This window comes from Castanea sativa, chromosome 3 (genome assembly GCF_040712315.1).
Source record: "Castanea sativa cultivar Marrone di Chiusa Pesio chromosome 3, ASM4071231v1".
Taxonomy (NCBI): domain Eukaryota; kingdom Viridiplantae; phylum Streptophyta; class Magnoliopsida; order Fagales; family Fagaceae; genus Castanea; species Castanea sativa.
This window is the reverse complement of record NC_134015.1, coordinates 47,413,263-47,474,210: the sequence shown is the minus strand read 5'-3', so window position 1 is coordinate 47,474,210 and position 60,948 is coordinate 47,413,263. Positions and strand designations below refer to the sequence as shown.

Below are 60,948 nucleotides of genomic sequence, written 5' to 3'. Positions count from 1 at the left end.
GAATCCCGAATGTAATTCTCCAACACGTGCGCGTATATTCTCCATATTTCCTCCTCAGAACGCGTCAAAACTATAGGAACAAAACAAAATGTTTCTCAAAAAAAAAAAAAAAATCCCTCATGTGACCACGTTACGTTATTAGGCATAAGCAAAGGCAGAGTCCGCTGAATGAATCATTCACAAATACGAATGGTTGTACTACTTTGTTGTTTGGTTTGGCCTCTCTCTCTCTCGTCGACCCAACCTATATTTATTTTTTACATTGTAGATTTAGCTACGACGGAGGTTAGGTACTAATCTTTTGATATCTATCTTTTTTTCATTAATTCTTGTCTCGTGCGCAGACTTTTGTAAAGCTAGCTCGGTATTCAAAGCGGTCCCTTTTGTGCGCAGACTTATGTTTCAACTATATTTTTTTATTTTAATGATTGAGAGTAAAAAAATAAGAGTAACATTCTCTTCCCAAAAAAAAATATATATAAAATGGGGTCTACCCATTATTCCTTCCCTCATGTGGGAGTTTTGTATACTAGGTAGAGTAACGTATACGCACCTGTTATCCTTTATTTTGGTTGTTGTTGTTGTTATTATTGTTATTGTCACTATCTGATAAATGTAATTGCTCTAATTTATTAGAGTTAGAGAATCTTTGAAATGGTGGTAGCATGCTATTTGGCTTATGTGATTTATGGTCTGTTTGGATTGAGGAAGAAGCAGAAGAGAGTAGAGTAGAGTAGAGTTAGCCAGAAATGAGCCTTATTAGTTTGAAGATTATAGTATTTTTATTTGTTATTTAGGTTGTTATGAAATTGGGAATTAGTCTCTCTCTCTCTCAAAAATTGGGAGTAAGACTGCATATGAACCTTGTCTCTTAGTCCTAAGAAGATAAATCGTTTGCATTTGCTACATTCTTATCACTGAGGTTGTTAGCAAACTGGTTGTTTCTTATAATGTGCTGTCACAATTATCTTTTTCTTTTTCTTCCATCAATCAAAACATTAATAGCTTGTACTTACATATAGTCTATGAGTATTCTGTGAGAGGGAGTATTGGTTTCCTTTGTACTTTGCTGTAACGTAATAAAGCTTGTGCGAGTTTTCTGTAATCTATGTATATGTAGTGCACTCTAGATTCACACGAATTGTTCAATGGTTCTTATGTGTTATGTGTTTCTTTGACAGTTTGAGAGCTGCTTGTTGAGCAAAGTTACTAGCTATTGAGAACATGGTATTTGTTCTTTCTGATGACTTTTTATTGGCAATGTTATTTAATGTAGTGACAATTTACATTATTACATATTCAGTAATAGATTTTGTATATGCGGGGGTTCTATAAAATTAAGCCCTGCTTAGGGAGTTCTTACCAATTCTAAGTAGGACCCTTTTCAATAATGTAATTGTTTTGAGCTGTAGTTTTTCTTTTTGTGTACAAGATGGAACATGGTACAATTTAAACTAACTCTGCTGGGATTTGTTAGGTCATGTGAGGGTTTTGTCATCAATAGGCCTGACAAATTCTTTCTAGGTTCTCTCTCTTTAAATAGATTTAGCTTTAAATTTTGAGTGATCTACTAAATTATTTTCTTTTTGATATATCAGATGTTTCATTTAGAACCAAAACAAGACAAAAGTCTATGTTAACAAAACAAAGCCAACAAAAGCAAGCACAGTAGCTATCACCTAACAAGCTAGTAGCACATTACATCCCAAATCAGAGCAGACTCAAAAAAAGCCTGTTAGTAAGAAGCCTGACCAACAGACCCTTCATACAAGCTCACATTTTTAACTCAAAACTAGACTAATTACAACCACTGCAATTAACCTCACCCAATATACAATGACACCGGCACACAACAGAGATGAGGCAATCAAGGGTCAAACTTTAAGAATCCTCAGTTGGTGCGTAAGACTTTGTGAAGGATTGTTGCTTGTGCAGCCAATGCACTATGCCCCGTTATTGCTTTAACATCCCAGCTAATTTTCTTTATAATCTGCTCTTCTGTCAAGAAATTTTCTCCATAACTCCCACTGTTCCTTGAATCCAAATATGATAAATTGAATCCCACCAAACCACTTTCCAAAGGATTGCTCTAAATCCCCTACCTTTTAGATTTGCAATACCCATTTAACTATTTCTTCCCAACTCACAGGAATATCAGCTACTAAACATAACCCTATCACATACCCCCAAATTATTTTGGTAATGGGACATTCAAAAAACAGATGTTCCCTACTTTATATACAGTTTCTGCAGAAAGAACATGCACAAATCCCAGTAAAACCCACTGCATTCGCCTCATTCTAGATGTCAATCTAGTTTACTTTTCTTCTCTGTTAACTTCTTGTTGGCTTGTTTGGACTACTTGTTAAATTACTTGCTATGTTTACGAAGATATCTACTGACTGTAGTAATTATTGATATTTCTATGGTGTCTGCTTTTATTATGTGTAGGATGCTAAAAGTGCTAGTAATGGGAATCACGACGCCGACTGGAACACTGATGATGAGCTTGAGGTCTGTAATGAATCCTTTTCTCATTGGGGTTCAACAAGTTCTGGTCAAGAAGCTAATGGGGGCTTTGGAGAGGTAAAATTGTACTCAATCTGCTGTAATATGTTAATTAGTAGCAACTGTAAACAACCTGATATATTGCTCAATGACAGGAGGTAATCATTTACTTGTCTTCAATATGTCTGGTTTAAGATATCTTGATAATTGTATACTTCATCATGAAGGCCTTTTTCTGAATTGATATGATTACTCTTTCTTTGTTCTAGAGAACAAAAATGCTCGATCCTTTTCAAATTGTTCAGTTATACTATTTTTTTATTTCTAGACACCAACATTTGTTGATCATGCAGTTTTCTTTTAAGCAATAAATACCCTACAAAGTATCTTTGATGCATGTATCCCCCTAAAGTTGACTATAGTATACGTTCTGTTTAGGCAAGTTCTCCAACTAATTCTACCAAGCTGATTCATGATTTTGTTGGAATGGGATTTTCTAAAACAATGGTGGTCAAAGCAATCGAGGAAAATGGTATGTCACACTTATTTCAAATCATGTTAAGATTTTACACTGTAAGCTGTGCTAAAAATTTTTGTTTGATATATGGTAGGAGAAGATGATTCAGAAGCGATATTAGAAACTCTTCTTACATACACTGTGAGTATTATGCCTCATTTATGTTATTGCATATTTATTTTTGTGTTGGTCCTTTTTTTTGAAGTCAGTTATGTGCCCCCTAGTTACAATATTTTAGAATATAAAATAGTTTTCTTTTGTTTTTACTACTTCATTTGATGTAGAAGTGGATGAAAATTTTACATATTCTTTTCAATAGTTGACCTTTTAAAGTTTCTTGAGATTGAGGAAGTCTCATCTGAGTTTCCTTCTTTACCTTCTCTCATCAATGGAGCTCAAATATCAGAAAAGGGAAAAGAAACTAAGGAAGAACTGGGATCAGATTTTCCTTGGAAAGGCATGACTTTATTACTTCGGAGCATTTGAAAATCATATGCTTTTCAGTAAAAAATATAAGTTATTTTTTTTCTTCGGTGCTTATGTAATGGCATTTTCACATTGTGAATTGCTTTGTTCCTTTTTTCCCATCTAATCGGCTATCAAGTTGTGTTCTCTTTCCATGATAAAGACCTAAGTATTCTTTTATAAAGGACTAATATCCAAAAGAGTTCATTCATCTTCATCTCACCAAAAATGAAATTTGAAGAGTTTCTAAGATTTTTTTATAATGACCATCATTTTCTTTTGGTTTTGAAGATATGTGCAAGTATCTGGCGATGATGTGCTGCCTTTTGATGAGGCTGTAACATGTTTCACTATCGCATTATGAATTCAGGTTCTGTTTTCAACAGTAATCTTGGTCAGCAAATTGCTTAGTTCTTGAACTTCAATAGTAATAAATAGGTTAACTGTTAACTTTTTAGTTGGATTATAACAACTGATTGTGTATAACTGCTATAGCCTATTTATCCAGAGTTACCTTGGTATGTGACTTGGGTCAGGCATCTAGTCTTACATTGGCTTCAAAGTTGCATTTAAAAGTTCTGGCATGTGATGGTGACTGAGTTAAGAATAAATTTGAAAAATATATAATTGAAGCATATAATGCAAACGCTAGTTAATTAATGTGACACCTCCATTCTTGTAGCCAATTAGCCAGGAATCAATGCTTTGTCAAGTTGAGTCAAACCTTTGCCCAAAGTTACATTTTTGGACATAATTATTCCATGTACAAAGAGTATTGATGATGTTGTTGTTGCTCAAATGAGGTGTATAAGAGGTCCAATATCAAGTAAAGTAAATTAGCATAATAGATTCCAATATCAAGGTAATTGTATAAGAGTTTGAGTATCAGTTGTAGCATTTTTACAAAAAGTTGAACGAATTGACACTATATAGCCATTATTGATATTGGATAAACCACAACATTTCAATAAGGTTTTATTTCTGTTGTGGAAAAAGATATGTTCCCATAATATCACAGATTCTTGAGCACTTAACTCACATATCTACCAAACTAGAAGCTTGCATTAGGTTGGTTTCTGATCAATCCTACATTTAATATAATTTATGCATTTATAAGCTCTAAGGACCATCAAACACCTTGTCATTGCTTTATTTGTTGGACTATACGAAAATGTATCTTTGTTGCTAATACCTTGAGTTTACAGGTTGTCGAGAATTTTCCTGAAGAAGAAGGCCTTTCTACTAAACCATGCACTTTCAAATCTCCAGATAACCTCTCTGAAATGGATAGTTGTCTTGGAATTGAGGCAATTTCTAATTTTTTTTCCTATTCCTATTTGTGTTTTTATTATTCTGTTGTTTGAGTTATGATCCCCTCATAATTTGGATTGTCTATTTTGCGTGCCTGTATTTTATTTTATTTTATAAGACTTGCATGTTTATGATTAATGCTATCTATTTGATTTTTTTTCTTCCAGGAAAACTCAAATCACATTTTAGAGAAGGATACAATGTTGTCGTCGCTAGTGGATATGGGTTATTTGGTTGAAGAGGCTTTGACAGCTATGAATAATTGTGGTATGTATGTAGTTCAACACCATTGTCATAATTGTTTGATACCAATACCTATTTTTGTTCCAATTTTTATCTTTTATTTTTTTGATTTTACAGAATAATATGGTGGTATGTGCATTAAGTGATTTAGGGTTTTGAAAGTAAATGCAGTGCTTATGTAGTAGTTTCTGATAAGTGACTAAATGATCCCAACTACGTGGTTTTCCCCCTTTTTTTAAGGGATCTAAATAGCAATATAAGATGATTTGAAGATGACATAGAATTACATATCAAATCTACTTTTAGCAAAAGAGTTATGTATCAGGTTTCTTGATCCGGAAGTACTATAGTTGCTTGGTCAATGTTGTAATAACATATGATACACAATTTTGTAAGTTAAATAATTCTATAATAACAGGGTGTGTTTATGTTTAAAAGGGGAAGAAGGGAGAATATAACTATTAGATAGGAAGTGTTTCATCATTAGATAGCTGTTTAGGGTAGTTGTTTTCCAGTACTTATCATCGATATTACTTGTCTTGGTACCTCTGTGCTTGGAATATATCTATAATTATAATACTTGTTTGCATGGTGGATTTGCTAGATTATCTATGAGACTTATCAGGAATGATATTTGCAACGTCAAATTGTTCTTGTCAAGAGTGTCAGCAGCGTTGATGAATTTTATAGTTTCACCTTGTTTCCCATTTAAAACAATTAATCATGGGGCTATCGTTCTTGCTAATGTACATTATATGGCTGTCCAATCCTTTTTCAACTCTAATGAAGCACTGATCTAATTTTCTTGTTGCTTTTTATTCTTATAGTATCTAATTTAAATATTGTAGGTTCAGAAGCACAACTGTCAGAGTTGACAGATTACATATGTGCTGCTCAAATGGTAAAGGATTTTGATGCCCAGCTTAGAGAATCACCTGATGAGGAAGATAGCACCTCGGTCATGACTTCTTATTCCTATACAATGGTGTGTTATTTAATCCTTTTAAATCAATTGTAGCAGCTATTGAAACCTTAGATTTTTTAGTTCCTGCCTAAGCTAATGAGTATGGAGTTTGTATCTGCTGATGCTGATTTATTTTGACAGCCTAGAAATGATTATCTAGCTAGAGAAAAGAAAAGGAAGCTTCACAAATTCCAACAATTTGGAAGAAAATGGCACAAGGGGAGTGAGAAGAAGCATTGGGATGAAGATGGAGACATTATGCATCTCCCTAATCCAATGATAGGATTTGGGATTCCTGATGATCCTTGGCCTATTGTTGAGAGAAAACTCCCAGAGGTAGCTATTGGTCCTCCTTATTTCTATTATGAAAACGTGGCTCTTACACCAAAGGGGGCGTGGAGTAAAATATCACGTTTCTTGTATGACATAGAGCCAGAATTTGTTGATTCTACACATTTCAGTGCTGCTGCAAGGAAAAGAGGTTATGTCCATAACCTTCCAATTCAGAACCGATTCCCTCTTTTGCCAATACCCCCACGAACCATACAAGAAGCCTTACCCTTAACCAGTAAGTGGTGGCCTTTATGGGACAAAAGAACAAAACTGAATTGCCTTCAAACTGTAATTGGGAGTGCTAAACTCACTGAGAGGATAAGGAATGCACTTGAGAACAATGAGAAGTATGGTGATGAACCTCCTCCACATGTGCAGAAGTTTGTATTTGAACAATGTAGAAAATGGAATTTAGTTTGGGTTGGAAAAAATAAAGTTGCACCTCTTGAACCAGATGAAATGGAGATGTTGCTTGGATTCCCAAGGGACCACACTAGGGGTGGTGGAATTAGTAGGACAGATAGATATAAAGCACTTGGAAACTCATTTCAGGTTGGTAATCTCTAAGATTTCATGTTTTTTGAGTACTATGGTTTCCTTATTAGTGCGCATAGAATGAACTAAATAAATAAATTGGTTTTAGGTTGACACAGTTGCCTACCACCTTTCTGTATTGAAGAACCAGTTTCCGAATGGAATTAACATCCTTTCACTTTTCTCTGGGATTGGTGGTGCTGAAGTTGCTTTGCATCGACTTGGGATTCCCCTGAAAAATGTGGTCTCTGTCGAGATTGCTGAAGTCAATAGAAATATTATTCGTAGTTGGTGGGAGCAAACCAACCAGCGTGGACAACTTATTGAGATTGCAGATGTACAACAAGTCAGCATTGAAAGGCTAGATCAGTGGATCAGTTCATTCGGTGGGTTTGATCTTGTCATTGGTGGAAGTCCTTGCAATAACCTTGCTGGCAGCAACCGAGTGAGTAGAAATGGACTGGATGGCAAGCAATCATCACTGTTTTATCATTACGTTCGAATTCTAGATCTTGTTAAGACAATGATGGGTAGGGACAGATGACATAATCTACAGCCTTTAATACTCATCAGTGCAATTTCATTAAGGTTATTTCTAGTATTTAGTAACAATTAACATTTGGAGTTACAATTAATTGATACATTTTGCTCTCTTTTGGGGATAACACCTTGTTTGCAAATCTACTTGAGAAGTTCTGTACAATCTTTCTGCCAAGTCTGAAGGTAATTTAATTGATGCTGCCATGATGCTTATAATGAAACTTGGTTCAAAATCTTTTATCTTTGATAAGAAGTTTTCTTGGAAACAATAGATCAAACTATTATGGAACCCGAATCCCAAGGTGGGTTGGGTTAACTTTAACCAGGAAAAGAGTGCACAGTGGACAAGGGCATAGCTCTTATACAGGTCCATGCAGGGGGAATGCTAGAAAGCCAATTTTGAGAGCAGATGAAAGAGATTTCTATTATCCAACATTCAGCCAGCTTATGCATCAGGATGTCCAGGCAACTTAATATATTGCTCATAGGAGAATACTACCTATAGGACCACGATATTGGAACACATCATTGAAACTTTGTTGCTGTGATTGTTACATACCAGTTAAACCAAGGATAGTGAATTCATGACTTAACGTAAATTCTGGCATTAATATAAAACTTCAACAAGACCCTGCATTATTATTAATATTATCTTTCTTTTTTTCTGTTTTCTTTTTGATATGGCATTTCAAGAGCAGAAAATAGTTCTTCTCTTCTTGTCAAGTCTTCAGATTCCAAACTTTGCATGTCATAAATGAATCACTTTAAGCGCTGATGAACTCTAGCTCAAACCACACTTCCTCTTTAAGGGTGAAATCCTGAGTTTAATTTGTGTATCTTACCATAACTATTGATGTGACAAGTTATGATTACAACTATATCAATTTTACATGAATTTATCACTAAACACTATTATTTAAAACCAATTACAATATAGCACATCAACTATTGTGAAAAGAATTTTGAGAGCTGACACACCATAGAGTAATTATTCACTACTCTAGAGTATAACAAGTATAATTTGAGCTTAAATTGCCATGGGCTTGGGATCCAGAGGCAGTTCATGAACTTTGCTGTTTAGCGAGGGAAGAAGGTCCCCAAGTTCTGTTTCTCATTGAAATTAAACTTGATACTGGTGGTTACCAGAGATTGAAGCGGTCTCTATTATGGAATAAAGGCATGGAGGTTCCAAGGATTGGATTAGGAGGGGGCTTAGCTCTTCTATGGCAAGACCACATTGATCTTATGGTCCTAATTCAGGACCCCTATCACATTGACGCCTTACTTTTTCAGGAAAGAATTTTATGGAGATTCACTGATTTCTATGGTCATCGAGAGACTTGAAGTTGCATGGATACTTGAAGTTGAAGAAGTAAATTTAATTTGTGAAAGCTTTCATTCTGTTTCTTTTGATAGTGTGCCATTAAAATGTAATAGAGTTGCTCTAGCTCTTGCTAGTGTTGCCAATGGGAAAGAGGAAGCATTTTCTTGGTTTGAATAATGCCCTTATTTTCTCTTTTCAATTGTATACCATGATATTTAATCCATAAAGTCTACAATCGATTCCCCTAAAAAAAAGTATAATGACTTTATAGTTAATACTTCTACTCACATACTAATAGTTGATCCTACTTATTAAATTAATGATAAGATCTACCATTCATATGAAAAGATGAAGCACTAACACTCTAAAGTTACTATTTTCCTAATCTATAACACCCCCTCTATTTAAAAGATTTGTCAATCCCCACACAACACCTCTCTTGCGGAAAGTTTAGCTCCAAATTGGTTTCTGTCATCTTCCTCCAATTTATCATATAGCAATTGAAGAGATTATCCATGTGTTGGTTTTAATATCATGACTTTTTAAATGAATAATATGGCTTGTTTATAATATATGAATAATCTTGTAAATTGCTATGTGGTAGGTTGGAGGAGACTTCTCCAAACTAATTTCGGGATCAACTTTGTCATCTCCAAAGAGAATGACAAAATTTGGGTCAACTTATTTGAAGCTATTTTTTAAATCCATTATATGGCAAATTATAAGACTATTCATGTGAATTATTTAAACAAGTCACGTGATTTGTTTAAAAAATCATGTGACTAAAATTACATATGAATGATATCTTCCATTGTTACTGTGGGGGGCAAAAAGATCCTGATGAGAATGTGGGCCTTTTGGGCCGTGTTAAGGAAGGCCGACCTGCTACTGGGTTTAGAATTTGTTGGTACTATGGGTCGGCCCATACGCCGAGGGTCCGAGGATCCAGCCGAGGGTGAACTTATCCTCGGACGGACACCGGAGAACTCGGGGTTTCGCAATAAAGATTAGGGGATGACACGGTTAAGACCAATGGTTGAAAGGGGTAAACCCTAGAATGCCCCAGAAGCACTGGTGTTGAAGAAATGTCAAAGATAAAGGCTGCTACCTCCACATTAAAGACCCTGCACCTACCACCCTGGCCGCATTGATGGGGAAGTGACACCTGAACAATGGAAGAGAAACTTCGGTTACTATTCAAAGGCACTGGAAAAGAAATATCTAGGTTAAAGGGGAGGTAAAGCAACACGTGTAAAAGGTATTCAAGAGAGTAGTATTTAAGGAAGAATCTAAGCAGAAAGGGGGATCTCCTCTTTGTAACCTAAAAGAAAGAGAAAAAGAAAGAGAGAGAAATTATATAAGAACAGCTTCGGCTTACGTCCGAGTAGATTGATTCATAGCATTCTTTGTTGTTTTTAAGTGTTTATAATCTTTAGCTTGCTATTTAATCCTCAAACACTTCTAACCTTGGGTTTCAAGCCCACACTCTACAAATTACATTGTTTAAGGCTCGTCTGGGCTTGAGCCCGTAATTGTTCTTGGGGCCGAGTGCAATTGTGCACTTACAATTGGCGCCGTACGTGGGAAATCTAGTCTAGAAGAGGTAGGGATATTATGGTAGGCTTAGGCTCTCACCATGCGAGAGTCACAAGGATCACAACCGGAAGATTATTTCCAACGTCTTGAACATCGTAGGGATCGTGAGGGGAGTGTCCATACGAGTATCCAAGTGCCGGCCATACTCATGGAGGGGGTAGCACTACCCATGACGAGGGTTCTAAATCCATGCAGAGGGAAATCGATCGTTTGAAGAGGAAGTTACGCCGCGCTAAACGTAAGGCTTCCCCGTCCTTGTCTAGTTCTTCCTCGAGAGGAGGATAGGGAGCGGCCACGGCTCAAGGTCGCGCACTCCCACCAGGAACATCCTCGACTGAGGAGGGCAGCCAACCAACTCGCAGACGTAAGAAGCCTCGTTCTAGGGGCTCGTGCAACGATACCATGAGTGTGGCGTTGCACCAACTCTCTAAATCTCCCGTTTTCCGCGGAGGATTGAGCAGGAGGCTCCCCAGGAGGTTCACCCAGCCCACCTTCACCATTTATAATGGCCGGACTGATCCGGTGAAGCACGTGAGTCACTTCAACCAGAGGATGGCGGTGCACTCTCACAATGAGACTCGATGTGTAAAGTTTTTCCCCTCCAGGCTTGGGACTCCGTGGCTATGAGATGGTTTAACGGTCTCAAATCTAGGTCCGTAGGCTCGTTTGGGAGCCGACTAGGGCATTTGCTTCGCGGTTCATTACGTGTAGCAAGTCCCTCGGCCATTGGATTCGCTGCTATCCATGGCCATGAAGGAAGGGGAGACACTTGAAAGCATACTCCGACCGATACTTGGGAGATGTTTAACGAGATAGATGGTGACTTTGACGAGGTGGCGCTTAATACCTTTAAAGTAGGTCTCCCTACCGACCACGACCTAAGAAAGTCTTTGACGAAAAAGCCCGTCCGCAGTGTACGCCGCCTTATGGATCGTATTGATGAGTACAAAGAGGGTAGAAGAAGACCGGCAGGACAAGGGAAGGGAAAGGAAAAGGTTATCCGTAGAGAGAAGGGATTTCATGCCGGATAGATACCACAACAACAAGCCGAGGAGGGATTACCGGGCAATCCGGCTCGGCGCACCTCGGGCCGTAAATACTTGTGTTCCAAGAGCTTCGGTGCATCGATTACTAGAGAAAGTTCGTAAAGAGCCTTTCTTCGGGTGGCCAGGCAAGATGGCGGGGGACCCCGCGAGAAGAAACCGAAATCTCTTTTGCCAGGACCATCAGGATGTAGGCCACACTACCGAGAACCGTCGGACATTGTGGAACCATCTAGAGCAGTCTCGCGGTGAGGGAAAGTTGAAGCGCACTTGTGTCGGCCACTTTGGGGTGGCCAGCTCAGTTGGTTCAAACAACCGCAGGAACAATATATCTCGGCCCGGCCTTGGGAACAATTAATGTTATCTTCGCCGCCCCACAGCAAGACCGGCTCAGGTCCCACTAGGGTGATGGCGGTTTCCCATCAAGAGACCGAGGACATGGGTCACGGCCGAAGAGGTTGAAGGGCACTTTGCCCGTCCTAGATTTCTCGGAGGAGGATAAGGTAGGGACCATCCAGCCCCCATGACGATGCTCTTGTGGTTACCCTCGGAATTGGGAACTATGATGTGAGGGTGATGATAGACGTGCAGCGGTGCGGATATCATGTACCCTGATCCGTTTAAGGGGTTAAGATTGAAGTTGGAAGACCTTACTCCTTATGACTCGCCACTTATAAGCTTCGAAGGAGAGCCGTTGTGCCGAAGGGACAGATCCGCTTGCCCGTTCGGTCCGGCTCGAAACGGTGGAGGTGGACTTCATCGTCGTTGATGCGTACTCTCCATACACGGCCATCCTTGCCAGGGCCTTGGTTGCATGCGCTTGGAGCCGTCTCCTCGACCTTACATGTTAAAGTTAAATTCCCTCGGGGAATGTGTTGAGAAATCCTCGGCGACCAATCGGAGCCGGGCGGTGCATATCGGCCGCGGTACCGCATCAGACGAAGCCGAGTCTTCGCTTTGATCAACAAGGGATTATAGCGGTTAACGGCTCGACTCATCCGGAGAGGTGACAGGAGATGAGACACGAGTGCGAGGGATTAGAGAAGTTTCCTGGGCCGATGACCCGGAGAGATTCTTCCAAGTCGGTGTACTTTTACCACACCAAGAGAAAATGGAGTTGTTAGAGTTCTTGAGGGATAATGTTGATGTTTTTGCGTGGGATCCTTATGAAGCTCCAGCCGGATCCGGGCTTCATTTGTCATCACCTAAATGTCAACCCGGCTATCATTCCGAGAAGGCGGCCCACCTCGGCGATCTTCCAGGGAACATTCCGAGGCCGTGAAGGAAGAGGTGCTCAAACTCAAAAGGGCTTGGGCTATCAAAGAAGTTTTCTACCACGAGTGGTTAGCCCATATAGTTGTCGTTAAAAAGAAAAATGGAACGTGGAGGGTATGTGTGGACTTTACCGATCTGAACAAGGCACATCCCAAAGATTCGTTCCCAATGCCACGCATTGATCAACCGCGTGGATGCCACTATCGGTCATCCTCGGATGAGTTTCTTAGACGCCTTCCAGGGTTATCACCAGATTCCCTTGGCACTGGAGGATCGGGGGAGAAGACCGCATTCATTACGCCGAACGGGGAATTACCATTATAAGGTCATGCCGTTCGGTCGAAGAATGTTGGGGCTACTTATCAAAGGATGATGACCGTAATGTTCGAACGGAGACGGGGAAAACCATTGAGGTATACGTTGACGATATGGTGGTGAAAAGCAAAACAATCCCCTCACATGTGAAAGATTTGGCCGACACTTTTCAGATACTGAGAAGGTACAAGTTGCGCCTCAACGCCTCAAAATGTTCTTTCGGCGTGGGTTCTGGGAAGTTCTTGGGATACATGATTACACATAGAGGCATAGAGGTAAACCCGGTGCAGGTTAAGGCTATTCAGGACTTGCAGCCTCCTCGGAACCCGAAAGAAATTCAAAAGTTGACGGGAATGATTGCCACTTTGAACAGGTTCATATCTCGGTCAGCTGACCGGTGTCGTCCTTTCTTCCAACTGCTGAATAAGTGGAAAGGGTTTCAGTGGACCGAGGACTGCGAGTTAGCCTTTCAACAGCTTAAGCAATATCTATCTCGGCCACCCATCCTTTCTCGTCCAGAAGCACATGAGATTTTGTTTGCTTATCTGGCAGTGGCCGTCCACGCGGTCAGCCTTGTCCTGATAAGAGATGATAGCGGGGTGCAAAGACCGGTATATTATGTTAGCAAGTCTTTGGATGATGCCGAGGTACGTTATCAACCTTTAGAGAAAGCGCTCCCGTCGTGGTTCATGCCACGCGAAAGCTTCCCCATTATTTTTAGTCCCACACGGTTGTTCTTACCCAATTGCCCCTCAAGGCCCGCGTAGCGCCGACTACTCAGGAAGGATAGCAAAGTGGGGGACCATCCTGGGGGCTTTTGATGTAAAGTATAAGCCTCGCACCTCGGTGAAGGGCCAGATCCTCGCTGACTTGGTGGCGGAATTTGCCGAGCCATTACTGGAAGAAAAATCAGTTGGTGTGATTACAACTGCCGTGCCTCCGATTTGGAAATTGTATGTGGATGGGGCGGCTAATCAGAGAGGATCTGGTGTTGGACTTGTTCTTATGTCCCCAGAGGGAATTGTCTTCGAAAAATCTTTGAGATTGGCGTTCTCGGCTACTAACAATGAGGCCGAATACGAAGCGGTCTTGGTAGGCATGAAAATGGTGCATAGGATGGGTGGAAGGGAAATCCACATCTTCTCGGATTCTCAACTGGTCGGACAGGTCACGGGGACCGTGGAGGCTAGAGATCCAAGGATGCAGGAATATTTGGCCCAGATTAAGCGTCAGCAAACTCAATTTGGCTCCTTCGCCTTAACTCATATCTCTCGGAGCGGAAACACCCATGCAGACTCCTTAGCCACGCTGGCAACGTCCTCGGCTCAAGGTTTACCTAGGGTTATCCTCGTTGAAGATTTGCTAGAGCCCTCTCTAGTCATTACCAACGCGCCTCGTATCCATCTAATAAGGCCTGGACCTAGTTGGATCGACCTGGTCGTATCTTTTCTTAGGGATGATGTCCTTCCTGAGGACAAATCCGAGGCAGATAAAACAGATACGCCGAAGGCGCCACGGATTCCCCTTTGTCCCGAGGATCAAAAATTGTACAAACGATCCTTTCGGACCGTACTTGCCGTGTGTACACCCCGATTTAACGGGGCTTCTAGAAGAATTGCATGAAGGGATTTGTGGCAGCCACCTTTGGGGAAGGTCCTTGGCCCGCGAGCTCGACTCGGGGTTATTGGTGGCCCGATATGCAAAGGGAGGCCCAAGACTATGCCAGGAAATGTGATCGATGTCGAGATTTGCTCCTAATATTCACCAACCTGGAGGGTTCTTAACCCTCTCTCCGACCTTCTGGCCTTTTGCACAATGGGGCTTGGACATTTGAGGGCCGTTCCCGAGAGCCGGGCAATAAAAGATGGCTTCTTGTGGGAACGGACTATTTCACTAAATGGGTTGAGGAGTGAGCCCTTGGCAAATATAAGAGATATTGACTCCAAGAAGTTTGTACGGAAAAACATCGTTACCGTAGTTCGGTATACCACACACGCTCATCTCGGACAATGGTGTTCAGTTGACAAGAAGGCTTTTAGGAAGTATTGTGGTGACATGGGTATTATAAATAGGTATTCCACCCCCGGCTGTATCCTCGAGGAAACGGGCAGGCCGAGGCCGTTAACAAAGTCATTGTTAGTGGGCTAAAGAAAAGGTTGGATGATGCGAAAGGTAGATGGGCAGAAGAGCTCCCTCATGTCTATTGTGGACGTATCGGACCACACCGCGCAGTCCACCGGAGAAACTCCATTTTCTATGACTTACGGAGCCGAGGCGGTGATACCTCTGAATCGGTTTTCCCACCTTAAAGACCAGCTCCTTTAGTCCTGAGAATAACAATGGACTCCTGGAAAAGGGCCTAGATTTGCTTGAGGAACGGCACGAGGCAGCGATGGTCCAGATGGCTTATTACCAACAGAAGCTAAAACGAGGATATGATGCCCATGTGAAGCTAAGACCACTTGCACCTGGTGATCTTGTATTAAGGAAGGTTGTAGGCACTTCTAAGAACCCAGCTTGGGGCAAGCTGGGACCAAACTGGGAAGGCCCCTATCGCATTGTTTCAGTAGCAGGCATAGGGTCATATAGGCTAGCTGATCTAGATGAACGAATAGTACCACGTCCATGGAATGTAAATAATCTTAGAAGGTATTATTATTAATGAAATGAGCTTTTGTCAGTGTGTATTTCAAAATTATGAGTAGCTCTGACGCTTGAAGTTATCACTTTTAAGAATCAAACAGAAACTTGGTTAAGTGTAGTCCTCGGACCATAAACCTTGTGGAAATTGATGTCTTGTCATTTGTTAAACAGAACCTTAGTTATGCCGGGTCTTCGGACCTCCTACTTTGGGAAAATTAACATTTGAAGTTATCACTCTTAAGAATCAAACAGAAACTTGGTTAAGTGCAGTCCTCGGACCATAAACCTTGTGGAAATTGATGTCTTGTCATTTGTTAAACAGAACCTTAGTTATGCCGGGTCTTCGGACCTCCTACTTTGGGAAAATTAACATTTGAAGTTATCACTCTTAAGAATCAAACAGAAACTTGGTTAAGTGCAGTCCTCGGACCACAAACCTTGTGGAAATTGATGTCTTGTCATTTGTTAAACAGAACCTTAGTTATGTTGGGTCTTCGGACCTCCTACTTTGGGAAAATTAACATTTGAAGTTATCACTCTTAAGAATCAAACAGAAACTTGGTTAAGTGCAGTCCTCGGACCACAAACCTTGTGGAAATTGATGTCTTGTCATTTGTTAAACAGAACCTTAGTTATGTTGGGTCTTCGGACCTCCTACTTTGGGAAAATTAACATTTGAAGTTATAATTTTTAAGAATCAAACAGAAACTTGGTTAAGTGCAGTCCTCGGACCACAAACCTTGTGGAAATTGATGTCTTGTCATTTGTTAAACAGAACCTTAGTTATGTTGGGACTTCGGACCTCCTACTTTGGGAAAATTAACATTTGAAGTTATAATTTTTAAGAATCAAACGTAAAAGTGGTGAAGTCTTATCGTCGGACCACAATTTTGATCAAGGTTATCTCCTTATTATGTCCGGATGTTAATGCGTTACTGTTTGTTAAACTCGGACCTTTAGTTTCATGTCTTTAAGTGTTAAGCAATTTTGTGTAAGGAATGGTGCTCGGAGCTTACATCCTACTAGAAACAGTGTTGTGCATTATAAGGGCTTAATTATTATATGAAGTCCTCTTTTCTTTTTAATCAAGGCATTGTTTGAATATATTAACCATATCACTTTTTATTAAATCTTTAATGATGTACATAAGATTATGTGAAAGTTATGATTGTGCAATCCTTGGAGTTAGATTTGTTTACTCTGAGAAATTTTGGTTATGTGCTAATGGCAATATTTATAACAAATACAAAAAAAAAAAGTAAAATAAAGTATAACAGATACAACCCAAGTGAAAAGTAAATGAAATTGTTCTTCATTAATCAGTTAAATATGCATTACATAGATAATTCAAAAATGGAAAAAGAGAAGCCCTAAGCTAAGTCCTAAGCTTTGTCCTAAGCTTTTGGAGGAGGCTCATGCTGAGAGGTACTAGTACCCTCGGTCTTTCTCAACTCTAGCTCAAAGGGAGTCAAGATCTGCTTTCCCTTATCTGCTGTCTTCGTTGGCGGGACGTTGGGTTCAACTGTTTGGCTTAAGTCCTTCTCCGCATCCCCTCCTCCTTCCTTCTCTTTGTTGGAACCAGAAGGTTCTGTAGGATCAGGAATTTGCTGTGGGACCACCGGAGGTAGGGCAGGAAGAATTGTCTCAGGGGTAGGAGTAGCAGCAGGAGCATCTTCAATCTCCTGTATTTCTAGGGGAAGTCAAACGTTCTCGGACTTCCTCAAATCCGAAGATTGGGGAACTCCTGCTGCGTTTAAAGCTTCCCCCCATACTTTTTGACAGTATTCGCGGCATAAAGCCGCGAACTCCTCTGTCAGCTGCTCCTCGGTGGTTGCTACCCCTTCATCAAAACTTGCCCGCTTGGCGGCTTGAAGAGAGAATTGGAAGGAGCTTGGCTTCTTCCTTCATCAGCCGCCAGTGCTTCTGTATCCGAGCACTCCCTTTGAGCTTGGGAGAGCTCTTCATCTCTTGCATGAAGGAGCTTGCGCGTCCTTCTATCCGGGTCTTCATGGTCTTCAAGTTTGACTCGACCCCATTTTTCTCTCTCCTCGGATCCGACACCTCCGAGGTCAGCTTCTCGTTCTAGGCAAGGGCGTGCCCAAAGACTTCTCGATCTCCATCCGATTTCGAGCTCGCTCCGGCTACTTTCCGAGTGTCTTCAATAAGCTTTTCAGCTACAAAGACCTCCTGAATAGCCTGTAACAAAGTATGATGGAGTTAGGAACAATAAAAAAACAAACTTACCTATAAATATTATCAAAAGTGGAACCTTCCTAAAAAAGGAGAAAAACTTACCAGCGCTAAGTCTCTTTTTAGTGAGAGGAATAGTTGTGGCTGGCCCATCTTTTCCAAGGTCTCCATGTCCTTGGGCAGCAGAAGAGGGCGTTCCAAGACCTCGGCCAGGTGGTGGGCGTGGCCTTGTTGAACCGCCCTTATACTGGACTGGCAGGAGATGGGTGCGCCGTCCAGCTTTAGATCAGGGGACCAGGTGGTCGGTGCTCGGCGCACTTCAGCCTCGTCCCTGAATTCCCCGATTTCAACCGAACGAGCTCTACCCTTGCCCTTGTCCAGCTTCTGCCGCCGGGCCGACGGGAGTTGTTTGCGTGGTTTCTTGTGGTCTTTATTAATCGTCCACTCATTATGCCGCTTCCTATTCTTCTTTGGATCCTCGGCGCTTGGCTCAATTTGGAGGAGGAGGAGGTAAAGCCGGGGGAACTTGGGACGTCCCCGTTTTCTTTTTTTCTCGCAACCTTAGCAGGCCCTATTCGTGAGGAGGCCACTCCATTCTTCCCATGTCTTCTTCAAATTCGTCCTCCAGGGAAGGGCAACTACAAACCCCGCAATTCTAGAGGCCTCGGTGGCTTCTTCCTCCTCGTCGGAAAGTACCACAAACTGGTTCCCGCGAGGTCTCTCGGTGTCTTCGAGATGGAATTGATCTATCTCGTCGTCAAGAGTGTGTGAAGAAGACACCGCTCTTACGGAATGACGTCCCGCGAATGCACGGCCAAGGGGATTCTTTGATAGGCCGGTTGTACAAAACGGTGTTGGGAGCGTCCGGGAGTTCGCGGTCGTCCAAGAAAAATGGGGCCGAGCTACGTTTATCCCTCTTTCGTCTTCGGTCCGCCCGCAATTATGGCGTTCTCTATCTTGGAAGTCCGAGGAAAGGGGATTGTACCCTAGAATGAGGTGAGCAGCCCGGAGTTGTAAGTCTTCACTAACGAACACTTCGGAGCGAAGTACTCGGTTTAGATCGGCAATGTTGCGGTGACTCGAACGAGGATGCACGTGCCGCTTATCGCAAAAGGACGTCAAAACAAACAAATGCGCATTCACACAAATATTTAACAAATTTAAGTAAATATGAATACGCATTTCTGTGTGTGTTAGGAGAAGTTGTGTTGTGGGAGATTAATCCTACGGCGTCACACTCCGGATCCCCCCACTCAACGGGGCCTTGGAGGCCGTCGTGCCGGTTCCCGAGACACGATCAAGTAGTCGTCCTTCATGCCTTTGTTTGATTTGGGCAGTACGTGAGATTAGCCTAACGGTGCTGGACCGAGATTTAATATAATAACCTACCTTAGAAAGTTTATGGGACTCATATAGGAACACGACATCGTGCCATGTGAGGTTTAAACCCATCTGCTCGTTGAGAGCATCTACACTACCTAGAACTCTAAAAACGTTTGGGAGGCATTGATCGGGACACAACCGGTGGTTGCGAAGGTATTCCCTCATTACGGGTTTCATTGGAAGGGTCATCCCACCCTCTATAAAGGCTATCATAGGGATGATAACCTCTTCCTCTTTCCTAGAACCTGCCACGGCTTCTGCCGGACAATACTTTAGTCCTACATCGCTGGGAATACGGTATTTAGCCCTAAAACCTTCCATCCCAGCGACGGAATCGACTAGACACTTAAACCTACCCATTAGAAGAGAACGAAAGGCTAAACTTTAAAGGAAAAAATGTTTACGAAGACAGCCGAGGACTATATCCGAGGAGAAAAGGTTAAGAACAGAGAAAGCAAGAACTTACAAAGTTGGAGGTACGGATTTCCACGGTTTTCTGCTGGTAAAGAATGATTGTAGGTGTTTTGATGGGATTGATCCCTGATGAATTAAATGAAGGCGCAGGTTCCCGAAGCGTCACGACGTGCGAAAAGGCGGCCTCGAAATTAAATATTTCCCACCCAAATTTTCGTTGAGTAATGATGGACGTTGGATGCCCATCTCACCGTTGAACGTGAGGGACAAAGTGTAACGGCGGTATTAAATACGCGCGTTGTTCAAAATAAAACCGCCAAATGGCATCTTTGGGACGCGAAACGATTTCCACACGTACCATTACTAACAAAGTGAGTAGAGTAGGTTTTAGTCGGAATAAAACCCTATTTTTCTCCACGGACGTTGAAAATTTGAGTTTTGAGGGGCTAATGTGTGGGGCAAAAAGATCTGATGAGAATGCTGGCCTTTTGGGCCGTGTTAAGGAAGGCCGACCCAGCACGGGTTTAGAATTTGTTGGTACTATGGGTCGGCCCATACGCCGAGGGTCCGAGGATCCGCCCGAGGGTGAACTTATCCTCGTACGGACATTTGAGAACTCGGGGTTTCGCAATAAAGATTAGGGGATGACACGGTTAAGACCAATGGTTGAAAGGGGTAAACCTAGAATGCCCCAAAGAAGGTGTTGAAGAAATGTCAAAGATAAAGGCTGCTACCTCCACATTAAAGACCCTGCACCTACCACCCCGGCCGCATTGATGGGGAAGTGACACGAGCAGTGGAAGAGAAACTTCTGGTTACTATTCAAAGGCAATCGGAAAAGAAATATCTAGGTTAAAGGGGAGGTAAAGCAACACGTGTAAAAGGTATTCAAGAGAGTAGTATTTAAGGAAGAATTTAAGACAGAAAGGGATCTCCTCTTTGTAACCTAAAAGAAAGAGAAAAAGAAAGAGAGAGAAATTATATAAGAACAGTTCTCGCTTACGTCCGAAGCAGATTGATTCATAGCATTCTTTGTTGTTTTTAAGTGTTTATAATCTTTAGCTTGCTATTTAATCCTCAAACACTTCTAACCTGGGTTTCAAGCCCACACTCTACAAATTACATTGTTTAAGGCTCGTTGGGCCTGAGCTCGTAACTGTTCTTGGGGCCAGGTGCAATTGTGCACTTACAGTTACATAGTTAATTGGAGTAAGATAACCCCAAATTAGTTTGGAACTAAAACTTTTCCCAAGAAAAAAGAAAAAAAAAACTATTAGTTTACCTTCTATGTTCATGTAAGATTTATATTGTAGAATAAACAAATGCATGAATTGTAAGATTTGAACATATAGATTTGGATTTGAGTGATTAAAATTCAAAAGCCTTATTTGAATTATTTTAAGATATCAAGAATTTGGATTTGACAAAAACAAAATCCATCAAATATTTTAAACATTCATACCCTTAAGTGAACGTTTGGATACAACTGAAATGATTTTTCAGCTATGTCCAGTGTCTGTCAATGGGTCCCGTGAACAGTGCACTGTTCACGGGACCCATAAATCTCTTTTTTCAACAAAATTTTCATTAAAAATGGGTCTTATGCACTATTCACACATTTAAAAATTATTTTGCTACAGTGTTTTCAGTTTTTAGCAATAAGTAGTATCCAAACAAATTCTAAATTTGAAATAAAATCTAAAACTCTAAGTACCCGTTTGGATCACATCCACGTTTGGCATTTAGCATTTTGCCTTTTTGTTTACCAGTGCCTCTTGCACATGAGCAGTATATCAAGGCAAATGAACAGTATTTTTCATTTGTGAACAATAATTCAAAAATTATTTATTTATTTATTATATTCAATTTTCAGCGAAATAAAAACGGTATCCAAAGTCACTCTTAATAGTGTGCATGGGTCGAGTTGAGAGACCCAACCCATTATGGTGGGTCAAAAAAAATTCGACCCAACCCAACCCATTACATATGTCCAACTCACATGGGTCAGGTTGAACCTATGGGTTGGACATTTTTATTATTATTATTAAATTGAACCCATATTTTTTTTTATTAATTATATAATATATTTAAATATATATTAAAGAAAGTAATAAGATTTTATATTATATATGTTTGTAGGAATGGATGAAGTACTCTATAGCTGGGTTTTAACTTTAAAAAAAATATTTATTAAATATATAATATATTTTAAATATATATTAAAATATGGGTAGGTCGGGTCGGGTCGGTTTGGGTTGTGTTTGGCGAGTTTGTAATTTTATGACTCAAACCCAACTCGACCTACTACAAAAATTTTTTTATAACCCAACCCAGCATACTAAGCCCTAAAAACCAACCCAACCTGATAGATTGAGTTGGGTGGAGTCAAATTAGGTTTGACAGGTTGGCGAATTTTCTGTACACCCCTAGTCACCCTAAGTTTCCAAATCCAACCTAAAAGTAAATCAATAATAATTATTAAAAAAAAAAAAACTGCGTTTTGAACTTGAATCCGCTATATCTAACAGCGGTTCTATTAAAAAAAACAAAAAAAAATCTTCCAAGCGTAGCTTCTAGATAGATAGAGAGAAAGAGTAGCTCGTTTCCATTTCATTTTTCCCTAAATCAAAAACAAACAGAGAGAGAAAGACACACACAGAGGCATTACCCACTCGAATCGCAGAAGAGAAGATCTCGACGACGATGGGGAAGCAACCAGTGAGGATGAAGGCGGTGGTGTACGCGCTCTCACCGTTCCAGCAAAAGGTGATGCCTGGCCTCTGGAAAGACATTCCGGGCAAGATCCACCACAAGGTCTCCGAGAATTGGCACAGCGCTGTGCTTCTCCTCGCTCCTCTCGTCGGCACCTACTCGTAATTTCCCACTTTTACCCCTCCCTCTTTCTCTCTTTTTACTTTTTTATACTATACTATCAATCTTAGGGTTTCGCTCTTTCCTATTATACTATACTTGCTTGTTGATTTGACTTTTCGATTCGATCAAATTAAAGTCAGATTTATATTAGATTAGAGAAATCTGTTACGATTCGGGATCTTTAGGGTTTTGATTTAGAAGAAACACTGGGATTTGTGGGCGAATTCGAGCTATAATCAGTAGCAAAGAAGGACTTTTGCCTTGTTGATGTAGTTCTGGATTGGTGGTTTTGTATTGTATTTTGTATATTTGGAATCTGTATTGGTGCAATTTTGTGGTTTGCATAGTGGTATTGTTGCTGGCTTTTGGTGTTGACCATGGGACGGGGACGATGGACGAGGGTTTGAGGTTTCTAGTTTCTAGTCTACTCCTTTGGATTGTTTTAAGGGGAGGGATGATTTTATTTTATTTTTATAAATTAGATAGCGGAAAGTTTTATAATCAAATAAACTTAAGGTTTACATATGTTTGTATTACAACTCGTAAACAGTCTTGAATTGTCGTCTCCAGCCAAACTTTATCGGGGCATTAAACAAAACTCTAGTATGCATCTTCCTCTTGCTTGTTGGAGAGAAATTCATTTTCTTGCCACTTCTTTGGTTGAACAAGTAGGGGAGTTGATCCTCCAATTTGGGGTTTTGACACTTTCGTTTTTCGCATAGCACATACAGAACCATAAATACATATGTTCATACGAAATTTCCTTCAATTGTGAAATGTCACTCTTCCATGAGCTGTTGGATACTCGGATTGATGGGGCTAGTAATCGTTGAAGTTCTCCAATCTCTTCTCCTGCATATAGCTGGCTGTTGGACTCTAATCATTATCAAACATTTTATTCTAAAATGTTCCTTTTTCTTCAACATTTATGCATATTCCTAGCGAAGATACTGTATAAAGTCTATTGATTTATGATGTTAGCATTTAATTTGTAAAGGAACAATTATCATATAAAGAGTTTTCTACTAACAATTACAGGATTTTTTTTTTTTTTGAGATTCTAGGGTGCAAGGTAGAAATTTTTTTAAATATAGAGCTGGAAAAATAAATAGAAATTGAATGTGGCCAATGAGCTCTAACACAAATGGCACTTCCTCCCCGTAAGAGCAAAGTGGAGGGTGAGGTTATGGGTTCAACACTCACCAAGTTCGGGTGGATTACTATTAAGATCATACACTAACTGATATGGTTTTAGGGTAATTACTTAGGGAACCTGGTCTCCAGAACTAGAGAGAGAGCGTGTCAGAAAGTTAAAGAGATAAACGAGAGAATTAAGATGTTTCTTATTGCTAAGACCTCCCTACTAATGCTAGTAACCTTTTATACTTAAGGCCACTCAAGTACATGCCAAGTAGTTAACTATTGCTGACAAACTTATAACTACCTACTGCAGCTTGCTAATTAGCCACATGCAGAATTGAATTAATACATGTGCATGTTACCAATTAGTTACAGGTACACAATTGCTATTACAATCATCAGCTACCATCTAACAATATGCATAATATTGCATGTACCTAACATACATACCCTTCACAACTTTAACCACTAGTAACTGCTCACAGCTGCATAACACCACCAATGCTGCATAACACCACCAATGCTGCATAACACTACTGCTATTGCTGATGCATCAGACGTGCACTCCAGCATTGCACCAACATAGCAACACCTTAAGCTAGCAAAGCAGCACTGCTCTGAACAAGGCATTGCACTTGACAATGATCCTAACAATTACCAATAAATAAAAATTTAGAAATTGAATGTGAAGTATCTTTTAACATGATTTAAATTTTGTTAATTAATGGGAAATTTAATACTTGAATTTGTACCTGGATGCCCTAGCAGATGTTGAGTGTGGACAATTTGTGACCGTGAGACAAGTATTTTTGAAGTGGAACTAGGAAGACATTCATTATTAACGGAATATAGTTGATCCATGATTTTGTGCCAGTTTGGCTGGTGACTTACAAACCATCTTCCCTCTTATCTTCCAACATGCATCATTCTCTATGTGTAATTTTATCATGTTTGGAAGAGAGTAATGGATTTTTTGAGTGTTTGTTTTGGCCCAGCTGTGTCATCAGTAATCTATAAGGGTACAAGGAGTCAGTTGAGCTTGAGCTCATTAGTAAGCTGTGTTTTCAGTAATTGATTGTTATCAATGCAAGTTGAATAATGGGATATCACTCAAAACAGAAAAAAGAATATACTTTTGCTGTTCGCATTGTTAACTATATATCGTCCTAAGTAAACTATTGTTCCTTGGCTTCCATGATTCCATCCATTACATGTTGCAATCACACAGTATTTTGACTGAGTTTTATACGTCTATTGGATGCAGGTATGTCCAACATTACCAGGAAAAGGAGAAGTTGGCCCACCGTTATTGAAGTGCATAGATGTGCATCCATTTTGCAGCAAAGCTCCTCTTGTCAGTTAGCTGGAACTTTGATGAAAAGCTTATTTTTTCTTCTTTCAAGTTAATTAGATTTGAGTTTCTGGGAATTTTGAACAATGTTTGAGGTGGTGTTCTTAAAATAAATTTTCAAACTTGATCACCAAATGCATGAATGTGATGTGTAATTTGGAACTTTATAATTAAGAGTGCATCTTTTAATGGTTAATAAACAGAAGTTTATGGCAATGACTCTTCCTAAGGTCTCCTCCCAGTGTGGCACTTAATTAAACAAAAAATGATCAATAAACAGAAAACTGTCTCTTAGGCAATATACTCGCATGTATAAAAGAAAAAAAGATGCCGTAATACAGGATTCTCGCGGTGGATGAAATGGGATTAAGAACAAGGATGATACTCGTGATAAAGTGCTGTGTCAAAAATAAGGATGATACTCCTGAATCCTGATTTAGTGTTGTGTGTGTTGCCGCTATGTTTTTCAAGGGCTGATGTCTAACTGGTGCCATCGTGGCTGCTCATTGGAAAAAAGAACAAAAGGAAATAAATAGTCAAAAATAAAATTTTATTCATTATCATAGAAATCGTTGCATTTTTATGAAACATGTCATGCGGCATCAAGGATACCTGAGTTCCTTGCAGTCTTGCACAGATGCACTATTTTAAAAAGAGGAGCAGAATTTTTATACAACCCTGATGGTTAAAAAACCAAAAACTATTTACATGTATTATTTAAGTAAGTCATATAACTCATTAAATATTTCATATGTATATAAATTATAATTATATGTGGTTGGTTTTTTAAACTGTTATGTAGTGAAATGTTGCATAAAAACCATTTCTTTTAAAAATCAGAGCAAGGTTTTTATGCAATCTAGATTGCAATTTTAATGCAAAGTCACCACTTTAATACAACCCACTATGTGACGGTAAAAAAAAAAAAATTCACATTTATTATTTAAATAAGTCACATGACTCACTAAATATATAAAATATCTATAACTATAAATACATGTGGATAATTTTAAAAACATTAATTCTTACAACAAAGTTGCATAAGTGGGTTCTAGTTAGTTTAACTGATAAAGTCTTTGATGGTTGAATAAAAAATCTGGGGTTCAATCCTCGTCTACACCTAAAACTGATTGATGTCTTGGTCTGATGATAAAGAGCTATATTAAGAATGGACGTCATAAGTTAAAACTCTCTCAAAAAAAAAAAAAAAGGTTTCATAAAAACATTTTCCTTGCAAAAAATTATTAGTGTGGTTTTAAGTAACTTTAAAGTATTTCGAGCATAAAGAATGCTAATAATTTTGAGGGGGGTTCAAACTTAGATAAAGTACCTTATTCCTTTGGTACCCCTTCTAAATTACTACCACCTATTTAGTTTAATAAATTAGCTAACGTCTGTTCACTGTCATTTAGTTTTTTTTTTTTTTTTTTTTCTTGGCCTGCTAGAAACCTATTTAGAATCTCAAATCTCTTAGACTCCTCACACCAGATGGCTATTATTGTGAGATTTTATAATCTAAATCAAGCAAAGAAGAACAAAAATAAGTTTTCCCTCTCAATAATGCTATGTTCCAAATGATGTCAAAGCAAAAGATGGTCAATCTATGAAAATTTCCAGCAAGGTGATGACCAAAAGCACATGCATTCAAGGGATGCACTACCTAATTTCATTTTTTGATGGGGTAAGTGAGTCTGCAGATTTACAAGGGAGTGCCTAATAGGTAGGAAAAAAAATGATTTTATAGTGCTTTTGATTTTCTTTCAAAGCCAAATCTTGACATCGATATTCCAGTTTGGGCTTGCGACGGGGAGTTGGGCTTGCGACGGGAGTTTGGCAGCAAAGTGGTCATTAGGTTTGGGTAGGTGTATGGATTTTCAGGTGGTTTTGTTTGGGTAAATACGGATTGGATTTCAACGTTAACATCAACACTCAACTTCAGACCCATTTTTTTTTCCCATTTTTTTGTTTGGTAATTGATAAATATTCAAACATCAAATAAAATGGAGGAAGGAAGAAATTTGGTTACTGTTTCTTGAGTGAGAAATTTGAAGCTCTCATATTTTCTCTCGGGCTAGGGAAAAACAAAGGAGACAGTGTTTTAACGCTTGTTAGTGGAGTTATTAAACTAGACAAGTGACAGTAATATAAAAGAGGTACTTAATGAACTGTATCTAAAGTATTGTATCTAAGTTTTGCCATTTTGAGGGAGTTTGAATGTTTGATGTAGCTTGCACACTTTGACTTTGACTTTTACCGTGTCAAAAATACAATTATGAGACTGAATATTCATATAGTGAAACGAGCAGAAAAGGGTTTTTCTCTGCCTCTTGTGATTGTGAAGCAAGACAGCAAAATCCAAGGTAAACCCCCTAAAACCCTTACTTGCAAACACTACTTGTTCTTGTTACAAATAACTCTATTTATAGTACAACTTGATCATTTTGGAAAAAGAGCATTGTAACTATAAAATAGAACCTCAGAATCAGGTATTGTCCACTAATACGTATTGAAAAAGCACCCAAAAAAAAAGAAATAAATAAAGTTTTTCATTAGCTAGAAATTGATGCATTTTAATGAAACATGTCAAGCGGCATCAAGGATTACCGAATTTCTTGCACAGATGCTCTTAATGATATGTCCACAACATTTTTACAACAAATCTTAAGTGGCAGGTTGTTACTGGTTGTTATTGTTGGGGCAAAAAAGTAATCTTAGTGTTAAGTTCAAATTTGAACCAATAATAACTGACCACCTATGATTTGTTGTAAAAATATTGTGGACGTAACACCTCTCATTTTAAAAATTATTAAGAAAAGAGAAATTCTTCTTTTACCTTGTACAGTACAATATAAATTTATATTCTACACAAAATGCGGCAAATGTTGTACACGTGCAAAATGTATTTAAAGGTCCTTAAGAAAAATCATCAGCATTGCGCATATATAGACACGGGAAATTCTTACCTATTCCCAGACTACAAGGTCACCAAGCTGACCTTGTAGTTCCAGCCAATAAGAACAAAACATGTAAGAAGAAATTGCTGACTTCATCTAAATAGTACAGCTCATGGGACTGATGTGTTGACTTCACGTGAATCTTTTTGTTCATGGGACTGATGTGTGCCTTTGCGCTTCCTTCAGAGAAAGGTGTGGTAAAGAAAAAAGTTAAGAAGGAAAAAAAGCCCAACGTTAGACATCAAGTTAACGTTAACATTATTAAAAGAATAAAATATAAAAAAGAGTGCTGGTCAGCTGTTTTCCAGTGAAAACTTAGGACAAGAGAACCTTTTAGAGCACTTGCAGCCGTAGTTGTAAGAGCATTCAAAGCAGCGGAACTAAAAATTTAACTTTTTAGCTCCACAAAAAGTTACTTTATCTATTATACTTACTCATTTTACAAAACATACTGCAGCAGTGGATCTATTTTAGCTTTTAACACAATAAAATAATATAAACATCACAATAAAATAATACATCTCCTACAATAAAATAATACAAATCCACGGCCACCACAAGGCACAAACCAAACCCATAGGAACCCGAAAATCCAGCAACCCAAAACTGAAACCCACCACGCCGGTACGCCAAAACCCACTCCTATCCACGAGCGATAACCACTCCGATCCACAGAAAGCCACTTCGATCCACGAGGTCAGAGCACAATCCACAATCCGGCAACGGAGTGGAGGTGAGGGAAGAAGAGCACCAACCGTTTCGGCATTAAGACCACCCACGAACCGTTTCGGCACCGAACCCAACCGTTGCCGAGCTTAATTAGTCTCACTGTTTCAGCATCGAGATCCTCACTGAAATCATCAACACTATCCATCTCTGATCTCTCCATAGAGGGAGAAAGGGGGGGGGGGGGGGAAAGGGAGAAGAGCTTAAGTGTGTACGGGGTAAATTTTATTTAATTGAAAAGATAAATAAAATATTATTATTTTGGTATAGCTTTGAGCTACAGTGTACATTTATCTTTAGATGTGCGCTGTAGCTCAAAAGCTAAAATTTTTAGATATGCCTCCACTGCTGTAGCTCTAATTTTTCAATTTGTAGTTATAAAAATAGCTTTTTAGCCTTTTAGAGCACTTGCAGCAGTGGTTGTAAAAAGCTAAAAAGCTATTTTTATAGCTACAAACTGAAAAATTAGAGCTACAGCAGTGGAGGCATATCTAAAAATTTTAGCTTTTGAGCTACAGCGCACATCTAAAGATAAATGTGCACTGTAGCTCAAAGCTATACCAAAATAATAATATTTTATTTATCTTTTCAATTAAATAAAATTTACCCCGTACACACTTCAGCTCTTCTCCCTTTTTTTTTTTTTTTTTTTCCCTCTCTCCCTCCATGGAGAGATCAGAGATGGACAATGTTGATAGTTTCAGTGAGGATCTCGGTGCCGAAACAGTGAGACTAATTAAGCTCGGCAACGGTTGGGTTCGTGGTTGGGTTTGGTGCCGAAACGGTTCGTGGGTGGTCTCAGTGCCGAAACAGTTGGTGCTCTTCTTCCCTCACCTCCACTCCGCCGCTGGGTTGTGGATTGTGCTCCGGCCTCGTGGATCGAAGTGGCTTTCCGTGGATCGGAGTGCTTGCTTGTGGATCGGAGTGGTTATCGCTCGTGGTTGTGCTTGCTCGTGGATAGGAGTGGGTTTCGGCGTACCGGCATGGTGGGTTTCAGCGTATCAGCGTGGTGGGTTTTGACATACCGGCGTGGTGGGTTTCAGTTTTGGGTTGCTGGATTTTCGGGTTCCTATGGGTTTGGTTTGTGCCTTGTGGTGGTTGTGGATTTGTATTATTTTATTGTAGGAGATGTATTATTTTATTGTGATGTTTATATTATTTTATTGTGTTGAAAGCTAAAATAGATCCACTGCTGCAGCATGTTTTATAAAATGAGTAGATATAACTGTGGAGTTAAAAAGCTAAATTTTTAGCTCCATTGCTGTGGATGCTCTTAGGGTTCTTACTCTTGTGGACAAAAGCCACAAGTCTTACTGCTCAGTGTTGACAAAAAATAAGTGCTAAGTGTGAGTGTGTGACCACAAACAAATGAGTGATTTTTTAGTGAAATCAAGTGAAAAGTTTAACTGTAAAGAGACAAAATCTTGTTCATATAACCATGGAAGAACCCAATTTTCAAAGTAATGGAGGTATAATTTATTTTGTCTTTTTGAGTTTTGTTTCTTTTTTTTTTTAAGAATGTATTATGAGCACTATACCCAATTTTTGTTTCTCTGGAACCGAACAGAGGCTAAGAACTTCATTGATGATTCAGAGCACTATAGACGAAAACATAAAACAACACTTAATTGAGTACGAGTGTAACACACTTTTTGAGCTCTTGAAAGGAGAAAAAAAAATTGTACAACAATAGAAACAGTGGTTAATTAAGACATTTACAATTGATTTCACATCCAATTTCTTGGCAATCAAACAGAGGCTAACACTAATAAATAAGTTCAGTAACTTAGAAAGAGAGAGAGAAAGAGATATTAGAGAGTGCGATTTGATTGTCACCTTTTGAACCTTGTGGATTTTCTTGAACCCGTGCATGCTGATGATCTACAAAATTAAACACAAAACATGAGAGAGAATTTCTAAGTTTTCAGTGATAAACAAAAAATGAAAAAAGCTACAAGAAGGTGAAAAAACCAGTGAGACCATGGCTGTGTCGGCTGGGAGAGAGTTACAAGAAAGTGATTTTCATTTTTATGTTGAAGAGGAGAAATGAAATACAAGAAACAAGCGGGATGATTGAAATTTGAAATTGAGGTGGGCCCGAAAACTTTTGAAACTGGTGAAAGAATTGTTGAAAACAGCTGGCTAACGGGAAAGTTAACGGGACGTTTGGGACTTCAAGAATGTGCTGCCATTGTTGATGAGCTGTACTATTTAGATGAAGTCAACACTCTCATCTTATATGTTTTGTTCTTATTGGCTGGGACTACAAAGTTAGCTTGATGACCTTGTAGTTTGGGGCTAGGTAAGAATTTCCCAATAGACACAAGTATGTAACACTCTTAGAATTCTCCACTGAAAAAAGTAAAATAAAGAAATAAGAATAATTTATTATATAAAAAAAGGAAGAGACTTTGAACAATTGGATAGCGCGAGTAAAAAAGATGCTACTTTTATTTGAAAAAAAGTAAAATAAAGAAATAAGAATGATTTATTATATAAAAAAAGGAAGAGGCTCTGAATAATTACATAGCGCGTGTAAAAAAGATGCTAGTTTTATTTGAAAAAAATAAAATAAAGAAATAAAAATGATTTATTATATAAAAAAAAGAAGAGGCTCTAAACAATTGCATAGCACGTGTAAAGATGCTAGTTTTATTAGATTATTTCCACAAGCATTGAGTAATACATGGAAAATTTCAAATGGCCTCGAACAATAATTTTCAGTAAAGTTTTTGGTGCACTTAAACTTCCCATTTTATTCTTTATTGTGGGTACATGCAAAAGCCTGAATTCACAACAATCAAGCCTCCGTCTATGATAAGGTTATGTCCACTCACATATTTTGAGTCATCACTTCCAAGAAAGAGCGTAACCTCAGCCACATCCTCTGCCGTGAGAACCTTGCCCTTGAGGTTGGAATAAAAATTAGAAATTCCTTCCTCAACCTGATTATAGTATGCCTTTGTTAAAGGTGTAAGAACCGCGTAGGGTGACACACAATTCACACTGTTAACGTATAGTATTGTGGGCTTGGCCCAACTAGGTTACTTACTTGTATAGCACACATTGTACTACTTGTACTGCACTCATATTTACTTGTACATCACTCATATGCCTCCTATATATAAAGGCACTCATGTATATTATTTCAGCATGAAATACAATACTATTGAATTCAGTATTTTCAACACACACGAATGCCGAAATGTCCGAGCTCCATTGCTGTGTTTTTCATTAATCCAGCCATAGCATGTTTTGAGCATGTGTAGCCATGTGGTGCAGTGCCTCCCATGATAGAGGATATGCTAGCAGTATTGATTATACTACCCTTGCGAGCTGGGATCATCACACGGGCTGCATGTTTGGTACCAAGGAAAGCACTTACCAGGTTGACTCTAATCACTTGCTCAAAATCAGCCTGGGTGTTGTCAGGGATGTTGCATTGGGATTCTCCACTAATACCAGCATTGTTGTACATAATGTCTAGCTTATCATACATGGAAACAACATGGTTAATAGCATTTTCCATGTCAGTTTCTTTGGTGACATCACAATGGACGAAGGTTGCGGATTGAGGATTTAGTTCTTTGCATACAGAGTGACCTAATTCATCTTGCATGTCTGCAATTACAACTTTAGCTCCATGTTTGGAGAATAGTTTTACAGTGGCTGCACCAATCACTACAAAAAACGCGGGTCTTAGGCCGCGTTTTTTTTAGCTGCGTTTGTAAAAACGCGGCCTAAGACCCTACTTGGTAATTAGTGCTACTTTTCCGCTAGCCCCACCAGTAATTAGTGCTACTTTTCCTTCTAACCTGTCACACGTTAACATGATATTATCTCACTTTTATTAGTCAACAATATGGACACAATACGGTAGTTTGTAAAGGTTATGTAGTAAAATTTGTATTATCTCTAACATTACTCATACAAAAATGTTTTACTTGGAGAGAGAATTTTTTTCATAGAATATTGTTCTTTAACAAATTAAACACATAGAGGCAAGATAGCCAAAATTTTCCCATACCTTCTTGCTTCAGGTGGGAGTACTGAGAAACTTCCCATCATCGATGGAGTTAGAATGTGTGTTGGAAAAATGAAAATGAAACCCAAAAGACTGTCACTAAATTGCTTTGTGATCTCTCCCCTAACGTAACTAACTTATATAGAGGCAATGTCACACCCTTTGCGTTCCCAGCTGTGGCATAAGCACTGTTTGATTACTACCAATAGCATTGCTTCCTATAAGAACCGGTTCACATCAAGTCACCCTAATTTGGGCCATTTATTTGACTAATTCTACCAAGATTTGCATCATCGACACACTACAAGAAATCTGGGTTTAGGCGACGTTTGTAAAACGTCACTAAAAACCCAAAAAACGTCACTATAGACACAAATGGTCTATAGCGACGTTTGTTTTTGTGACGTTCAAAAACGTCGCAATAGAGCAGTCACTATAGGTTTATTGTGACGTTTCAAAAAACGTCGCCATATATTACTCTTTAGTGGCGTTCAAAAACTTTTAGTGACGTTTTCTAAAACGTCACTAAATAATATACCATTTTCGTATGTAATGTAGGAAAATACATTTAGCGACGTTTCAAAAACGTCGCAAAAGCTGCTCATTATTTAAAAAAAAAAAATTAAAAATGCTATATTAACCTGCTTAAAATTCAACAATAACTAACACAAGCTTGTAATATATCAAATGTACCTACTAATCATCAATATTCCACAATAACACATTAACCATAGATATATATAGATATATATATATATATATATATATATATATATATATATATATATATTTGTATAATACCAATACATGTATCACTTAAACTAAGTGGGTTGGTTGCCTAAGATTAATTGTAGCTATTAAATTAAGTTTCTTAGTTAGTTAAAAACCCATTAATATATATGTTTGGAACATAGTCTATTTTGCAATTCTATTGTTCATTTCTTGCCATTGCTAGAAAGTATAATATTGAAAAACAAATACTAACACTCTAAAGAAATACTTACAATGATTCAGCCCTTGATCCTCAAGTCCTTTTGCCCAAGAAGCCAAATCTGAATAAGAGAATTTTCTACCAATTTCCAACCAAAATAGAAAAAAGCAAAAATTAGTACAAAACTCCATGACCCATTAAAGAAAAACCAAATCAAAGCAAACCCATAAGCCAAAAAAAAATACTTACACTCTAAAGAAACTTGAACAACAAAAACTTTAAACCAAAACTGAAAAATAGCAAAAATTAGCACAAAAGCTCCATGACCCATTAAAGAAATACCATATCAAAGCAAACCCATAAGCCAAGAACAAATACTTACACTCTAAAAAAACTTGAACAATAAAAAAGAGAGAAAAAAGTATGGTGGTGGCAGTAGGTCCTAGTGGAGGTTGATGACGGCCACGGTGGCAATGGGTGGAAGGGAAAAGATGTGTGGTGGTTCTAGAGAAAATGTGTCACAAAGAAAAAACTAGGAACAAAGAAAAGAAAAGAAAAGAAGGGGACAATCAATAGTGAGCCTAAGAAAGAAAAGAGTGGGACACGGAGTGAGTTAATGGAAAGAAAGAAAAAAAAAAGTGTAGGCCAAAAAAAAAATAAAGAGGGAAAAAAAGTGTGGGAACGTGAAATCCAAAAGTTTAGAACATATAGCGACGTTTTCGAAACGTCGCTATAGAGTATTTGAAAGTGTTTCCTTTAATTAATATAGCGCGTTTTTTTTTTCCCACCAACAGGTGGAGACCATTTGCTGTAATCACTATAGCGACGTTTTCGAAACGTCGCTATAGAGTGTTTGAAAGTGTTTGCTTTAATCAATATAGCGCCTTTTTTTTTTCACCAACAGGTGGAGACCATTTGATGTAATCACTATAGCGACGTTTTCGAAACGTCGCTATAGAGTGTTTCTTTTTTAGACACATGCACAGTACATTTTCTTTAATCACTATAGCGACGTTTTAATAAAATGTCGCTATACACGAGATATGCGCTGCTAAAACTATACTTCTTGCGACGTTTTAAGAAACGTTGGTATTGTTTTGAGCTACAGCGACATTTTTTAAAAAACGTCGCTAAAATCTCAATCTTTAGCGGCGTTTTTAGAAAACGTCACAGTATGCCACTTATAGTGGCGGATTTAAAAACGTCACTAAAAAAAAACACCGCCTAAACCCAGATTTCTTGTAGTGACATTGGGAGGACTAATTTTAGTTCCAGCTTTTCTCAATTATCTACACAGTTATGCACATTTACTATCTCTTTCTCAATTTGATATGTTTGATAAAAAATATAACCCAACATGCATCATACCACCATTGGTGTTGTTTAATTGCCTAAAAGGATCAAAATCAGCGAAAAGAAATAGCAAATTCTAAAGGAACAAAACAGCAAACAAATATAAATAATCCAAGTCCTTTGAGATAAGTCTTATGTTTGCTTACAAGGTGGTTCAATTTATTCTTTTTTTTTTTTTTTTGCTGGGAGGGTGGCTCAATTTATTTAATAATTCAAAAAAAAATTATTTGATAAATCAGTGGATAATGGTTGAGAGAGAGAGAGAGAGAGATGTTGGGTTATACGTGTGAGTGAAGTCTCATATTGAATAATGTAAAAAAAGAAGAAGAGTGGTTAATCTATATATATATATATAACCGAAGTCTCTAAGGCTCTTACAATTTTCCACGTTAATACAATATTTAAATAATTTTTTTTTAGTTTAAACTTGACTAAGAGTGAAACTCTATCTTTTTAATAAGTCCAATTTAAACTCAAACTTCATTTTTTAAAAAATAAAATTATTTTTGTTTAATCAAAACTTTACAATGAGTAAAACTCTATTTCTCTAATAAGTCCAACTTAAACTCAAACTCAAACATTGATAATCTATATAAATACAAAAATTATGATAGGACTCAAAAAAGAAAAGAAAAAGAAGACTAACGTTGATAATCGTGGGTTTGATTTTTGGGTTGAAATTTCTACTAATTATTTTTTTATATTATATATGGCAGATAAAACATCTCTGTTTTTTTGGAGAAAAATCAAAGCTGTAACCTATGTCTTTCAGCCTAGGGAATGATAAATTTTTATTTGGTATGTTAGACTCATGTTGATAATTGTGGGTTTGGTTTTTGGGTTAAAATTTCTACTTATTTTTTTTTTTTATATTGTACATGGCAGATAAAACATCTCTATTTTTTTTAAAAAAAAATCAAAGATGCAACCTATGTCTTCCAGCCTAGGGAATGATACATTTTTATTTAATATGTTAAATATAAATTTCTTGAATTTGGTTTGGTTCTGAAGTAGAATTTGGAGATTCTATAAATTTTGAAGTTTTAAGTCTTGGGGTTTTTACTATTTGCGTCTCAGTAGATTGATCTTAATTCTTCACCTTAAATGCTTTTTATTTAGGTTCATGTGATTTTTTATTTTTTATTATTAAAAGCTATATTTTTGGTTGATTAATTATTTTTTTGGATTAATTCCAATTATTTTTTTTTCCAGAATGTCTATTTACTCATTGTTGGATTTTTTTCGGAGTCAATAATTTTTCCGTGCATCGCATGGATTAGCGACTAGTATAATATAAATGAGCACATGCCCATTAGGCTTAGGCCTTTTGGATTAAAGTGTGTCTCTATATATTACATTAATTATTCAAAGAAACTACCTAAAGCATTTATCTCCCCAACAAGAGAGAGAGATATCAATGCAATGTTTTAATTTTGCAAATTCTATGACACTAAGTCTTTATCCAACAAAACTAAGATGTCAAACATGAGGATTAAAAAAAAAAAAAAAAAACTTTGGTGGTATGCATTACCTTTACCTTTCTTTTAGTATTAACTCTATCTGTAAAAACTCTAAAATCAAACATGATGTCTAGCTGTTGTGTGTAGCGGCTATGTTTTTCAAGTACACTTGACTCCACCAACGAGACAAAATTGGAAAAAAAAAAAAAAACAAACAAACACAAAAACAAAAAATGTGATTGAGGAAGAACCTCTAGTAGCAGGCCCGATTAAAATTTTCACCTGGGCTTTAGACTATAGTAGCTACTTAAAAGCCTGGTTCAAGTGAACCAGTTCTGAAGTGGAAAAAGGGGTATGAAAATGTGTCATTCATTTGCTACGGCTACTGATTCTACTGAAAACTACAGCCTGTAGGCCCTTTTACTCTCCTCTAAAAATAGTTTGTTAAGGTGAACAATTACTCAACTTATCATCTATGATTTGTAGACTTCTATCCTTCAAATGTACCCATTGCTCTCATACAGCAATAGCATGCTGTATGCTGTATTTTCATTAGCTATGATTAAGATTTATTATCCATCAATTCTAACTGTACTAGAGAGGTATCATCAAAAAAAATAGAGGAGAAAAGAAAATAACAAGGGCAAAGAAACAACGGAACTAAAGAAGGAGACAAACCTTGCCATAAAATGCAAAAGAAGTTGAACGCTCAAATGGAAACGACAAAGGAGAGAATAGTTTCAAGGCTGTGCTCAAATGGAGGCATATTTCTTTCAAATTCAATCAATATGTTTTGCTCTTCTTCAATGGTGAAGTCAAATTGGATTCAGAATCATTGCCAACAAAGTAAGTCCCATTGAAGATGAACCTATATCAAACCCCTCATAACAAACATAGTAACTCCATCTCCATTATATGCTTGATTAAACTCTTTACTTCTTCATGGCAAAATTTGCCAAATAGTATGTTTTTAGAAAAATTTTAGGAAAGCAGCACACGAAAGAAGTTACTTAGTTAGTTAGACTTTTTTTGAAAGTCGAGTTTGGCAAACTCGAGTTTAGGTTGGAAGTCAAGTTTGACAAACTCGACTTTCAAGTAGGATGCATCAAACTCGACTTCCATCCCAAACTCGAGTTTGTCAAACTCGACTTCTAGCCCTAACTCAAGTTTGCCAAACTTGACTTCTAAAAACAGTCTAACTAACTAAAAAACTTCAAAAATATGCTATTCACCCAATTTTTTCCTCCAAAAAAGTACTGTTAAGCAAATTTTTCCCTTCTTTATACAGTCAAAAACTTATAGTCATATGCCCTGGTGTATCTAGTTAGTAATCAATACTTCATCAGTTGGGTCTTTTTTTTCCTCAAGCACTTAATCAATTTTATGAGATGCTGTCAACTTAAATAAATGATATGATTAAATACGCATAAAGGATTGCATAAAATTCATGGAAAAGAACTTGGGTACACTTCAACAAGCTACAAAAAATTCGGCTGTTACAGAGGCCAAGTAATACAACAAAGCCTAGTTAGTTGAAGGATTTCACACAACACTCAGCAAGGTTTTGACTCATTCAATTTTTCGAACTCGCAATCAAATAATCAATAAAAAAATAAACATTCCATTTCATAGTAAAAGCTATAAAATAGCACGGTCAAGTGAGAAATAATAAGGTCCAACCAAAACAATATAACAAAGAATTCTAATAAGATCAATTGTGGTTGCACTAGTTTAGAGATCTCAGTAACTACTAATTCATACATGAAATGCTAAATGCATAAATGAATCAACCTAGAATTTAATACTATCCTACTTTCTAATTTCCACAATCTCTTTTAATTAAGATGTATTTTCCTTCCATTTTCAACCGTACTGGAGAGCATATCATCAATAAAATTAATATAATTAAGGGTAAATGCTACACTGCAACAAAGGAAGGAGACAAACCTTGGCATATATATATTTTCTCCCGAATTCAATAATATTTTCTCCTCTTCTTTAATGTTAGATTCAGATCGGAGTCAGAATCATTGTCAACCAGGGTAAGGGCCATCATTGAAGACTAAATACTAGATATTTGAGGACAACAGATACATTCTACATTGACCCCCCACCTTCTAAGCTCAAAAGGACGGTTGTTGTGATATGTCACTCCGTCATCTGTCACTTTATATGTAACCTCAACGTGATTGTAATCAGGTGGATTTGATACATTCAATAGCTTCTGCAATTTGAGATGTGATCTCGAAAATATCCACATAGTAGTAGAAGATACCCAGAGAGTTTCAGAATCACTATTTAGCATGCTACTAATCCAAACTTTTTTAAAACCATTAATGGTGAGGTAAACCGCTATTCTAGTAAATGGATGCTTCACCAGTCCAAAAGCGAAATAGACGGCAAAAACATTTGGAAATTTGCGACCAACACAGAATGATATGGAATTTCCAACACTTTGATGCTTGCAATTCAACCAGCTTGGAATCTCTGTATACGGTACTATAAAACTACGCGCATCGCTATAATCATCAAGTAACAAATCATCCACTAATATGTCGCTTCTTTCTCCTTCACATAAAATTTCTCCAATCTGCATGTAATTAGCAAATTCAACAAATTAAATTAAGGAACAAAGAAAGTAAAAAAAAAAAAAAAGTCTTTTTTATAACTTGAAAGAGAAGGACCTGATTCAATAATCTGCTTGCACCTAATGACATACACTCCCTTGCATATACTCCTTTTATAAATTGAGGAAGCCCCAAAATTTGTCGTAGCTGCTTGCAATTTTGAATATCTAGGCTTTCTAACGTAGTAAAGCTGTTCAAGCTTTCAAGGATGCTAACAATATCAGTCCCAGATAGATTTAGAACTTTCAATACGGGAAAGTAATTGGGCTTCATAAAAAGTTCTAATTCGATTCCGCATCCTCTTAAATCCAATTTCCATAAGCTTAGAAACCCATATTCGGAAAGTCCATCAAAAGAATTACACGGTGCTCTCAATTTGGCAGGGGCACTACGTAAGACTAAGACCTCAAGCATTTGCAATTTGCAGATGCTGTCTGGAAGATCCCTTAGGTTTGGCAACCTCCTAACCATAGTCTAGTAAGCTGAGTAAGATACCCGATTGATGGAGGCAACCCTTTGATGCCACTCTCAGATAAATCTAAATCCTTTAAACGTTTCATTTCTTGATGAATATTGGGGAATTTCTCAAGCATAAAGCAATGCGCAAGATCAAAGTCTTCGAGTGATTTCAACCTGAGGTTGTTTGGAAGATTTTGAAGACTCATACAATATCGGAGGTCCCATTTCCGTAGCCTATCAAGAAATCCAATGGACTCATGAACCGTAACTAATCCAATACAAGAAGAAAGGTTCAATGTCCCTAGGTTTGTGACACACAATTCTTGAACCGTAACTAATTCAAGACAAAAAGAGAGGTCCAATGTCTTTAGGTTTGGAGCACACAATTTAGGTAATTCGGTAAAGGAGTCACTGTGAAGTCTCATATGTTTCAAAATATTAAATTGGATACCTTGCAGGTTAAAAAAAAATCAAAATTTAGTTTTGGCCAACATTTAAAAAAGTTTTAAGAAATTATAATTCATAAATACTAATAATCATACCTGCTTGAATATCGTCTCCATTCTAATGGGACTACTCCAACTCATATTGAGTGTAACAAGCTTTTGAGGACAATATTTAGATGGCCAGGAAAAAGGAAACTTATGCCATTCAAGTAACCGTAACCCATTAGGGAGATATTGAAATTCTTCACAAATGTGTATATTTTCAACTAAAAGAAATTTAAGATTTTTCATTCTTTCAAAAGGTTCACCTTGCAATTTCATGGTTACCGGTTTAGGTGAGCGCAATATCATTGCTTGAATTTTATCAGTCCCCTAATTGAACAAAGAATAAAACAAATAAGTTCGATTATATAAATTTTTAAAAAGCATAAAAATTTTGAAATTTCAAACAAAAATTTTTTTTTGTAAAAAGGAAAAGTGAAGTAAAAGAACTTGTACCATATTTCCAATTAGCACTTCATGAGCATCCTCATAACACCATATCCTGCTACGATCTTCAGGGTTTTCCGATTCTTGTTGAACGATTTCCCTGCCCATTTGTTGTAACAAGTCATGCATCGACAATATGCCCCATTGATTAACAATTATAAGACACTTATCGATAAGTTTGCAAATACCATCACGTGGATATAAATTGCAATTTTCTAGTATATTTATAACGTAATCCTTCTCAAATGCCTTGAAAAAACAAGCAACATGGAGAAAAATATCCTTTTCAGTTTTTTCCAATCCATCATAACTTATTTTGAGCTTTTCTTGAATAGTTTTGTGACGAATATTTTTGTACTTTTCTAATGCATTTTCCCATTCATGTATACTTTTTCCACACAAATCAGAACCTATTATTTTTAGTGCTAATGGAAGACCATTGGCATAATGTATAATTTGCTTTGCAACTTCTGAATAGTCTTCCCTTGGTTTATTCATTTGGAAGGTGTGCAAGCTGAAGAGTTCATAAGCTTCACATTGATTCAATTTCTTAACCTCATAAACTAGATGATCTTTTCCAAGAGTGGTTACCACTTGTTTGTCTCTTGTTGTTATAATAATTCTACTTCCTAAACTAAACCAATCACATCTTCCAAGAAAATTTTCTATCTGGTTCCTTTCATCCACGTCATCAAGAATTAAAAGAAGCCTGTATGACAAAGCCTATCCATGATCAGTTCAATTCCTATGGGAACATTGTCCACCTTTAAATACGTGTCTTGTAATATCATAGAAAGAAGTGTCTCTTGTAGTTGGATTATGCCATTGGTTGTCCATGACTTTTCTCTAACATTCTCTAGAAAGTGGCTCCTATCAAAACGATCAAAAATTCTATTATAAATAGCTTTTGCAAATGTAGTTTTACCTACTCCCCCAAGACCATGAATCCCTAGCATGCAAACACCATTTGACTTTGTATCCAAAAGCAATTCTATCTCCTCCACACGAGAATCTATTCCAATTGGATATTTAGCGACAAATAGTTGTGTCCGATTTGATGTGGTACTTGATATCTCTTTTATAATTCTTTTGATAAACTGAGTTTCGGATTCAAAGCAACTGCCAAGCACAAAAGCATTTGATGTGTTAGACTATATGAAAATCTATACTATCATATATATATATATATATATTCATATGAATTTTGGCATCTCCTAATTGTAAGTGGTGGACACTCACTTTCATATGAATTTACCATTTTTCTACATCACCCACAATCAAACCTTTGTAGTTGTAGTAAAAGTTGTGTTCCTAAACTTTTTCCTCAATTAAATTAAGCACCCAGCTTATGAAATGCTTCCTCCCACTTTTCACTTTTTTCCCTTTTTTCTAGAATTTGTTCACTAATTTTTCCTCTATACTAATGTCTCTTTATTTATTGTCTTATTCTCAAATTGTTGCTTGGTAAGCAATTAAGGATGCGATTATGAGATTTTCTCTCATTCCCAGTATGACAGTATTTCAAAAACCATATCAAATTGTAAACTGAAAGGGAATCAACAAAGAGGAGGCAATCTAGATTGGACCTATTGGTTATCTCTTGTTTATTTCCTACTCTGTACATGGACATAAAATTGATAGGTGAAGTCATTTACCTTGAAGTTTATATCCTTTACATATTAATTTAGATATGAGTGCACATTTACTTATGTATGACAAATTTGAAGTTTTAACATGTGTTAATTTTGAGAATACAATTTAAATCCACTGGTCTATGGGATTACAAGTTATATATATAAAGAGTAAGTGAGTAACAAAAGTAATATTAAGGGGGGGTTTGGTTCGCCGTGATATTACATTATACCATAATATTACGTTATTATAATCTTAAATTAATGTAATCTCAACACAAGAATACAACATTAAATTGTTTAGGAAGGTGATGAGATTAAGATGATGTGATATATTTTGTAATCTTAAATTATGGTAATATTAGAAAAAATAATATAAACCAAAAACCTTAATATCACATTATTGCAATACACATATCATATCAAGGGTACGTAACGGCGAACCAAATGCCCCCTAAGAGTAATTGTGTTTCATGTTATGATAAAGGAAATTACTAATTATTCAATTACTAACAATTGAGGAAACACGTTTTGTGATGTTAAATCATGGAAGAATGATTATAATGAGATCCTTATGAAGCTATGAAGTTTTCAAGACTAAGGTTATTTCAATAGATAATGTTTAAAAAAAAAAAAATCTCTTCTATAGAAAAAAATTTGGGTTCTAGGCTTCTAACTAGCTCAATTAGTAAAGTCATTTATTATCAAATAAAAGATCCGATGTTCAAACCCTACGTACACTTAAAATCAATTGGTATCTTGGCTTAATAATAAAGAGTAATCATCATGAAGCGGACTCCATAAGATGAAATTCTATTTTATCTAGCAAAAAAAACCATCTAAGGAAAATGTTTTCTGAATCTAATGAGATATATCATTACAGAAAGTATACAAATTATTTTTTAAAGCTATCTAAAGATTTTTTTTTTAAAGCAAATAAAAAATTGTGAGTGCATACTCAAAGAAGTTTATCTCTAAGCGTATTCACGTATTAAGAAAATTTTCTAATTTTCATGTATTTATGCATTCTTTATAACTCATACCACCTAACCCCTTTTATTGAGCTCTGTTAGCTTACCTTCTTTAAAAAAATAAAAATTGAAAATCGGTGAGCAGGTTTTATGCAATTAATAGAGTAGTTGCTGGAGCCTTAGTTGAGCTTCATAAGAGCTAGGTTTATTGTCATTTAGTTTTTACTTTCCATTTTAGTAGTTTTGCGCTCAACTTTGTAGAGATGTTTGTATATATAAATCAACAGTTGAGCGTTGGAACTTTTGATGTAATAGGGGATTTTAGTGTGTGAACTTGTGGAATATTCCAAATTGATGATGTTTGTTATTATTTGGAGAAAGATATTAGATAAGCTATTTATCAACTAACAAATAGACAATTTTTTGTTCACAGGTTTACTTTGGTTCATATTAACATCAGGCTTAAGCTGGGTATTGACATGTTGGTCATGGTTGAAAATGTGGAATTCATTTGGATTGCGAGTCGTGACAATTTTTTTTTTAATAAAAAATATCTATTCTGAAATTTTTGTTCGGCAATTGATTATGGATGTGATTGTGACTTTTCCTCTCTCTTAGCTTCTCAAAAAACCGAATCAAAATCTATATGGAGAAAGAAAGCAGCATAGAAGAGGCAATCTAAAGTGGATCCAATGTTTCTCTAGTCTCTCTTGTTTATTTCCTATTTAGTACATGGACATAACATTGTAAGGTGAAATAATTTACTAGAAGTATATATTTTTCCGTGTTAATTTAGAAATCAATATTCTTCTACCTACGCACGATGAATTTGAAAATTTACCAAGTACTAACTTTGAGTATTCAATGCAAATCCTTTGATTATTTGGAATTAAATGGTGATAACAAAACTATTAACTTTTTTTTTTTTTTTTTTTGAGGTTAAAAACTATTAACGTTTTATACTACAAGAAGGCAAAAAGTAGTAATAGATACATACCCATCCTTGTAAGAGAATCCAGCCAAATAAGTTGCTTTGGTTAAAGCTGCCCTCCAACTCTGAACCTTTTCTTTGTTATGTTTTTCTTCATGTTCAGTTAGTCCAATCCCAAACTTTCCCTCTTGTTTACGTACTCTGATGGATTTACTTTGTAAAAAACAGGTAGAACTAACTGGCCAAAATTCTTACACCCAAGAATTTTGACAAGCTCATTCAAACACCAAGTTGAACATGCAAAATTTTCAGAAAATACGACAATCGAAATCGTTGACAATTTTATCGCTTTGAGAAGCTCTATTGAAATTTCTTCTCCTCTTTGAAGATTATCATCATCAATAAAGGTGTTAAAACCTTTGTCAAAGTCTTATATAAATGATTAGTAAAATTATAACGAGTATCTTCACCTCTAAAGCTCAAGAAAATGTCACACTTGTATCGGGCAGTGGAAGAAGAAGTGCCTCCTTTGTTGATTTGCAGAGCCATCGGAATATATGAGCAAAAGAATTGAGAAAATATGGAAGGAGAAGAAAAGAATGAAAGAAAGATGTGACTTAATGGAAATTAAAAGAGATATGAGTGAAGAAAGCTTAACGGACTGTGTAAACAACCTTTCTTTTATATGAATGGCAGTGTCCATAAAAGTAAAAACCCCCTATTTAGTCTTTACACGAACTTTCGTTCCTTGACCGGCAGTGTCCCTACGAATGACCGACGATCCCACGCGTTTTCAGTTTTCAAATCCAAAGTGGGAAGGTATATGCTTTGAGCAACACCGAAAGAAACTAAGAAAGTGCCAAAAAGTAAAAGCACTAAAGTCATAAAAGCAAATTTAGCAACATCATATGACACTGCTCGAAAGAACCTAAGAAAGTGCTAAAAAGTAAAAGCAGTAAAGCACTAAAACCATAAAACAAGTTCGCAACATCAGATGACATTGAAGCCATAATTAGGGTATTTTGATTTAAATCCTATAGTAAAGTGCTTGGTTCAAGCTTGCTGTGTAGGTTGATTGCTTTATTCCCATTGCGGGGTCCTTCAAAACAAAAGGAAAATTTATGCCGTCTTCTTTTATTTTGATTACTTGATCTCTTTTATAAGTTTGTAAAATTACGCTTTGCTATTAATCATGGACTTCTCTTAATTTTTTTTAAAAATTGTATACAAATAATTCTTGAAATCGCAAGATTCAAGCTTTTTAAGTTTATTTGCGAAAGTATGGTCGCAAAATCTCTTTTAACAACAAGAGCAAATACAATGGTCTTCGAGGGCCATATGCCTTCATTAATAATCTTTTGCAACGATATTAAATTTTTGCGAGAATATTCTATCCTCGCTAGTAGACTCTTTTTTTGTAGTGTGGACATATTTGTAAAAAAATAGGTAACACACACACATAGATGTACACACACATAACACCTTTAGAATCCTCCACTAAAAAAAGTAAAATAAAGATATAAGAGTGATTTATTATATAAAAAAGGAGAAGAGGCTCTGAACACCCACATACCAGGTGTAAAGATGCTAGTTTTATTAGATTATTACAAGAAGCACGAGTAATACATGGAAAATTTCACATGGCCTCACAAACAATAATTTTCAGTGAAATTTTTGGTTCATTTAAACTTCTCATCTTATTCTTTATTGTGGATACATACAAAAGCCTGAATTCACAATGCTGAAGCCTCCGTCTATGACAAGATTATGTCCACTCACATATTTTGAGTCATCACTTCCAAGAAAAAGCGCAGCCTCAGCCACACCCTCTGGCTTGAGAACCTCACCCTTAAGGTTGGAATAAAGATTTAAAGTTCCCTCCTCATACTGCCTAACAAAATCCTTTGCAAGAGGTGTTAAAATCACATAGGGTGATACACAATTCACACGAATGCCAAAACGTCCGAGCTCCACTGCTGTATTTTTCATCAATCCAATTACGGCAGTTTTTGAGCTTGTGTAGGCAGGCGGCGCAAGGCCTCCCATGATTGAGGATACGCTAACAGTATTAATTATACTGCCTTTGCGAGCTGGGATCATCACACGGGCTGCGTGTTTGGTACCAAGGAAAGGACCTACCAGGTTGACTCTCATCACTTGCTCAAAATCAGCCTGGGTGTTTTCAAGGATGTTGTATTTGTTTTCTCCACCAATACCAGCATTGTTGTACATAATGTCTAGCTTACCGTACATGGAAACAGCATGGTTAACAGCATTTTCCACGTCAGTTTCCTTGCCGACATCACAATGGACAAAGGTTACGGATTGAGGATTTAGTTCTTTGCATACAGAGTGACCCAATTCATCTTGCATGTCTGCAATTACAACTTTAGCTCCATGTTTGTAGAATAGTCTTGCGGTGGATGCACCAACACCGCTTGCCCCACCAGTAATTAGTGCTACTTTTCCTTCTAGCCTGTCACATGTTTACATGACATTATCTCTCACTTTTATTAGTCAACAATATGGATATGACACGCTAGTTTGTAAAGGTTATGAAATGAAATAAAACATTATTCATACAAAAAGTTTTACTCGGAGTGGGAGGATTCAAGAATTTTTTCATAGAATATATTTCTTTAACAAATTAAACATATAGAGGCAAGGATAGCCAAATTTTTCCCATACCTTCTTGCTTCAGGTGGGAGTACTGAGAAACTTTCCATGATCGATGGAGTTAGAACATGTGTAATGTGTAGGAAAAATGAAAATGAAACTCAAAAGACTTATATAAAGGCAATGTCACACACCCTGCATTTCCAACTATGGCATAATACTATAATAGCACTGTTTGTTTATGCTTCCCATAAGAACCGGTTCACATCAAGTTAGACTGATTTTAATTGACTAATTCTATCAAGATTTGCATCATTGAAATTGGGAGGACTAATTTTAGTTCACGCTTTGCACAATTATCTATACAGTTACGACTTATGTGTATTAATTATCTCTCTCTCTCTTTCTTTAGATAAAATTATCTCTTTCTCGATTTGATATGTTTGATCAAAACATATCTCCCCACATGCATTGTACCACCACTATTGTTGTTTGATTGCCTAAAAGGAGAGTACAAAGTAAAAAGTCATGGTACCGAATCACAGATCAAAATCATAGTTAGCAGCGAAAATAAATGGCAAATAATATAGTTCTGCTAGTGATAATACATACATATATATACATATATATATATATTTTTTTTTTTGGGGTTAAAAGGCAATTCATCGGAAAACTACGAAGCCAGGAAAGGCATAGTGTTGGCAAAATGCCTTAAATAATACACATCATTAGCATCAAATATTACAAATTAAAGAAGAAATATCATGTGAGGGGGGATCATTGCACGTCACAAAACATTCGTATTGTAGGCATCCCCCTTAGCCATCGCATCCGCACAACTATTCACTTCTCTAAATATATGAGTCGCCTTGACTTGCTGGAACCTGTTGAGCAGGAACCTGCAATCATTCAAGAAGGATGAATAAGCTCTATTAGGCATTGAGTTAGATAGGACAAGGTTCATAACAATTTTGCATCAAGTTCAACTTCTAGGCATGAAATCCCCATCTGAGATGCCAATTGCAAGCCATCCCTTAGTGCCCAAAATTCTGTCATAACACTAGTGGTACTGCCTATGCAACGACTGGAATATTTTGTTTGGGGGACCACAATTCGATTCCGTACAACCACTCTAAGAATAAGCACGTGGGGCATGATGTCAAATGTCATAAAATATTTGAGTGTGTCTTCCTTATCATCAATTAGTTTTGAGATGAAATGACACAGTTCACGGTCCGATAAATGGTATCAGCGCTAAGGTCATGGGTTTGAGTCATGGGAGTGTCATTGTGAGGGAAGGATTGCTGGGAGGACCACAATCTGACTCCCTATAACCATTATAAAAACAAGCCCACAGGGCGTGATATCAAATGCCATAAAAGATTTGAGTGTGTCATCACCAATTGGTTTTGAGGTGGAATGGCATAGCTCACGGTCCAACACCTTTTGGCCATGCTTCCCTGTGACCAGCCCTCCTCCACATACTTTCCTAGGATTCACTAATGAAGCACCATCAGTATTTAGTTTATACCAGCCCTCACAAGGTTTGATCCACTGAACTTGCATTGTTCTCAAGCTCTTGGTTTGAATTTTTTTTCCTACGCAGAAAAAGTATTTTACAACCTGTCTGATGCATGTCTTTTGAAGGTTTGGATTTAGAGTAGTTTTTTTAAAAATTACCCTGTTTTTGTGCTTCCAAAGTTCCCAAATCGAAAAGGTGAACAAAGTTTTCCACGGGATACCAATTAATGATGCCGAAAAATCACCAATAAGCTGCACACACTCCCAAACTGAAACAACACCTACAAAATGAAAAGAGAAGACCTAACAGAGAGCACCAATATGGTGCCGGCCAAAAACCCTCTGAAGGTCAAGTTAGAACTTTTTTGCAACCCTAGAGTGCCAGAGTTGAGTCAATAATGCGTATCTTGATTTATGAGGGTTTTGAGGTTATTATAGTAGTATTAGGCCAAATTTTACGCCTTGTTCACCAAGTTCTTTCCTTCTAGAGTTATTTTCCTTATAGGAGTTTTCTTGATCAACAGTGCAGATCGTAGGACTTTGTATGATCTAGAATTCTATTCATAATAGGACTCTTAGTGTTAGTCGTGGGGCGCACGTATGCCTCACTTAAGAATCCTTGGATATTACTTAACATTCTAGAAACGTCAAGTAATACTTGACCCGTTGACTCTTATCCCATCGACCCAGTACTGTCACCTTCATTTCATTTGATTCCGTCATTCTTAATTTTTCATCTTCAGTTACCCCCTCACTCCGTGGGTCCGTCACAATATAAATAGACGGACCCATTGGAGTGACGAATTACTGCGTTTGAGGGAAGAGAATGTTTTCGTGACAGGCTAGCTGAAGGGGTATTTAATGACACGGACATATGGCATTTGCTCAGTTGCCCATCACGCAAAACGAAGCACCTCTTCGTATTTCGTGCCACATCTTTTATATAAACTCACCTTTCCATTCCGCATTTTTCACTTCCCCTAGAAATCTTTGGGTTAAAGCGCCACCATCACCTTTGTCAAGCCTCCACATCATCCAACTGGATCATCCGTTGCCTATCACTTTTGCTGAAGAGTCGTCGCTTTCAAAGGAAGCTTCACTGTTCGGTCACATTCTCCGTCGACTTTAACCGGTATATATTCGTTTCAAGGAACTTTTTTTTTTTTTTTTTAAATTTCGTACTCCTGTAGATCCGTCAGTATTTTAGGGTTTACCGTCACATGTAGGTGATGTCTAGTGCATCGAGTAATCATTCATTTGTCTGCGATGGGGCGGGCTACGATGAAGGATTCCCGTCAGGTCAGAAAGACCCTGACACTTCAAGTGAAGAAAGGAATCCATCCACTACATCTCCGTCAATAGTTGATGAGAATCTAGATATGGACGGGCCAGAGGATGCTTCTAGCGACAACCTAGATGGCATTGATCCTCTCATTCAATCCGTCATTGGTCCTGACGGGTTTAGGAAGTTTGTAATGCTGCCCTTATGGATGGTCAATGACTTCAAGTCCTCAATCAAAGAACCTCACTTTAAAACTCTTAGGGCCAAGTACCAAATACCTGACAATATTCGCCTCTGTCTACCCCATAAATTAGAAAAATGCTACTATAGGGGTGTTGAAGGCGTCGGGGTTTATGAGCAGATGCTAAAGGCAGAGCTCAGATTTCCCTTAAGCCCTCTTCACCGTCGCCTCCTTCAGTGTTTGGGCCTATCCATCACACAAATCTCCCCGAACGCTTAGAGGGTCTTTCTCGACGTGGAGGTTTTGTACGGGGCAATGTCTAACGGAGCTCGGAGGTTGACGGTGGAAGAATTCTTTCACTGCTATCGTCCCGCCGAGGTTACACAATCCAAGGGCATGTACAACTTTGTGGCTAGGAGCCCGTTGTTGAGACTTGTGCATGATACCTCGAACTCTAATAGGGATTGGAAGAGCCGATATTTTTTCATGGAGGGAAACGAGTGGATGTGCCGTCCAAGTCATAATGAGTGTATGCCCATCGATACAACATGGGGCATAATGCCCCCGTCCAGTATGCACTCATCTAGTTTCACTTATTTAAACTCAAAATTAACTATCTGTCTCTGTAGTTACCTTGGCTCTTTTCTTTGCAGCTCGAGATCGTTCGCAAGTCTCACTCGAGCAGTGGAGTTTCCTAGAGCGAATTTTTAACAAGACCAAGCTAAAGGAGAGAATGTGGGCAAAGTTGGTTACTCTTGATACATTATTTTGGTACTGTGACGGTCCTGAACCTTTCATTGCCGCCCGTCGATACGATACTAAAGTTCGTAAACGTAAGTTTGTCCCGTCCATTCCTTAATTTGTTTCTCATTTCGTAAAATTTTGTGTTCATTACCTTTTTCAGAAATGGAAGACGCCAAAAGAAGAGCCTTCATCAAGCAGTAAGCTACCAAGAAAAAACAAGAGGGTGGTCAGCCTTCCAAAGGGACGGGATCATCCGTTCCGCCCAAAAGGAAACAGCCAGATAAATCCGACCGTCAGACCAAGAAAACGAAGATAACACCTGAACCCGTCGTAGGTCTTGAAGTTGAGCCAAAGGGAGCCGTCACTCCCCTTGGACCAGGAAAGGGCAAAGGCTTAATGAAGGGTCTAGACACCGTCCACGAGAAACCGACCGTCCTTTTCCGAGAGGTTTCGGGGTATGCATTGGAGAAACTTTCATCTATCCTTACTGCCGACGACTATGAGGACCTTGGTAACCATGCTACTGAAGCCATGGGGGAGACGAGCCTCTTTAGTATTGCTCAAGTATTTTTTATCTGTCTTTTTTATTTTTATCATGATTTCATCGATCTTACGGCCCCTTGGTTTTTAGGCAATGCTGATGATAAAGGGACTCAAGGGTCGCTGCTTGAATCATGAGACATCCTTGGACCGTCTTAGGAAAAAATCCAAAGCGATGGAAAGCAAACTCAACGGCCTCAAGGCCTGGAAGGTAGGTATGGAGAAAAAACTTACCTGTTCCGAGCAAGTAAGAGGAGAACTGGAAAAGCAGACGGAGCAACTGACGCAGATTCTAAGAGATAAAGAAAAAGAGATCACGGATGTCAAGGATCAACTCCATCAATAAAAGGAGCAGGCGATACGTGAGTACCGTGATTCTGAACTTCTCTTGGCTGAACTTGGAAGTTCTTTTGCTGAAGGGTTTGACGATGCCCTCCGTCAAGTCAAAGCCTCATATCCGGATCTGGACGTGTCCCACTTTACGATCGAGACTCAAGGGCAGACCTTAGCTCAATCCGTCCATTCTGAGAGCACGGAGAGTTTGTTTGCTGCCAATAATCCTCATGTAGACGGAGAAATGACCCTTGATGAGAGGTAAACGACGCTTGTTGAAGGTGACGCCGATCAAGCTGTTAATGAAGAGAAGAATGAAACCCCCCCTTCGTAGTTTTTTTTTTTTTTTGGTAATGCTAAGGACAACTCTATCCGTCGTGATTTTTGTGTGAGGACATATATCCCCATTTTGTGGGGCTCAAGTATTGTGATTGTGCGTGTTTATCCGTCTACTTGTTTGTTTCTTTTGTATCATCTTTTTATACAATCCATAATTTAAGGTTCGTCATAAAAATACTCTTATCTGGTTAGTGGGCTCATCCACTTAAAGGACTCGTCCACTAGATTTTCATCCTTCTTGGGATGGTCCGTCCAATTTGTGGGCTCAACGGATTTTAATCCTAATTAGGATGATCTATCTGCTTTGTGGACTGAACAAACTTTCATCCTTCATGGGATGGTCCGTCCACCTTGTGGACTTTATGGATTTTCATCCTAGTTAGGATGTTCCTTCCACTTTGTGGATTGAACAGACTTTCATCCTTCATGGGATGGTCCGTCCACTTTGTGGACTTGATGGATTTTCATCCTAGTTAGGATGATCCCTCACTTCGCGGATTGACTTTCATCCCTCTGGGGATGGTCCGTCCACTTTGTGGACTTGATGGATTTTCATCCTAGTTAGGATGATCCGTCACTTCGCGGATTGACTTTCATCCCTCTGGGGATGGTCTGTCCACTTTGTGGATTGAATTGACCTTTATCCCTCTGGGGTGGTTCGTCCACTTTGTGGACAACAGATTTTCATCCTAGTTAGGATGATCCGTCCACTTTATGAACTTGATGGATTTTCATCCTTCTTGGGATGGTCCGTCCACTTTGTGGATTGAATTGATTTTCATCCTTCTAGGGATGGTCTGTCCACTTTGTGGACTTGATGATTTTCATCCTTCTTGGGATGGTCCGTCCACTTTGTGGACTGAATTGATTTGTGTAAAAACATTCCTTATATGCTGAAGAAATCTCCTCTTATTGTAATGGATAAGTAGAATAGTGTTCATAAAAATAAGAAAATTGCCCCCTAGGCCCTAGGGATACTTGTAGAAAATAAAAACTATAACTGTCTATTTGAAAAAATAAACTGGAAATGAGGAGGGTGCTGCTATCGTCTTCGTTCTTCATCTACTGGTAGTACTTCTTCAAGTGCTCCGTGTTCCATAGGTGACTCAATTTTTTCCTGTCTAGTGTCTCTAGGTAATACGTTCCCTTCCTACGCCATGAAATGATCATGTATGGCCCTTCTTAGTTAGGTCCAAGCTTACCCTGGTAGGCATCTTTTGCAGTGTCGAGTACCCTTCTTAGTTTAAGATCTCCAATCTGGAAGTCCCTGTACTTGACCTTAGAGTTGTAATGCTTCGCCATCAGGTCCTGGTATCGCGCTAGCCTCTGTTCCGCTGTCGCCCTAACTTCGTCCACAAGATCGAGCTGTAAACGCATGGCTTCGTCATTTTTGCTCTCGTCAAAGTTTCCAACCTGGTAACTTGTTAGCCCTACTTGTGCTGGTATGACGGTCTCACTACCATACGCCAATCGGACCGATGTTTCCCCTGTTGGTGTTCTTGCCGTTGTTCTATACACCCATAGAACGCTTGGTAATTCCTCCGACCATATGCCCTTTGCCCCCTCGAGCCGGGTCTTGATAATCTTGAACAAGGACAGGTTTGTGACTTCCACTTGTCCATTGGCTTGCAGGTGGGCGGGTGACGAGTAGTGGTTCTTGATCCCTAGCTGGAAACAAAAATCTCTGAAGGCATCATTGTCGAATCGCTTTCCGTTGTTTGAAACTAGTACCCTCGGAATACCATACTTGCAAATAATATTTCTCCATACAAAAATTCGGATATTCTTCTCCGTGATAGTGGCCAAAGCCTTTGCTTCCACCCATTTAGTGAAGTAGTCAATGCCAACTACTAAGAACTTCAACTGCCTTATCGTTGTAAGGAAAGGGCACATGATGTCTAACCCCCATTATGCGAATGGCCATAGGGCCATCATAGGTGTAAGCTCTTCCGTTGGTTGCCTTATGAAGTTGCCAAATCGTTGGCACTTGTCACAAGCTCTGACATATGTGTTGGCATCCTTATGCATGGTTGGCTAGTAGTATCCTGTGCGGAGTAACTTATGCACCAAAGACCTAGATCCAGAATGGTTGCTGCAAACTCCTTTATAGACCTCCCTCATAATGTAGTCCGCTTCTTCGTGGTCGAGGTATCTCAAGTACGATCAGGAGAATCCTCTTTTGTATAGGACGTCTTTAATTAACACGAACCGGGCAGCTTTAACTTTCAACTTTCTTGCGACCTCTTTGTTGTCTAGCGGTTTGCCTCCCTTGAGATATGCCGTTATTGGAGTCATCCAACAATGCTCACTACTTACCTCCTACATGCTAGTGCCATCTAATAGTGATGAGAGTTGGACGAAGGATAATACCTGGTCGGGGATGATCATAGGTTCTATTGAAGCTGCCTTTGCAAGTCGGTCGACTTCTTGGTTCTCTTCCCTTGGGATTTGAACCAACTTGATCTGGAGATTGTTCGCTCGACCCTTCTCTTCGTCAAGATACCTCTTCATTCTTTCATTCTTGCACCCATAGCTTCCATTAACCTGACTGATCACGACTTGAGAATCGGAGTATATGATCACACTCTTAGCTCCTGTGGCTATCGCGAGGTCCAGTCCTGCTATGAAGGCTTCGTATTCTGCCTCGTTATTGGTGGTAGAGAAGTCCAAACGGACCATGCATTCGATCTTATCTCCTTCTGGGGTGTGGAGTATCACTCCGGCCCCTCCAGCATGCTTAGTGGAAGATCCGTCCGTATAGATTCTCCATATTTGAGTCTCCTCTGCCCCTTGGTCTTTCACAATGGTGAACTCAGCAACGAAATTTGCTAATATCTGTCCCTTCACAGCCGCTCGCGGTTGATATCTAATATCGAACTCACTCAGCTCGATCGCCCACAATGCCATTCGTCCGGCAGCTTCGGGGCTACTCATTGCTCTTCGTAAGGGTTTATCTGTTAGGACATTTATGGTATGTGCTTGAAAGTATGGTTTGAGTTTCCGTGCTGCGGTCATTAATGCGAAGGCGAGTTTCTCCATCTGAGGGTACTTTTCTTCTGCTCCTCTTAGTGCCCGGCTTATGAAATATATGAGCCTTTGTACCTTATCTTCTTCTCTAATAAGAGCCGCACTGACGGCTACTGAGGAGACGGCAAGGTATAGGAAAAACTCTTCCCCCGGCATAGATGGGTTGAACAACGGCAGAGCGGAGAGATACACCTTTAAATCTTCAAATGCCTTTTTGGCACTCGTTCTTCCATTAATAATTTTCTCAGCGTGCGAAAGAAGTGGAGGCATTTGTCCGTCGCCCTTGATACAAATCTATTCAAGGCTGCTATCTTGCCGTTCAAACTTTGTACTTCCTTTATCGTTCTTGGAGGAGCCAATTCCATTATTGCCTTCACCTTCTCTGGGTTGACCTCGATGCCTCTTTAGGATACCATAAATACCAAGAACTTTCCTGCGGTTACCCTGAACGTGCACTTGCTTAGATTTAGCTTCATTTTGTATGACCAAAAAGTGTCAAAAGTCTCCTGGAGGTCGCTCATGTGATCGGACTCTCGAGTGCTTTTTACCAACATGTCATCTACGTAAACCTGCAAGTTTCTACCAATTTGGTGCGTGAACATCTTGTTCATCAATCTCTGGTATGTGGCTCCTGCATTTTTAAGCCCGAAAGGCATTACTTTGTAGTAGAAAAGCCCCTGACTTGTTACGAACGAGGTTTTCTCTTGATCCACCTCATCCAATTTAATTTGGTTGTAGCTAGAGAAGGCATCCATGAAACTCAAGAGTTCGTGTCTTGCGGTGGAATCTACCAAGGTATCAATACGCAGGAGTGGGTAACTATCGACACACATTCTCCACTTCCCATTGGCCTTTTTGACCATTACTACATTGGCCAACCAATTTGAGTAGTATACTTCGCTTATGAAGTCTGCTTCTTGTAACTTCTGTACTTCATCAGCTATGGCTCAATCTCGTTCAGGAGCGAACACTCGCTTCTTCTGTTGGACAGGAGAGAATGAGGGTGATACGTTCAAACTGTGGACCATCACCGACGGATCGATACCCGGCATGTCCTCGTGACTCCATGCAAAAACGTCTTGGTTTTCCTTGATGAATATTGCAAGTGCTTGTCGGACTATTTGGCTAGCTAAGGTACCAATTCTTGTGGTCCGTTCGGGCCGAGAATCATCGAGATGTACTTCTTCTAACTCTTCCACCGATTCTGCTATCATACATTATTCCTCAATGTTCACTACTTGCAAGTGGTCGTCCGTTTCCATCATGGTGATGTAGCATTCCCGTGCAACCACCTGATTTCTGCGTAGCTCTCCAACTTTGTATTCAGTGGGGAATTTGACCATTATATGGTAGGTTGAGGTTACAGTCTTTTATGCATTGAGAGTGGGCTGTCCGAGGATGGCGTTATAAGCATATGAGCAATCGACCACAAGAAAAACCACATCCTTAGTTATTTGCTGGGGGTAATCTCCCACCATCACAAACAACGTGACGACGCCTAAAGGGTAGACCTTTGTCCTACCGAAGCCAACGAGTGGTGCATTTGTTGGAGCCAGCCGCTCTCTACCAATCCCCATTTGCTGGAACACGGGATAGTAGAGGATATCTGCTAAGCTTCCGTTATCAACTAAAACTCGATGCATGTTGTAATCCCCTGCCCGTATACTGATGACAAGTTCGTCATCATGTGGATGGTAAAGGCGTTATGCATCTTCTTCCAAAAACCCGACGCTGGGGTTATCAAGTCGCGCAATTTTTAGTGAGGAACCCGTCATCTGGACGCTTTAAACCATCTGCAAGTATGTTTTTCAGGCCTTTTTAGATGACCCTGCAGAAGCAGTGCCCCCTACAATCATCTGTATGTCTTCTACAGGTGGTCTAGGATGTTCGTTTTCCCGTCAGGGGGTTTGTTCCTGGGGTTGATCCGTTCTTTCCTTCCTTACGAACCTCTGCAACCTACCTTGCCTAATAAGGGCTTCAATTTGCTATTTTAAGTCATAACAATCCGCCGTGTCGTGGCCATGATCACGATGAAAACAACAATATTTATCCCTTGGCCTCTTGTTAGGATCTCCCTTCAACTTACCGAGAAACGTCAGGGCTTCTTCATCTTTAATCTACATTAATACTTGGTTGAGTGGGGCAGTAAGAGGGGTGAAGTTCGTGAATATTCCTGTGGGTGGTTTGGATCGTCGATCCTCCCGTCGCTCTCCAGTTCTAGCCCTCTTCCACCCTCTATCCGATCGTGCGTCTTCCTGTCTTTCCCTTTTTCTAGGCTTTTCCTCTCGAGCCAGCAGTGCATCTTCTGCGTTCATGTACTTCGTTGCCCTGTAAAGCACATTTGACATTGTCTTTGGGTCATTCTTATATAAGGAGAATAAGAACTTACCCTTCCACAGCTCGTTTGTGAAAGTTGCTACCAGTATCTTGTCGTCTGCCTCATCTATTGAGAGAGCCTCTTTGTTGAAATGGGATATGTATGACCTTAGCATCTCGTCTTCCCGTTGCCTAATGCTCATCAAACAGGCTGTGGACTTCTTGTATCGGTGGCCTCCAATAAAGTGTGAAACGAATTGAGCGCCTAACTCCTTGAAAGTGCTGATCGAATTCGGCGTTAGTCTGCTATACCATATCCTCGCAGGTCCCTTCAGCGTAGTGGGGAAGGCTCTATACATGATCTCATTTGGCACACCTTGAAGGTGCATCATGGTCTTGAAAGATTCTAGGTGATCTAAGGGGTCCTTGGACCCGTCATAGCTCTCTACCTAAGGCATGCGAAACTTTGGGGGAAGGGGGCATGAACTAACAAGTGCTGTAAAAGGCGAATCGGTTCACTAGACCAAGTCATCGAGGTCGCTAGATACTCAACCCTTGAGGGCATTCATCATCACATCCATCTATTCCCTCATCATCTGCATATTCGCGACTATGTAAGGAGGGAGAGTGTTCGAGAAAGATGGTCAGTTAGTGTCCTGCCTCTCCGGTCTGCTCGGAGTATGGCTACCTTCGGGTCCTTCCAGATTTCTCCTTTCAGCACTTATTCCTTCCTAGTCCTCCTCTTGTGTGCCAAGGTGCGCATTCCTTTGTCGCAACTGCTCCTCCAAATCATGATTTTGCTTGGTTAGGCGTTCGACTGCTGTTGCGAATGTTTGGACTTGCCTCTCCAAGGCCGTGACGTGCAGTTCGTCGCCCTAATTTTTGGTTGTTTCCATCGATCGAGTGAGTACCATGCAATTTCTTGTCTCAGGGATAAAACAAAGGCTGATCAATCGCTTTTTCCCATAGACGGCGCCAACTAATGATGCCAAAAAATCACCAATAAGCTGCACACTCCTAAACCGAAACAACACCTGCAAAACAAAAAGAGAAGACCTAACAGAGAGCATCGGTGTGGTACCGGTCAAAAACCCTCCGAAGGTCAAGTTAGAACTTTTTCGCAACCCTAGAGTGCTAGAGTTGAGTCAATAATGCGAACCTTGATTTATGAGGGTTTTGAGGTTTTTATAGTAGTATAAGGCCGAATTTTACGCCTTGTTCACCAAGTTCTTTCCTTCTAGAGTTCTTTTTCTCATAGGAGTTTTCTTGATCAACAGTGCAGATCGTAGGACTTTGTATGATCTAGAATTCTATTCATAATAGGACTCTTAGTGTTAGTCGTAGGGCGCACGTATGCCTCACTTAAGAATCCTTGGATATTACTTAACATTCTAGAAACGTCAAGTAATACTTGATCCGTTGACTCTTATCCCGTCAACCTAGTACCGTCACCTTCATTTCATTTGATTCTGTCGTTCTTAACTCTTCACCAATAAAGAGGATATCTAGACTGCTCTTTCAACCACTGAGGCAAATCTAGTGTGAAGGTGGCTTCCAATGTAACAAGAATTCCAATTTTTCTCCAGATTTGCGTAGCATAGGGGCATTCTCTAGGAAGATGAAGGATTGGTTCATTGCGGTTTCTGTAGATAGGGTAGACAGTTCCACAGTCAATACCTCAGTTAGCAATAATCTCTCTCACTAGGACACTGTTGTGATGGCAAAGCCATAGAAATGAGCATATTCTCATCAAGGTATCCACTTTCCAAACCCATTCACTTGGAAATGAACTGCTTTGGTTATTATTTGAGATTGCTAAAAGGTATGCTTATGTAGAGTTGAATTCTCTATCCTATGAAAATTTCCAGCTTATTGTGACTTCCTTACTCCCAAACATCTGGATGGGAGTGGCTTTGATCTTGTCCAAAATATCAATTGGAATCTCAAAGGAGAGAGCACCCATTCCCATTCATTTCCTTGGATCATATCTGCCATGGCCATAATACTATCCAATCTGTTGAGAGGTCCCTCAGTTACTTCCTTGGGATAACATCCTCTCATCCATTTATCTGTCTAAAATTTAAGTGACAAGCCATTACCCATATTCCAGCATATACCTTTGGAGAAATAGGGAATCCTGTCTTGATAGCTTTCCAGTTTGTAGAACAAGGAAGTTTATCTGGATCCTTAGAGTTTCTTCTCGACTAAGAGTAGTAATTCTTCAAAATGATCCTTGCCCACAATGCATCCTTCTCCTGGTACATCCTCCAGTTGAGCTTTGCAAGTAATGAAGATTTTTTCCTTTCACAACTTGAATACCTAGCCCTCCTCGCTCCTTTGTTTGATGATTTTGTTCCATCCAACCAAGTGCATTTTCTTTTTTTCTTGTGATGAGGCTCTCCAAAGAAAGTCCCTATTAATTTTATCAAGCTTTTCACAGAGGTGATTAGGGAGTGCCACTCCTTGCATCACATAGTTAGGCATAACAGACATGACCAATATCACCAAGACTGTTCTGCCCACAAAGGATAGGAATTTTGATTTTCAATGAAAGTGTTTGTTGATTACCATCTCAGCAATAAAGTTATATTGGTTTCTTGCTACTCCTTTGTGTCTGAGGGGAAATCCTAAATGTTTCTCAGGGTTATTGGTGGCATGGATGCCAATATTCTCACAAATTATTTCTTTCAAATTATAGGACACATTTTGAGTGCAGTAGATCCTAGACTTGTCTACTCTTACCTTTTGACTTGATTTAGCATAGAAGCATTCTAAGACTTCCTTGATGGTTTCACAATTATCTTCACTGGCTTTGGAAAAAAGCATAAGGTCATCTACAAAGAATAGATGAGACATTCCAATATTATCTTTGGATGCTTTGATAGCAATCCAATTTCCTTCCATACACTCCCTTTCAATTAGGTTGCCTAAGTATTTCATACATAAAATGAATAGGTATAGAGATAGTGGATCACCTTGGCAGATGCCACTCGTAGGGTTAAAGTCTTCTAAAGCACCACCATTGAAGAGGATGGATATACTCGTGGATAAGATGCAGCTCATTATAAGATTGATTAGCTGCTCAGGAAAATGAAAAGCTTGAAAGACTTTGTGAATAAAGTTCCATTCAAGCCTGTGGTAGGCCTTTTCACAGTCTACTTTAATGGCCATGCATGCTGTCTATTATCAAGGATATTATCTAGTCCTCTTCTACCTGTAACAAAGGCCACTTGCATTAGAGTGCCTAGGTTGCTTAGGAGAGGTTAAATCTGAGCAACGATGACTTTAGTAACTATTTTATAGATTGAGTTGCACAAACTGATAGGTCTGTAGTTACCAATAGTCTCAAGGCTTTGGAATTTAGGAATAAATGCAATCAGTGTCTTGTTTAAATACTCTGGAACAACCCCTGTTTTGAATATATTTCTTACCTCCTTGCACACCAATTCACAAACGTCATGCCAAAAGAGTTGGAAGAATACAACATGTAATCCTTCCACTCCTAGGGCCTTAAAGGGCTTTAGAGCCCACAATCTGGCCTTTATCTCTTCTTATGTGACCTCTTTATTAATATTTTCCTTGTCTTCTTCAAATAAGAAGGCAGAAGAAAATTGTGCCACTTCCAAGGTCCTGAAGAAATGCGAGAGATCTGTTGAAAATAGTTTAAGGAAGTTGTTATAAATACAGATTTTAATCTCTTCCTTATCAAATTTTCATTCTCCCATAGAAGACATAATCCAAGGTGGTTAGAAGACACAGAATATATATACATATATATATATATAGAGAGAGAGAGAGAGAGAGAGAGAGAGAGAGAGAGAGAGAGGCAATGTCACACCTCGAGGGGCGGCTCTACAACCAGCCCAAGGGTTTCAAATGAACCCTTGACCTCGCCCCCGCCCCCTCCCCCCAAAAAAAGATTATATATAAAATTTTTAATTTTTTTTTACTCCCTAAAATAAAAATTTGAACACTTGACCCTAAATTTTGTTTAAAATCAATTAATATAAACTTGAAATATGATCATCTTAGTGCTACTTACACAATATTTTTACAATAAAGGTTAAGTGACAAGTTGTAATTG

General features: G+C 38.6%; 4 protein-coding genes and 1 pseudogene across 4 annotated transcripts; 2 read left to right on the top strand and 3 right to left on the bottom strand.

The window, feature by feature from the left end:
- Nucleotides 1-203: 203 nt before the first annotated feature.
- On the top strand, nt 204-7,503 carry LOC142629902 (DNA (cytosine-5)-methyltransferase DRM2-like). The gene is made up of 10 exons (XM_075803951.1): nt 204-285; nt 1,182-1,227; nt 2,452-2,586; nt 2,947-3,040; nt 3,120-3,166; nt 4,696-4,797; nt 4,969-5,068; nt 5,893-6,029; nt 6,150-6,893; nt 6,985-7,503. Exons 2-10 carry the CDS (start codon nt 1,225-1,227, stop codon nt 7,417-7,419), a joined length of 1,797 nt encoding a protein of 598 aa, XP_075660066.1. The 5' UTR covers nt 204-285; nt 1,182-1,224; the 3' UTR covers nt 7,420-7,503.
- Nucleotides 7,504-22,167: 14,664 nt separating this feature from the next.
- LOC142627657 (cytochrome b-c1 complex subunit 8) lies at nt 22,168-25,179 on the top strand. The gene is made up of 2 exons (XM_075801531.1): nt 22,168-22,471; nt 24,877-25,179. The coding sequence occupies exons 1-2, from the start codon at nt 22,302-22,304 to the stop codon at nt 24,923-24,925; spliced, it is 219 nt and encodes a 72-aa protein (XP_075657646.1). The 5' UTR covers nt 22,168-22,301; the 3' UTR covers nt 24,926-25,179.
- Nucleotides 25,180-31,827: 6,648 nt separating this feature from the next.
- Nucleotides 31,828-32,708, bottom strand: LOC142629064 (secoisolariciresinol dehydrogenase-like). The gene is made up of 3 exons (XM_075803056.1): nt 32,671-32,708; nt 32,430-32,458; nt 31,828-32,324 (listed from the first exon to the last, which is right to left on the bottom strand). The coding sequence occupies exons 1-3, from the start codon at nt 32,706-32,708 to the stop codon at nt 31,828-31,830; spliced, it is 564 nt and encodes a 187-aa protein (XP_075659171.1).
- Nucleotides 32,709-38,227: 5,519 nt separating this feature from the next.
- LOC142629673 (TMV resistance protein N-like) lies at nt 38,228-44,595 on the bottom strand (annotated as a pseudogene).
- A 1,068-nt stretch (nt 44,596-45,663) lies between these two features.
- On the bottom strand, nt 45,664-46,691 carry LOC142629063 (borneol dehydrogenase, mitochondrial-like). Its single transcript, XM_075803055.1, has 2 exons — nt 46,654-46,691; nt 45,664-46,441 (listed from the first exon to the last, which is right to left on the bottom strand). The coding sequence occupies exons 1-2, from the start codon at nt 46,689-46,691 to the stop codon at nt 45,670-45,672; spliced, it is 810 nt and encodes a 269-aa protein (XP_075659170.1). The 3' UTR covers nt 45,664-45,669.
- Between the last annotated feature and the right edge of the window lie 14,257 nt (nt 46,692-60,948).

Bases quoted from the DNA above. Each gene is read 5' to 3' on its own strand.
- LOC142629064 (XM_075803056.1), bottom strand. From the start codon at position 32,708: ATGGGAAGTTTCTCAGTACTCCCACCTGAAGCAAGAAG. The intron at 32,459-32,670 runs GTATGGGAAAAT...AACGTGTGACAG, and splicing joins CTCCCACCTGAAGCAAGAAG to GTTAGAAGGAAAAGTAGCAC. The intron at 32,325-32,429 runs GTGGGGCTAGCG...CGTTTTTTGTAG, and splicing joins AAAAGTAGCACTAATTACTG to TGATTGGTGCAGCCACTGTA.
- LOC142627657 (XM_075801531.1), top strand. From the start codon at position 22,302: ATGGGGAAGCAACCAGTGAGGATGAAGGCGGTGGTGTACGCGCTCTCA. The intron at 22,472-24,876 runs GTAATTTCCCAC...TATTGGATGCAG, and splicing joins CCTCTCGTCGGCACCTACTC to GTATGTCCAACATTACCAGG.
- LOC142629902 (XM_075803951.1), top strand. The intron at 3,041-3,119 runs GTATGTCACACT...GATATATGGTAG, and splicing joins CAAAGCAATCGAGGAAAATG to GAGAAGATGATTCAGAAGCG. The intron at 5,069-5,892 runs GTATGTATGTAG...TAAATATTGTAG, and splicing joins GACAGCTATGAATAATTGTG to GTTCAGAAGCACAACTGTCA.
- LOC142629063 (XM_075803055.1), bottom strand. From the start codon at position 46,691: ATGGAAAGTTTCTCAGTACTCCCACCTGAAGCAAGAAG. The intron at 46,442-46,653 runs GTATGGGAAAAA...AACATGTGACAG, and splicing joins CTCCCACCTGAAGCAAGAAG to GCTAGAAGGAAAAGTAGCAC.